Source organism: Perognathus longimembris, chromosome 1, assembly GCF_023159225.1.
Source record: "Perognathus longimembris pacificus isolate PPM17 chromosome 1, ASM2315922v1, whole genome shotgun sequence".
Taxonomy (NCBI): Eukaryota; Metazoa; Chordata; class Mammalia; order Rodentia; family Heteromyidae; genus Perognathus; species Perognathus longimembris.
The window spans coordinates 28,083-100,171 of NC_063161.1; positions in this window are offsets into that span (position 1 = coordinate 28,083).

Consider the following 72,089-nt stretch of genomic DNA (forward strand, 5'->3'; position numbering starts at 1 on the left):
TATTGATGAATAGGAATAGTGGAATCAGACTAATAATGAAGGCTCATTTTATAGATTTAGTCTATTTGATCAGGATACGTTACTGTTGGTTGACCCATTAAAACTTTTGTTAGGGGTTTTAGAAGAATAGCTAATATGAATATAAATGATAGGGTAAGCATTATAGGTTACTTTATCTTGGATTTGCACCAAATTTTTGCCTCCTAAGGCCACTAGATTACCATTATCCTTAAAAAGTTAATTAAAAAGCCATACTTTTATGTATGGGTGGAGGAGTTAGGAGCTCCTCTTTACTTTTTCGGGTAATTGTTTCTAGATTCACAGTCAATTGTTTTGTTTAAACTATAATGTAAACTAGAGTTTAAACTATAATTGTAGGGCCAAGAATAAGGCTTGGTGGAATTGTAAGAAGAATGATTGGCATTAAGTGAAGAAAAATTAAGGTATGTTCTCATGTTATGAATGGAGAGGAGGAGAAGAGAAGGCGGAGGAGGAAAAGAAGGAGGCAGGGACACAGAGGAGATAAGGAGAAGAGAAGAGGGAGAATAATGTTTTCAAATGAAAACCCATTCTATTTTATTCTACAGGTAAGTCTGTTATTAAAACAGAACTAAAGGAGTTCCTTGGGGGGGGGGGGGCAGTCTTGGGGCTTGGACTCAGGGCCAGAGCACTGTCTCTGGGTTCTTTTTGCTCAAGGCTAACCCTCTGCCACTTAAGCCACAGCACCACCTCTGACCCTTTCTATATATGTCGTGCTGAGGAATCGAACCCAGGGCTTCATGTATAAGAGGCAATCACTCTTGCCACTAGGCCATATTCCCTGCCCCTAGAAGAGTCCTTTTTCAGGAAATTTTAGATCATAAAATTGAGCCAGGTAGGGTAGCAAATTCAGGTAAGCCCCACAGTTGAGTAGGATGAGGAAGCCTTGATTGAAAATTCAAAATAAGCTTGGTCTTATGTAGAAATACAACATCTAGGGGACAGAGAAAAGACAGAAAAGAGGAGGGGAAGAGGAGCAGAGAGGATGGAGGGGGAGGAGGAAGGGGGGGGAAGGATAATATTGAGACTGGTAGGGTGGTAAATGCAGGTAACCACAACAGTTGGGAGGCTGAGGCAAGAAGACAAATTTGAGACCACCCCTGGTCTAATGCAGCAATACAATGTCTGGAGAAAGAAAAAAGAGGAGGGGAGGGGAGGAGAAAAGAGAGGGAAATAGGAGAGGAGAGAGCCACTTAAATGAGACACTAGGTGGGCACAAGTGCAGTTTTCTTCAGCGTACTAATTTGTAAAAGCTGCTGGTCTAGAAGAATCCAACATCAACTGTATTTTGCATGTTAACAATCCAACACTTAGTCAAATAAAGCCAATCCTAGAAATAATGAAACACCAAAAATGTCCCTAAGAATCACCATCAACACAGGGGATTTGCACATATGAATCTGAAAAAGAATTAACAGTCATTTGTGCCACTGTTGAACAATCAATGACATACAATTTAAGGAGATTCAACACTTAGTTGCATCTCCTTCCCTGTTCACGTTTGGACCACGTGTCTCTCAGGTTATTCAGTGGTCTGTTCTTTTGCTGTTGTCCATCGGGGGGTGTACTTGAGCCAGTGCCACTTCTGGTTTTCTGGCATTTAATTGGAGATAAGGGACTCAAGGACATTCCTGCCTGCGCTGGCTTTGAGCCATGATCCTCAGATCTCAGCCTCCTGAGTAGCGAAGATCATTGGTGTGAGCCACTGGTGCCTGGCTCTCTTCTTGATTTATTGACACTCTGTACTTAGGAATTAATGGGTGCTTTGTCTGACGAGTTTTGCAGCTTACGTTTGGAATCTTAGGAGGTTTGTACTGATTTCCTTTAAAGGATTTCAATTTATCGAACTTTTCTTTTAATGGCTTGTAGATTTTCTGTCACCCATGATAGCACCTACTAATCTCCGGGCTTCAGCTTTATCCAGCCCAAGCATCCAGCCTGAGTCTACAATGCTCAGTGCATGCCTGGGACACCCCACTCTCTACCATCAAACAACCCTACTGTTGATCAAGTGAGGCCCATGCTTGTGTTGCTTCAACGGCGACAATGTCTGCTCCTCAGATGTGCCGAAAGTGTCATCTCAAAACCCTGGACTCGGGCTGAGAATGTGGCTTAGTGGTAGAGTGCTTGCCTAGCATGCATAAAGCCTTGAGTTCGACTCCTCAGTACCACATAAACAGAAAAGCCCGGAAATGGTGCTGTCGTTCAAGTGGTACAGTGCTACCATGAAGCAAAAAGCAGCTCAGGGACAGCTCCCAGGCCCAGAGTTCAAGTACCTGGAGTAAACAGCCAGTCCTCATGGCATGCTTTATGGCTAAAATCTGTGTTTTGCCAAGTCTCATTCTGCATCCTGCCTCATAGCAGCAATTGAGGCCCCAAGTATCTGTGTGGCTACTTAGATGGAGTCCCTGTCTGGAACTGCGCACTAATGAGCATAAGGAATAGCTGTCAGGGTCTGAGAGGCCATTTGCCTGTTGACACCATGGCACTTTCAAGTCCCTCCATCGCCCAGTATTACCTTGGAGCAGGGCCAGCCAGGGTCTGGTTGCTTCAGTCCCAGCCACACTGGTTGCTCAGCTCATAAACTAAACCCAGTGGCCATGTTTTCATACCAGATCCTTGTCACCTTCTCCCTGATGCCTCCGCATATGATTGTGATTCAATGATTAGAGGGTCTTAGAACTTTGACGGACAGTGATGCCAACTTCAGAATGTTTTTGAATGGGTGTCACTTCTTCAGGGGAGGGGATGTCATTCAAGCCACTTTTCTACATTGGGCCATACTTCCAGATACTACACTCAAAATTCTAAGTGTATATACTCCATGTTTTCTGCTGATACTAGACACATTTTGCCCTCAAAGTACTTACAGGCAGAAGAAGTCAACAGGCAACAAATGATGGGCATGCTGGAACTACTCCCCAGGGAAGCGGGATCCTATATAGGCGACAGGGGAAAAACAAAACAGAAAGTCACACAGGAGGTCCTTACTAGAAAACTTGAATAAAACAAGTATAAAGGAACTGACTGGGTTATATTAAAGGGGTGAGGTTCAGTGTTGAGTTGCTTGCCTAGGTTGTGGGAGGCCCTGAAACAATAAATTTTACATTCTCCAAAAAGAAACTTATATGCTTTGCTATGCTGAACAAAATGTGTGTAAAACCTATGTAATAAAAATAACATATTTTCCACACAGCCCCTCATCCCCTAACTCACAATCACAGAGCAGGACAAGACCGAAAGCAGAAATGAATACATAGCAAAGACTCAGAGGCTTGGGCAGGGGCCTAGGGTCACTGAAATTGTTTTGATCAGCACCAACATATGAAGCATTAAAGATAAGCTGCCCTTCCTCACACATGCCTTCACCTCCTTCTCCAGGCCCCAGGATGGATATGAAAGTATAAATGAAAACTTTATGCAGACTTGAACATAGGCCAGGGGCCTGGGTATGGCATGATTTTTCCAGAGCAGGTTCTAATGGGGTCCATCCACACTGTTCTACCTTGGGCTATAGAGCCAGAACCTCTATTCAGGATTCCAAGCTTCCAGGCTCTACACATTTTATTCTGACACCCTGTACATTTTCTCTCCGAAATGCCTACAAAGGCAGCATAAAAAGAACCAGGGCTAAGAGCTGAGGTACTTGCCTAGCTTGTGGAAGGCCCTGGAACACAATTCCACTGAAAATCACTAAAAAGAAAGTGAAATGGTTTTGTAGGCCTAATAAAATGTGGCTCACTCCTGTCATCCTAGCTACTCAGGAGGCTGAGACAAGAGGATCCAGGTTCAAAGCCAGCTCAGGCAGGAAAGTTCTAAGACTGTTATCTCCAACGACCCACTAGAAAACCAGAAGTGGTGCTGTGGCTCAGGTGGTAGAGCACTAGACTTCAACCGAAGACCTCAAGGACAGAACCCAGGCACAGAATTCATACCCCACATTCGGCAAAGAAAAAAATTTTAAATAAATTAAAGTTTAAAAATAAATGTGTAGGCGCCAGCGACCACACAGGAAGATAGCAGAACAGAGTCCAAAATCCGTAATATTCGTGTGTCTAGGTAACATTTGCCAGTCACCCATCGTAGAAGCACTTTTCAGAAAACTTGTAGCAGACCAAAATATTACAGATAATTGGGCCATTGACAGTGGTGCTGTTTCTGACTGGAACGTGGGTCGTGCCCCAGATCCAAGAGCTATGAGCTGCCTAACAAATCATGACATTAGCACAGCCCATAAGGCAAGACAGGTCACCAAAGACGAAGTAATCAAGTTAAAAACTGCAAAGCTAAAATTGAACTACTTGGGAGCTATGATCCACAAAAACAACTCATGATTGAAGATCCCTATTATGGAAACGACTCCGACTTTGAGCTGGTCTATCAGCAGTCCCTCCAGTGTTGCAAGGCCTTCCTAGAGAAGGCCCACTAGGTTAGCAATGCCCACAGCCAAGCCAACAACTCACCCACTAGTCCTGTGCATAAGTGTAGAAGCTTTCCTTAGCCCCAGCCCCTGTTGTTTCTTCAGCTGACTTACTCTTAAACATAATTGTAGGTGACAAATTAGTTTTATTTAACCAAGAAGTTAAATAACTTCTCATTTTCTCCTGATTATAAAACAGTGGAACAAGGAAACAGGGAAGAACAAAATACAACCCTGTGAAGTAATAATGACCTGAGCTCAGGAAGACCTGGACAGTGTGGTCTACTTGGCATGTTGCATGACTAGCACTGCACAGTACACCTGCTTACCTTGTACCTTGCTAACCTGGGCTCTTATAGAGTCACAATAGCTCTACTGATAGCAGCTCCTCTGCTCTCAGAAACGTTTTAACTCAGTTTACTCATGGAGCACACTTGTATGTTTGAGATAGAAGCAAGGAATGGTGGTGACTGTAAATCCAGCACTAGGGAGGATGAGGCAGGAGGATCATAAGTTCAAGGCCAGCCTGGGCTACAACATGCCTCAAATTACAAAAAAACACAAAATAAGAGGAAGACTGGTGGAATAAACCTTTAGTATTCTTACTACTTGTTGCTTTGTATTTAGTTTATTTCAAGGGGGTCAGCTTATTTGTTCCAATTTGAGCCACTTTGAATTTAAGAATTGAATTCTATATTGGAAGTACACTTGTATGCAAGTAACCTTCAGTCAGTGGAGAGAATGTTTTCCATACACATGCAACTCTAGTGTCCAATCAAAATTGACCAGCCATGAAGTTTTAAAAATTGCAGAGTGCCATTAGGTTGGTGTGCAGTAATGATATGTTTGTAACTATTCTTTCATCAGCATTTAGTAACTTCCAGGCAAACAGGTACCTTTGGTGTACCATCAATTAGCTCACCTCAAATTATAAGGATATTTCAGAAAATATTATTTTCAAAATAAACAACTATGGAGTTATATAAGATAAAAAATAAATAAATGTGTGTAAGACATATATGATAAAAAAATGAAAATTATTTTTGCCAATCCTGGAGCTTGAAGTCAGGGTGTAGGCACTGTCCCTGAGCTTCATTTGCTCAAGGGTAGTACTCTACCACTTGAGCCACAGCACCACTTCCTGCTTTTTCTGTGTATATGGTACTGAGGAATCAAACGCAGGGTTTCATGAATGCTAGGGGGACATCCTACCATTAACCCACATTCCCACCCCCAAAAATCTTTCTGTGCTGGTCAGGGGCTTGAACTCAGGCATGAGCAAGGGCTGGTGACATCATGGGTGGCAACTGCAGGGAGGCGTGTGAATCAGCAGCGCCCTGACCCCTGACCCCTGACCCCAACCCCACAAACCTCACCCCGACCCAATCCAACCGCCATGACCCAATCCAACCGCCATGACCCAATCCAACCCCGACCCCTAACCCAGGACCCAGGATGGACATGAAAGGAAGAGAGGCCAGGGGCCTTGGCAAGGCATGAGTTCTCCAGAGCAGGTTATAATCGGGGCCATCCACACTGTTCTACCTTGGGCTATAGAGCCAGAACCTCTATTCAGGATTCCAAGCTTCCAGGCTCCACACATTTTATCCAGACACTCTTCAAAATGCCTAAAAAGGCTGGAAATCATGAAAACCAAAGGTGGCATAAAAACAACCAGGGCTAAGAGATGAGGTACTTGCCTAGCTTGTGGAAGGCCCTAGAACACAAAACCACTGGAACTCACAAAAGTGAAATACTTTTGTATGCCTAATAAAATGTGGCTCACTCCTGTCATCCTAGCTACTCAGGAGGCTGAGACAAGAGGATCCAGGTTCAAAGCCAGCTCAGGCAAGAAAGTTCATAACACTTATCTCCAATGACCCACTAGAAAACCAGAAGTGGCGCTGTGGCTCAATTGGTAGAGCACTAGTGTTCTGCTGAGGAGCTCAAGGACAGCACCAGGCCCAGAGTTCAAGCCCCACAGCCAGCAAAAAAAAAATATTTTAAATAAACAAAAAATAAATGTGTATAAGAACTATAAATATGATGATAAAATAAAAATCTTTTGTTGTTGTAGTAGTAGCTGTTTTTGCCACTCATGGAGCTTGAACTCAGGGTCTGGGCATGGTTCCTGAGCTTCTTTTGCTGAAGGCTAATACTCTTACCAATAAAGCCACAGCCCTACTTCCTACTTTTTCTGTGTATGTGGTACTGAAGAATAAAACACAGAGTTTCATGACTGCTAGGGGAACACCCTACCACTAAGCCACATTCCCAGCCCCATAAAATCTTTTGGGGCTGGTCCTGGGGCTTGTATGGGCACTCTACCACTTGAGCCACAGCTCTGCTTCTACTAGAGGTATGTTGTTGTTGCTGATTGGTGATAAAGAGCCTCATGAACTTTCCTACCAGACTGGATTCAAACTGCAATCAACAGATTTTGGCCTCCTGAGTAGATAGGATTACAGGCATCTGGAAAAAAACATTTTCCACACATCCCCTCCACCCTAAACTCCGTGCCGTATGCAAGACCTGGGTTGTGGTCTATATTCTCCAAACCAAGATTTCTTGATGTCCACTGAGCCCATCCTACATTGGACTGGACACCTAGATCCAACACCTACCATTCCAATCCTCAACACTTAGGCCTCTCCTCTGTTGAGTGAGATCAGAGCCATGGCTGATAGAAGGAAAAACAAGAAAAAGCCGTTTAGACCACACTTCCTGCTCCTGCCTTCTGCTACCCCCATCCAGCTCCTAATGAGACAGATCTCACGCCAGGCCTGGGGGCAGTGATGGCCCACTGAGACCACCACGGGACACAACTCAGAATAAAGGTGCTTGCCTGGCTGTCAAGGCATGCTCCAAAAACTAGACAAAATATCTTGGTATGCCAAGTAAAATGTGGAATAAACAGGAGAGGAAGGCTGAACTTCACCACACACTTCCACAAATACCTCCACACCCATGCCCTGAGCCTGCCTAGACTGGAATCACCATCTAAAGTCTGCAGTGACTGGGAGCTGGATCCAGAAACATGGTTTGGGCCTGTTATAATGTAAATTATCAAAAAACCACATTTTGAAGGATCCAATCTTGGAGTCTTTATTAGAATGCTAGCAGTCTATAGGCAGCCAATGGTTACAAGAGCCAGCTGCCCCTACATATACTTATCACTGTTAGGAAACAGGCCAGAGAGGAAAGAAAAAACAAAAACTATACTAACAAACCAATTCAGCTCCAAGAGCAGATTTGGGACACCATGTTGACCAGAGATAAGCAAAGAGACAGGACACAGGATGCAAACACGGAGATGTGCGGCATGGTGTAATGGCACCAGTGCTTGTCTGGGCATAAATAAGGTAAAGTCAAGGGACAGGGTAATAGGAAACTCCTAATACCAAGCATTGGACTGACAGGTTCAGTAACCTACAAGGGAAGTGCTCACACCTGTCTCCAGGAATTCAAACACAACCATCAACAGGGGGTCAGAATTCCCTCCCTCCACCATGAAGAAGAGATGACAAACCCTACAATTCAACATGTGTGTGGCCAAGATGGCGCCAGCCACACCTGACCTCCTTACTTTCAGGGCTTAGGCACCCTGAAGCCACTACAGGAAGGGCACAAATGAACAAACAAGAGAGGAAGGCCACACTTCTCCATACACAACCACAAACACCCCACACCCATGTTCTGGGCCTGCATAGACTGAAAGTGCCAGCTAAAACCTTGACAATGGCTGGGAGCCGGCTCCAGAGGCCTGGTTTGGGGACTGTCCTCACCCAAGCCACTTCAGGAGAAGCAGACCGTATTTCTCCACACTGTCCCTCACCTGTATCCATGCCCTGGGCCTGCATAGACTGAAATTGCCAGCTAAAAGCCACCTACAGAAGCCTGGTGTGGGGACTGGCCTCACCAAAGCCACTTCAGGAAGGACACAAACAAACACAGAGGGTCAGGCATGCAATAAAAACCAACACCCATGCCATGGGACTACCAAGACTGATAGCACTGGCTAAAAGCTCTGCACTGACTGGGAGCCAGCTCCAGAAGACTGGTTTGAGGCCTAGACTCACTGAAGCCAACAGGGAGGCAGGCGGCGCTCCTTCACACATCCCACAACCATGTCTGGGCCTGCCAAGACTGAAAGCCAGCTAAATGCTCGGCAGTGACTGGAAGCCGGCTCTGGAGGCCTGGTTTGAGGCCTTAGGCTCACCGAGGCCACTTCAGGAAGGGCCCAAACGAGCAAACACAAGAGGCAGGCCACACTTCTCCACACACTCTCACAGACACCCAACAACCGTGGCCTGGGCCTGCCAAGAATGAAAGCCCCAGCTAAAGGCTGGGCACTAACTGGAAGCTGGATCCAGAGGCCTAGTTTGAGGATTAGCCTCACCAGAGCCACAAACAAGCACACAGGAGAGACAGGCCATGCTTCTCCACACACTTTCACAAACACCCCACCATCATGCCCAGGGCCACACCTGGCAGGAAGCTTAGCTAGCTCTGCTTGTCTTCCAGAGTTGCCTCAAGATCAGCCCAGTGCACCTGGGTCTGGCCTTCTCCACACACAAGCAGCATCTACACACGGTCAGCATTCCTCCAGGCTTCCCCACACAGAAAAGCTGCTGGTGCCAAATGGGATGGGTGTACAGAGCCCAGCACAACCACCGACCACATAAGCCAGACCACACCCAAAGCCAACGATGGAACTCCCAGTGAAAGGAGCTTCTGGCAGGCCTGTCTGTTTCCCCCAGAAGTGACCTAAACCAGTTCAGTGCGCAGGCCACACCCCTTGACTTCTAACTTCCTCCTCCTTGCCCCTTCCTTTTTTGCTGTGACGCCCCATAAGCACCTCTACCTTCCTGGCTCTTTCCCTGCCTCTCTCATGCTGGGATGCCCCCATAAGCTTAGCTCCTTGACCTCCTCCATTTTACCCCTCCCCTCTCGTACTGTGATGGCCAAATAAGCCCCGCAACTCTACCTTCTAAGCCCTGGACTGACAAGTTCAGTCACCTATAAGGAAAGTGCCCACACCTGCCTCCAGGAATTCAGGCACAACCATCACCTGGGGGTCAGACTTCCCTCCCTCCACCATGAGGACTAGATGCCAGACCCTAAAATTAAACATGTCTGTGACCAAGATGGCGCCGGCCAGACCTGACCTCCTTCCTGCGGGGCTTGGGCACCCTGAAGACACCACAGGAAGGGCACAAGCGAGCAAGCAGGGAGGCGGGCCATGCTCACACACACTGTCACACTTACCCCACACCCACGCCACACCTGACAGGAGGTTCCGCTTCCTTGGCTACGCTCAGATCATCTCCTGGAGTCGCCTCAAGGTCGGCAGGCGCAGTGCTTCCAGGCTGCTCTCCGCGGGCCTCGGCTCCGCAGACCTCAGCTCTTCTCCCGCCCACATGTGGCTCGGCCGCCCGGCCTCCATTCTCCACAGGCCCGGGGCTGGGGCCTCCTCTGTCCGCAGGCCACAGCTCACCTCCTGTCCTCCGTCCTCAGGCCCGGGGACTCGCTCTCCTCCCGCCCGCGGGCCTGCAGGTCGCTCCTGTGGCAGCTCAGCTGCATGAGGCTCTCCTGGCTGTGGCTTTCCCGCGCCTCTCCCTTTCCCCGGAAGTCCCGCCCTCCCAGGGTGGAGGCCGAGGTTCCCATCCCCTCCACGTGAGGCAGGGCCTCTTCCCATGCTCTGCAGGGCCCCCCCCCACCCTGCCAAGGAGTAGGGTGGGGCTGTGACGTCATGAGGGGCGGGGCCGTGGCGATTGCATGGGGAGGGGCCGTGATGCCACCAGGGGCGGGGCCAGTAAGATGAGTGGGGCGGGGCTGTGCGGCCACTGTGGGGCAAGGCTGAGACACTGTCAGTGCAGGGATCTCCATTTGGGGTTAGGACTTTGGACCCTTGACCAGTGCAAATGCACTTGTCCACGCTGTCACCATCGCCATTGCCCTCAGGGCCGCATGCTCGGGGCCCGGCGCTCACCACGCGGGGCCTCACCCCTCGGACCGGGCCTGGAGCTCAAACCAGGCCTTCACTGTCCCCGCCCCAATGCTGAGCCGCAGCTCTTCTCAGGCCTACAGTGCGCTTGCACACACAGGAAGGTAAGGACGGGACCCGGAGCTCCTACATGCGTGCGAGGCCGCGCTCCACCCCGAGCCAGTGCTCGCTACCACCCACACGAGTTCAGTGTTCCCGCGTGTGTGTGATGGAAGGGGCTGGTGACGTCACGGGTGGCACGTGCGGGGAGGAGGCGTGTGCATCAGCAACATGCCAGCAGTGCCCTGACCCCTAACACAACCCCACCACCCTCCCAGCCACCCAATCCAACCCAAGACCCAGGCCCCAGGATGGACATGAAAGTATAAATGAAAACTTGACACAGACTTCAACAGAGGCCAGGGGCCTGGGCAAGGCATGAGTTCACCAGAGCAGGATCTAATGGGAGCCATCCACTATGTCCTACCTTGAGCTATAGAGCCAGAACCTCTATTCAGGATTCCAAGCTTCCAGGCTCTACACATTTTATTCTGACACTCTGTGCAGTCAGAGCATTTTCTCTTCAAAATGCCTACAAAAGCTGGAAATCATGGAAACCAAAGGCGGCATAAAAACAACCAGGGCTAAGAGCTGTGGTACTTGCCTAGCTTGTGGAGGGCCCTGGAACACAATACCACTGGAACTCACAAAAAAAAAGTGAAATACTTTTGTATACCTAATAAAATGTGGCTCACTCCTGTCATGCTCAGGAGGCTGAGACAAGAGGATCCAGATTCAAAGCCAGCTCAGGCAGGAAAGTTAATAAGACTGTTATCTCCAATGACCCACCAAAAAACCAGAACTGGCACTGTGGCTCAGGTGGTAGAGCACTAGTCTTCAGCTGAAGACCTCAAGGACAGAACCCAGGCACAGAGTTCATGCCCCACATTCGGCAAAGAAAAAAATTTTTAATAAATAAAAGATTAAAAATAAATATGTGTAAGACCTGTATGATAAAAATGAAAATCTTTCTCTTGCCAATCCTGGAGCTTGAAGTCAGGATCTAGGCAATGTCCCTGAGCTTCTTTTGCTCAAGGGTAGTATTCTACCACTTGAGCCACAGCACCACTTCCTGGTTTTTCTGTGTATGTGGTGCTGAGGAATCAAACACAGGGTTTCATGAATGCTAGGGGAGCACCTTACCCCTAACCCACATTTCCACCCCAAAAATTCTTTTTGTGCTGGTCCTGTGGCTTGAACTCAGGCAAGAGCACTCCACCACTTGAGACACAGCTCTGCTTCTACTAGAGGTTTTTTGTTGTTGATTGATGATAAAGAGCCTCATAGACTTTCCTACCAGACTGGATTCAAACTGCAATCAACAGATTTTGGCCTCCTGAGTAGATAGGATTACAGGCATCTGGAAAAAAACATTTTCCACACATCCCCTCCACCCGAAACTCTGTGCCCTATGCAAGACCTAGATTGGGTCTATGTTCTCCTAACTAAGATTTGTTGGGGTCCACTGAGGCCATCCTACATTGGACTGGACACCTGGATCCAACACCTACCATTGCAACACTCAACACTTAGGCCTCTCCTCTGTTCAGTGGGATCAGAGCCATGGCTGATAGAAGGAAAAACAGGAAAAGGCCATTTAGACCACACTTTCTGCTCCTGCCTTCTGCTACCTCCATCCAGCTCCTAATGAGACAGATCTCACGCCAGGCCTGGGGGCAGTGATGGCCCACTGAGACCACCACGGGACACAACTCAGAATAAAGGTCCTTGCCTGGCTGGCAAGGAATGCTCCAAAAACTAGACAAAATACCCTGGTATGCCAAGTAAAATGTGCAATAAACAAGAGGCAGGCTGAACTTCACCACACACTTTCACAAATACCCCCACACCCATGCCCTGTGTCTGCCTAGACTGAAAGCACCATCTAAAGTCTCTGCAGTGACTGGGAGCTGGATCCAGAAGCCTGGTTTGGGACTGTTGTAAATTATCAGAGAAACCGCATTTTGAATGATCCAATCTTGGAGTCTTTATTAGAATGCTAGTAGTCTGTAGGCAGCCAATTGTTACAATGGCCTGCTGCTGCCCCCAAATATATTTATCACTGTTAGGAAACAGGCCAGAGAGGAAAGAAAAAACAAAAACTATACTAACAAACCAATTCAGCTCCAATAGCTGATTTGGGACACCATGTTGACCAGAGATAAGCAAAGAGACAGGACACAGGATGCAAACACGGAGATGTGCGGCATGGTGTAATGGCACCAGTGCTTGTCTGGGCATAAATAAGGTAAAGTCGGGGGACAGGGTAGGAATAGGAAGCTGCTATTCACAAGCACTGGACTGACAGGTTCAGTAACCTACAAGGGAAGTGCTCACACCTGTCTCCAGGAATTCAGGCACAACCATCACCTGGGCGTCAGAACTCCATCCCTCCCTCCACCATGAAGACGAGATGCCAGACCCTACAATTCAACATGCGGCCAAGTTGGCACCGGAGAAACCTGACCTCCTTACTTCAGGGCTTAGGCACCCTGAAGCCACTACAGGAAGGGCACAAATGAACAAACAAGAGAGGAAGACTGCACTTCTTCACACACAATCACAAACACCCCACACCCATGTTCTGGGCCTGCATAGACTGAAAGTGCCAGCTAAAAGCTTGACAATGACTGAGAGCTGGCTCTGGAGGCCTGGTTTGCAGACTTGCTTCGCCCAAGCCAATTTAGGAGAAGCAGACCATATTTCTCCATACTATCCCTCACCGTATCCATGCCCTGGGCCTGCCTAGACTGAAAATGCCAACTAAAAGCCAGCTCCAGAAGCCTGGGTTGGGAACTGGCCTCACCAAAGCCACTTCAGGAAGGACACAAACCAACACAGAGAGGCAGGCAGGCAGGCAGGCAGGCAATAAAAACCCACACCCATGCCATGGGCCTGCCAAGACTGAAAGCACCGGCGACAAGCTCTGCACTGACTGGGAGCTAGCTCTGGAAGACTGGTTTGAGGCTTAGCCTCACCAAAGCCCACTTCAAGTAGGACACAAATTAGCAAACACGAGAGGCAGGCCACGCTCCTCCACACACTTTCACAAACACCCTACAACCATGGCCTGGGCCTGCCAAAACTGAAAGCCCACTAAATGCTCAGCACTGACTGGAAGCCAGCTCTGGAGGACTTTTTTGAGGCATTAGCCTCACCAAAGCCACTTCAGGAAGGGTCCAAAGGAGCAAACAGGAGAGGCAGGCCATGCTACTCCACACACGTTCACAAGCACCCCACACCCATGCCCGGGGCCACACCAGCCAGGAGGCTCGGCTTAGCTCTGCTTGTCTTCTGGAGTTGCCTCAAAGTCAGCTTGGTGCACATCTGGGCAGGGTCAGCATTCCTCCAGGCTTCCCCACACAGACAAGCAGATGGTGCCTGATGGGATGGGTGTACAGAGGCCCAGATCCACCACCAAATCACAGTGAGCCCGACCAGGTTGTAGGCACAAACCCAAAGATGGGGGCTACTGGCAGGACAACCAGTCCCAGGCAGAACCAACCTATACCAGTCCAGTGCAAAGGCCACGCCCCTTAACTTCTCACTTCCTCCTGCTTTCTCTGCAACCTGTACTCTGCCTCTCCCTCCCTGCCTCCTTCCTTCCCTCACTCTGACCTCATCCCTGCTTGCCAAAATAGTACTCTAGAAACAGAGTAAGGAGATGTTTAAAGATGAAATTCATGCTGGAAAACACAGAGACAAAATAAATACACACACACAAACATACACATACACACACACATACACATACACACACACACACACACTTTGACAAAATGAAACCAGAAGACGGGCTGTGGCTCAAGCAGTGCAGCACAATCTTAAGTAGAAAAGCTGAAGAACAGAACCCAAGTCCTAAATTCAAAACCTATTAACAGGGCTGGGAATATGGCCTAGTGGCAAGAGTGCTTGCCTCGTATACATGAAGCCCCTGGGTTCGATTCCCCAGCACCACATATATAGAAAATGGCCAGAAATGGCACTGTGGCTCAAGTGGCAGAGTGCTAGCTTTGAGCAAAAAGAAGCCAGGGACAGTGCTCAGTTCCTGAGTCCAAGGCCCAGGACTGGCACAAAAAAACAAAAGGAAAAAAACACCTATTAACAGCACACACACACACACACACACACACACTTAGACAAAATAAAGCCAGAAGACGGGCTGTGGCTCAAGCAGTGCAGCACAATCTAAAGTAGAAAAGCTAAAGAACAGCACCCAAGTCCTAAATTCAATCCCTATTAACAGCACACACACACAGAATTAAGGGGGAAAAAACCACTGTTTCACACATTTACATGTCACACCTGTCATTTTCCAAGAAAACAGCAGAGGGCGCCATAGCACTTGGGACAGCGCCATAGAGCCCCACTCTGACTCCCAATGGACAATTTGCACAGGTTCCTACTGACAGTCTCTTTGGTGCCTTCTCATTGAAGCACCCAGGGAGTCACTGAGCATAGGGCAGAGTCCAACTACTGGGGAAATACCTAAAGGTAGAACAAATGGGTCACAGCATAAGATACCTGTTTCAATTCTACAATGGCTTCCCAAATTTTAGACCGAGAATGTGGAAATTAACAAAATATAAAAGTCATTCAAGGGCTGGGGATATGGCCTAGTGGCAAGAGAGCTTGCCTCATATACATGAGGCCCTGGGTTTGATTCCCCAGCACCACATATACAGAAAACGGCCAGAAGTGGCGCTGTGGCTCAAGTGGCAGAGTGCTAGCCTTGAGCAAAAAGGAAGCCAGGGACAGTGTTCAGGCCCTGAGTGCAAGCCCCAGGACTGGCCAAAAAAAAAAACAAAAACAAAAGTCATTCAAGACTTGGTTAGCAGGTGTGAGTGGCCATGATTCAATAGCCAACCCTAAAATATAGTATAGAAGGTAGAAATGGTAGATGAACTCAGAACTAATGGGTAGTTTCCTTACTAATACCTAAAATACACTATGGAGATTCAACAAGTAGTTACATTTCTTTCCTTGTTCACATCTTTGGACTGTGTGTGTCTCAGGTCATTCAGTGGTTTACTATAAATTTATTGAATCTCCGTTCTTAGGAATTAACGGGTGCTTTGTCTCTGGAGGGTTTGGCAGCCTATCCTGGGTGCTTTGGAGATTTTGGCAACTTCTCTTCTTGGAAATCTTAGGAGGTTTGTACTGATTTCCTTTGAAGCAGTTCAATTTACAAGACTCTTCTTTAATGGCTAGTGGATTTTCTATCACCCACCATAGCACCGAATAATCTCCACGCTTCAGCTTTGTCCAGCCCAAACATCACAATAGCCTTTCCTGACCTCTTCTGTTTAGCCTCTGAAGCTTCAGTGCTCAGTGGGCACCGGTAGAGGCTAGACGCTCATGGATGCCCTTCTGCAGGTTGTGCTCCAGATGGACAGCATCTCCTTACAGCCAGATACTGTGAGCCTCCACCTCCATGTCTCCTGGGATGGACATGATGTGGCTATCTGCACAGATTCAGTGATCCTCCAACACCAGTGGCTTCACACAAGCCTTCATACACATACATACACACACACACACACACACACACACACACACACACACACACACATATATACACCCTAGCAAATACAAAGGTGAGCAAGACCCCAAAATAAAGTTGCCCCATGCTCAGTTGGATGATTGCAGCCATCTGGTGTGCCTTGAAGATCATGAGTTCAAGGCCACACAGTGAAACCCTACCAACCACCCCCCCAAAAAAAAAGAAAAGAAAAAACTCATTCAACATCATTTACCCATGAGGGAAATAAGAATCAAAACCACATCACTTCAGAAACAGAAAAAACATGTAAAAATGATCAAGTATTGGTGACAAAAAATAAAGAAGTGGATATTGATCATAGTAATGGGAAAATGTGCGGCAGCTACGGACAACAGTTTGGCACATGTGAAACAAAAGCTAACACTTGAATTTCCAAAGGATCCAAAAATTCTATTCCTACATATACTGACACAAGTGAAAACATTCACAGAGAAATGTGTGACTAGATAAATGTTTAGCAGCATTATGCACAACAGCAATTCAATGGAAACAAGCCAAGTGTCTAGGACAAATAGACACACAACATGGGCAGTGTGCATCACTAAAGTGTTCAAGTCCTTCTGTATCATGTGAACTTTACTTCAATCTTTGAAAACATTGAGTTCCCAGAATACACTTAGAATGAATTCACTTCCCATTGTTACTCATATCTGACACAAATGAGATTCTTTCTCCCTCTACAAACTGTGGAACCAATAACAAAACCAAGAGCTAATGCAGTGATGGAGAGTTTATACTTGAGCAAGAAATAGGAAAAATCTGTAGGAGAAACAGAGCCCCCATTTCTAATCTAAAAATGGGGTCCTTTTAAGACTAAGGTCAAAAGAGAAATTTTACCTGAGTAGGATCATTCATAACCTTTTTTCAGGAAATGAGTAAACAGCCAGTCCACATGGCATCGTTTATGGCTAAAATGCATGTTGCCACATCTCCTTCTGCAACCCGCCTCATGGGAACAAAAGAGGCCACAGGTGTCTGTGTGGCTGCTCCCTAGGTGGGGATCTTGTCTGAAACAGAGCACTGGCAAACACAGGATAACTCCTGGAAGTTAAGAAGTCATTTGCCTGGTGACACCATTATCTCAGCATAGCTTCCAAGTCCCTCCACAGCCCAGTGCTACCTGGAGGAGCATGGGCAGCCAGAGTCAGCATTTCTGTGTCCAAGACACCTTGTTTACTCAGCTCCTAACATAAACTCAGTTACCATCTTTTCATACCAGGTCCTTGTCACCTTCTCCCTGATGCATCCTCAGATGACTGGGATTACAGTGCTCACTGTCCCTGACCTACAGACCTAACTTCAGAATGGTTTCTGATGGTCGTCATCTCTCAATAAATGGAATCAGTGTTCTGTCAGCAAAAACCATTGGCAAATGTCCTGCTCAAAAAAATAAAAACCTTACAACAACCCACTATGTGTGTTTAATCCCACGTGTAGAGGGGAAGATGAAGTCCAGGTGAACTGACCCCTGATCCTGAATTGCATAGCCTCTTAGTGCTTCGCAATCAGATTCCCACCTAGGGTCAGAACCCCAAGAACTACTCAGTGCATCTAACAGTCCTGTGAACATAAGCCGAGGCCGCATGGGGTGGGTGGGGGCACTACAGATCTTGGGGGGGGGGTCACCTGTGTCTGGCCCTGAAGTAGCAGATTCTATGTGAAGCATCTGGAGCCTCACTAGCCAGAGCCTCCCAGAGGCTGGGCCCTGGAAGTGGATCCACACTGGTGTTTTACACTTGGTTACACATGAGGATGCCTGCTCCTCTCTTCTGCCCATACCTCTCCCACTCTGGATGCTAAAGACCTATTCTGGGCATGCTTTACTCCCACTGACCAGGATCTGGCCACCGAGGTTAACCAGGAAATTCTGTGGTCTCTGCAGATCACAAGAGCAATACCTAGCTCAGCTAGGAAAAGCTTTGGCCTTAGGGAGCCTCTAGCTGCAACTACTTTCTGCTCAGGTCACAGGGAAACTTGAAGCCCCAAGGAAGTATCCCAATGTCTCAGTGCCCAAAGACAGACTAGGCTCTGTATAATCCTGCTGCAAACCTTAGTGTCCCCAGCACTCACTGAATTACATCACTGTATCACCCAATGTCCATTACTCAGGGTCAGCAGGGATCTGCCTAGGGAATGAGAAGTAGGGACCACCAGCAGTGGCATTGTAATGGGTGTGTCCCCTAAATTCATATGTGAAAGTTCTCCAGTACCTCCTATGAATGTGACCATATACAGAAATGGGCTCTTGGCAAGTGTTGTTAGGGTCATCCCTAAGTCACGTTTTTTGTGCTTTCTTGTGTACAGTGTCTTCTGTTCCCTCACTTCCACTCTGTAAACCACTATTTTGTGCCACTTAAAAGGTGGAAACTGGGGCTGGGAGTACGGCCTAGTGGCAACAGTGCTTGCCTCATATACATGAAGCCCTGAGTTTGATTCCTCAGCACCACATACATAGAAAACGGCGAGAAGTGACACTGGGGATCAAGTGGCAGAGTGCTAGCCTTGAGCAAAAAGAAGCCAGGGGCAGTGCTCAGGCTTTGAGTTCAAGGCCTAGGACTGCAAAACAAAACAGGTGGAAACTCAGTCACAGAAATGCACCCAGGGAAGTTACTCTACAAACTACGCTATTCCCTCACAGATTTAGAAACCAGGACGAGACCTGGAACACACCATACCCTTGCACCTCACAAGGGAATGTGGCCCATAATACACCTTGCTACCACACTGCTGGACTTCAGAGCTGTGAAACATCTCCAGAGTTCCCAGTATGCAGTGCCTTGTCATAGCAACCCTAGGGAAATAACACAGAAATGTCTTGTTCTTTCTACACTCTCTCCAGAACACGGGTACCTCCCTCAAGATAACCCTTCACACAGGCCATGGCTACTGCCAGGGGGTCGTTTCAGTCTGTCTGCCATCCCTGGCCTCAGCTCTCAATCTCAGGGGCAGTGGGAAAATTAAGACAAGTAAGAGGTATAACTTTCTGAATCTGGTGGGCCTCTATCCTGATGATGCTGCATCAGCAGGACTCAGAGCTTGGTCATCTACACTTCAGAAGAGACAAGACATCCCTTGTAAACTCAGTTTAGAATGTGACTCAGGAAGATGCATGAAGAGGCTGTTCCACCTGGTCATGGCATCTCACCTGTGTCAACAGAGCCCGGGCTGGGCCTTTAAAGGGGGAAGCATAGAACAGGATGTTTATCCACACCCTTCTCAGAGGGGCCTGAGGCAAAACCAGAAGGGGAAAAGGGAGGAAAGAGGCTGGGTGTCAGGATGTTAAGGGTAGGGACCCTTCCCCACAGAACTGAGGATTGATAAAGGGCTTCTGTACAGTGTGCAAGTGACCTTCTCAGGAGGCCAAGGCCCACCAACACTCAGAAACAGGGGCATTAATTCACTTTCCTCAATGTTGACATGAAGCAGCTGGACAGGTCAGAGAGAATCTGCTGCCTGCCTAGAATGAGAGAAAGCAAAATGCACTTTGAGTCCTCAAGCAGTCTGCACCTCTGACTGTGGCCAGATTCCTTACAAGTAGCACTTTGCTGGGTATCTGGGCTCTGCTGGATATAGGAAAGACCACAGGCCTGGAATGGGCCTGGAGTTCTCCATGTTTCTGAGGAACACAGACAGATGTAACTCACTACAGCAGCCTAAAATACAGTAGTCACTGCTGCCTCCCTCTGACTATGGAGGAGCCAGCCTGGTAGGAGAAAGGATCCAGTCCTCCTGGGGCAGGCAGACAGAGAGCTTCCCACATCCCCTGCCCTCTGCTGCCAACACATCATCCTCGGAGCTCAGGAACCCCTGGGTGGGCAGGCCCTGTGCCTTCCTCCCCATCCAGGCCAGAGGACTTCCAGGGGTGCACTGGCTATAGGTAAGCAGTGTGATGGCCTCCAACGTTCCTGGCCAGGAGTTCCTGGCAGGCTGTAGAGAGCCTCTATCAGCCCCTGCCCAGGCCTGAAGCAGATGACAGGGTGCAGGTAAGGATTCAGGCAGCATGCTGGGACCCACTCTGACAATAGCAGCCTGCTCTTCTCTAGGAAGCTCTTTCCATGTCAAAATCCACTGCTAAAGTGTCACCAATACCCACCAGACTCTATATCCCGCAGAAGATGTGAGCCTGGTCTCAGTCAAGAAACGAGTCCCTTCAAGTCCCTCTCTGCTCCCCCGCTCTAGCTCAGTAGTCTGTACCTGGGTGCAAACATTTACAGGTACCAAAAAAAGACCTCAGATGAAGAACTGTCCTCAGCCTTCTAGAAGCAGCAACTGAAAGTGGATACTATCCCAGTATACACACAAGACAGGAAACAAAGTCAGGATACTTCTGTGGAGGTACATGAGGTCCTGCAACTGTAAGGGCTAATCTGAGAACCTGAGTGACTAAATATGAGTTTTAGTGTTACAATTATAACAGCTTCTAAACCATGGTGATGACTCCATGCTAGAGGGCTGGACCCCCACCCGTGAGACTAGTTTTTTGTAGTTGACATTTAAAAATATAGGGAGCCCTTGTTCCCCTCTGTACACAGGTAACAACCATGGTAACAGACAGTAAAAAATGATCATAGTCAGGGGCTGGGAATATGGCCTAGTGGCAAGAGTGCTTGCCTCCTACACATGAAGCTCTCAGTTAGATTCCCCAGCACCACATATATGGAAAAAGGCCAGAGGGGGTGCTGTGGCTCAAGTGGTAGAGTGCTAGCCTTGAGCAAGAAGAAGCCAGGGACAGTGCTCAGGCCCTGAGTCCAAGGCCCAGGACTGGCCAAAAAAAAATTAAAATGATCATAGTCATAGACTATAGAAATAACAATAATAGTAGTAGAAATGCCATGGTAACTGTTGGGTTAGTTTACTTATGATTGACTACTGGATTGTTTTAGCCCACTCTAGCTTGCTTAGTGGTAATGGGAAAACACGGTAGCAATTGTTAAAATAAAGTTGGTAGGGGCTGGGGATATAGCCTAGTGGCAAAGAGTGCTTGCCTCGTATACGTGAAGCCCTGGGTTCAATTCCCCAGCCCCACATATACAGAAAATGGCCAGAAGTGGTGCTGTGGGTCAAGTGGCAGAGTGCTAGCTTTGAGCAAAAAAAAAAGAAGCCAGGGACAGTGCTCAGGGCCTGAGTTCACAGACTAGGACTAGTAAAGAAAAAAAAAATCCAAAATAGATAACTGAAAGGGTTGATAGCCAATAGAAACAGGACAAGACTTGCTTGCTAAATGCCATCCAATAAAGTATCTGCCAACTTGGAAATACCCTGCCCCTGTAGTAATCACAATAAAAACTATGCTTATCTGGGGGGGGGGGGGTCTCAATGCAGATCCACCGTGTCAGTGGTGGTTTAGAGTCCAGGCTCCAACTTGCAATGAAGATTTGCATTTGCATCGGAATCGGCTCCTTGGTGGTCTTTGGGGATGCGAAATCTGGGCATAACACCAAAAAAAAGGAAACTGGTCCCTTGGGGTACCAGCAACTCCACCAAATGTTCTCCACAGACCGAACCCTCCATCACTATACTGCTCCTGAGAGGTGAACCACACATAGAGAACCAGAACACCCAAGGGTCTGGGTCACCCTAGCAGGTGCCATATTACCATAGGGAAGAGTACAGGGCCTTTAAACAGGATGACACAGTCCAGGGGAAACCACAACCTATCCTCACAGCTTCATCCTCACCTATCTAGGTTCTTCAGAGGTATTTCCGAGAGTACAGATTGGCTTTGTTCAAAGCTAGGACCCTTGTCTTAAGCTTTAAATTATTTGCTTACACAAAAGTCCTCAAAAGCAGGCCTTCCATTGAGAGGAAATGGATTTTTTTGCATAATAAGTGGGAGACAAAAGATGAAGACAAATACATGGGGAAGACAAACCATGGGACAGCAGAAAGAAGGACATGGCAAAGAGCAGGGCTAGTAAACCAAGACCCTGGCATGAGGTTGGTGAGTAGCTTAAGGTGTGGGGTTGGGTTGGAGCACGTTAGAGTGTGATTACTGGCTAGAGTTAGTGTGCACAATGGGGATCCATGTTATGGTATGGGGTAGGGGTAGGGTTAAGGTTGGGTTGAAGCTTTATTACAATTAGGGTACATGTGAGTGTAGGGTTATGGTTACGGTTAGGACATGTGTTTTAGTATGGGGTAGGAGATAGGGTAGGGGTTAGAGTCTGTGAGTGGCCTTAAGATCCTGGTAAGTCTCTACCCCTTTTTCCCATTATTCTTGGGTAATTTATGGAGGAGCTAGCTCCTTGTATATTCTGGATATTAGGCTCTTATGAAAAGGTAAAGATCTCCCATGCTGTACGCTGCCTTTTTAGCTTAGTAACTATGTCTTTTCCTACACAGAAACTTTTTAGTTTCATTGTCAATTTGTTGAGCCCCAAAACTGCCCAGAAAGTTCCTGTACTGTGTGTGTGTGTGTGTGTTGTGTGTCACTCCTGAGGCTTATACTCAGGTCCTAGGCACTGTCTCTGAGCTCTGCTCAAGGCTAGCACTCTACCACTTGAGCCACAGCTCCCTCCCCACCTTTTAGGTGATTAATTGGAGCTAAGATTCTCACTGGCTTTCCTGCTGGGGCTGGCTTTGAACCACAATCCTCAGATCCCAGTCTCCTGAGTAGCTAGGATTAAAGGCCCCTCCCTCCTCAGGGAACCAGCTCTCTCATGGCTTACTTTTAAAATTATTTTTCCAAAACTTTCTGCTTTCCTTGTAAAACTAATGCCTTGTAAGTTATCCACAAATTTTTGGCAATTGCATTAAAGAGACCAGTGTCCTTCAACTACAGAAAATGACAGAAAAAGGGCTGGGAATGTGGCCTAGTGGTAAAGTGCTCACCTCGTATACATGAAGCCCTGGGTTCGATTCCTCAGCACCACATAAACAGAAAATGGCCAGAAGTGGCACTGTGGCTCAAGTGGCAGAGTGCTAGCCTTGAGCGGGAAGAAGCCAGGGACAGTGCTCAGGCCCTGAGTTCAAGCCCCAGGACTGGCCAAAAAAAGAAAAAAGAAAATCATAGAAAAAATGAGAATTTTATTTTATTTTTACGTTTTTAAAGGGTAACTTTTCTGGATATCCATTCTTAATTACATATATATTATTTGTTGCAAATATGTTTTTAACTTTGTAAAGCATTAAATTTCTGTACTTTTAAAAGAGATCATTCAGTCAAAATGAAGTTGATGTACAGTTAGAAAATATGTCTGTACATACATTTTAACTTTAAAATGTTACTACAAAAATTACACTTTATCAGCAAAAGCAAAAAATAGGCAAATATTTGCTGAGGTCTGTTTCTGGCCAAAATTTCCATATTGCATTTCTAAGTTACTTTTTCTTAAATAAATTAACACTTCTGTGTCATTTTAATTATAAAAAGTAATCATTATAGCAAAAATATCTTAAAAGCTGATGCATGCAGTTACTGCAATGTCACCCGACTCATATCTCGCATAGTAGGAATTCCAGTGTTTGATGACATAGAAGTGTTTTTATAAGAGTACAGTTTGGTTAACTATAAGTGATTATGTTAACTCTCCTGTACTAAAACTACATACACTATGATAGTGAGCCTAAGAGACACTAAGATGACTCAGTTGAGTGCTTTTGTTGAAGGCCTGCTGGCTAATAAAAAGCCCTGGTCTGAGACAAAGTGCTAATTATTTTTTGACACCTACATTTAATTACAGTTTGCTTGAAGTAATTCCCTGAAAATGTTTGAGGTTATAAATTTCATATTCTTCCCCACAGTAAAATTTCACATATTCCAGTACTTCAAATATTATCTAGAACTTTCAATAACAAAAGTATACCTGATTAACAACATGATTAATGGGAGTATAAAATAGCTTTTCAAACTCGAAAAGTGAAAATAACAAAACAAAAACATTTTGATAATATAGCATGAAGTGTACACTGGTCCGCCTCCCTCCCCAGGTCCTTGGGCTTTGTTTTCTGTTGGTTGTGGGGCTCAAACTCAGGGCCTGGGCACAGTCCCTGAGCCTCTTTGTGCTCAAGGCTAGCCTTCTACACTTGAGCAACAGCACCACTTCTGGATTTTTCTGAGTAGTTTATTGGAGATAAGAATATCAGAGGCTGGGGCTGGGGATATGGCCTAGTGGCAAGAGTGCTTGCCTCGTATACATGAGGCCCTGGGTTCGATTCCCCAGCACCACATATACAGAAAATGGCCAGAAGTGGCGCTGTGGCTCAAGTGGCAGAGTGCTAGCCTTGAGCAAGAAGAAGCCAGGGACAGTGCTCAGGCCCTGAGTCCAAGCCCCAGGACTGGCAAAAAAAAAAAAAAAAGAATATCAGAGGCTATTCTTCACCAAGCTGACTTCTAACCAGGATCCTCAGATCTCAGCCTATTGAGTAATCAAGATTACAGGTGTGAGCCACCAGCACTAGACTTACACTGTAAGTGCAGTGTAAGGCACTAGATACAACAGTAATTGCATTTGAATTTTAGCAGCCCTTTACAGTGAGCAGAGAGTTTATTTCTGTTTATAGCTGAGGAAACTAGCTCACTGTTTAATTAGACATTAGTCACTCTGATTCTCTTTCTGGGGAATTCACTGCTCTTATGAATTAACAAGCACTGTGGCTATTATTGTCAAATTATTTGATTTGACACTGATTCCAATTTTTCTTTTTCTATTTTTTTTTTTTTGTCACTGCACTTGAACTCTGGCCTTGGGTGCTGTCCCTAAACTCTTCAGCTCAAGGCTAGTGCTCTACCACTTAAGCCACAGTGACACCTCTGGCTTTCTGGTGGTTAATTGGAGATAACAGTCTCCAGGACTTTCCTACGATCAACAACAGTCTGAGGTTATTATTGTTACGGGGTTGGAGGGAGGAGGTTCCACATCTCCCCAAGAGTTTCCCTAATCAAGATGGAGTCAGCTGCTCCCTACAACAGTTATATCTTGCTTTAGGGGAATATCTTTCCTCCCAACAACTAATGTCAGTAGAACAAGTCACTGAATTTGTTATAATATGAAAATGAAGAACTACAATGAAAACTTTTGGCAATCTACTATACTTACATGTGTGCCCATTTCTGGATCGTCATCTATAGCCCACTACTATTCAAACGTAGATTTCATGGTGTTATAATAGTTAAGTCCCCTACATTTTAACAAGTGATTAAATATTTGTACACAAAAATTAGAATTTTAGGGCACAATTTAGCTATATAAATTTATGAGTATCTTAAATTAGGAAAAAATCTACATTATAAAGTTGTAGGTTTTGGGCTGGGAATATGGCCTAGTGACAAGAGTGCTTGCCTCATATACAGGAAGCCCTGGGCTCGATTCCTCAGCACCACATACATTGAAAATGGCCCGAAGTGGCACTGTGGATCAAGTGGCAGAGAGCTAGCCTTGAGCAAAAGGGGTGTCCAAGTTTACACATAGAGACACACAGCACTCCATCCCCCACCCATACTCTCACATGTGTGTGCAGAGCAGGTGCATGAACACAGTGAAAGCACAGCTGACCATTTATTAAAGTCTCCATTGTCAACCACAGTTAGGCGCAGTGGGAGCACACCATCAAGCATGGTAGGTAAAGCACTCTGAGCAAGTAACCCCTCAACAGCTAAAGGCCATCGGAGTGGCCTGACACTCATTCTGACCCACACGGGTATGGAATCATGAATACTAACATGTACTTCACATATAAAATGTCTGGAGAAAACAGAGGACAGAAAAAAGCAGACAAGAAGAGAAGGAAAGGAAGGGGAGGGGAGAGGAGAGGACAAAAGGACAGGAGAAGAGAAGAAGAAAGAAGAAAGTTTTCAAATGAAAAAGATATGAAATCCCATTCTATTTTATTCTACAGGTAAGTATCTTGCTACTAAAACAGAACTAAAAAAGTGCCTTTTCAAGAACCTTTAGATCATAAAATTGAGCCAAGTAGGGTGGCTCATTCAGGTAAGGTTGGCCTGGTGTGATGTGAAGATGTGGCGTGATCTGAGGATGTGTTGTGATGTGTTGATATGATGGGATGATGTGATCTGTTTTTCTGAAGCATAACTAAAAACTTAATTGTAATTCACACCCTGAGTATCCTTAACAACACCCAACCTTAACCATATCCTTAACATCGACAACCCTACACCTGAACCCTAATCTCAATCATACCAACCCTGAAAACAGTAGCCCTAAGAACTCTAACCTTTACCTCTAACCACAGACAACTAACAACCCAATTCCTTAAACTAAAGCTCAACCCACTCCAATGCTTACCAGACAGTGTTCTGCATCCCTGGAGGTAGGAGGCCTTGTTTTGTCCAACATGCTTAAGGGCTGTCCAAGTTTACACACAAAGATACACAGCACTCAATCCCCATCCATACCCTCACAGGTGCATGAACACAGTGAAAGCACAGCTGACCATTTATTCAAGTCTCCATTGTCACACAAAGTTAGGCGCAGCAGGAACACACAATCAAGCATGGTAGGGCAAGGACTCTGATCAAGCAACCCCCACAACTGCTGAAGGCCATTGGAGTGGCCTGACACACATTCTAAAACACACAGGTTTGGAATCATGAATAGTAACATGTACCACAAACATAAATTGTCCAGAGAAAAGAAAGAGAGAAAAAAGAAAAGAGAAGGAAAATAGGAGGGGAGGGGGGGGAGGGGAGGGGACGGGAGGGGACAGGAGGGGAGGGGAGAGGAGGGGACGGGAGGGGAGGGGAGGAAAAGAGCAGACAATACAGTTTTAAGATGAAAAGGGGAATGAAATCCCATTCTATTTTATTCTAAAGGTAAGTCTCTTGTTATAAAACAGAACTAAAAGAGTGCATTTTGGTTCTTAGAGAAGTACAAACTGCCCAAACTGAACCAAGAAGAAATAAATCAACTAAATAAACCAATAACTTACAGTGAGATACAGGAGATAATCAAGAACCTCCCAACAAAGAAAAGCCCAGGCCCAGATGGATTCACCAACGAATTCTACAAAACCTTTAGTGATGAGCTAATACCAATACTCCTCAAACTCTTCCGCGAAATAGAAACAGAGGGAGAAATCCCAAACTCATTCTACGAAGCTAATATCATACTCATTCCCAAACCAGGCAAAGACCCAACAAAAAAAGAGAACTACAGACCAATATCACTAATAAACACAGACGCAAAGCTCCTCAATAAAATATTAGCTAACAGGATCCAGAAACTGATCAAGAAAATCATACATCATGACCAAGTAGGCTTCATACCACAGTCACAAGGATGGTTCAACATCCGTAAATCAATCAACGTATTCACCACATAAACAGATCTAAAATTAAGAATTACATTGTTATCTCAGTCAATGCCCAGAAAGCCTTTGACAAAATACAACATCCATACCTATTAAAAGCTTTGGAGAGGGGCTAGGAATATGGCCTAGTGGCAAGAGTGCTTGCCTTGTATACATGAAGCCCTAGGTTCAATTCCCCAGCACCACATATATAGAAAATGGCCAGAAGTGGCGCTGTGGCTCAAGTGGCAGAGTACTAGCCTTGAGCAAAAAGAAGCCAGGGACAGTGCTCAGGCCCTGAGTCCAAGCCCAGGACTGGCAAAATAAAATAAAATAAAATATTGCCCAAATTGTTATACAAATTCAATGCAATACCTATCAAAATCCCAGCCACATTCGTCACTGAAATAGAGAAACCAATCCATAAATTCATATGGAACAGCAAAAAACCTAGAATAGCCAAAGCAATTCTAGGCAAAAAAAGCAGTGCAGGAGGTATCACAATACCAGACTTCAAGCTCTACTACAAGGCCATCATAACAAAAACAGCATGGTATTGGTGTAAAAACAGATCGGAAGACCAATGGATTAGAATTGAAGACCCAGAAATAAAACCGCACTCTTACAGTCAGCTGATATTCGACTCTGAACTCAGGCAACAACAAATGCTGGAGGGGGTGCAGGGAAAGAGGAACCCTTCTCCATTGTTGGTGGGAGTGCAAATTAGTACAACCGCTTTGGAAAACAGTATGGAGGTTTCTCAAAAAGCTCAATATAGACCTACCCTATGACCCAGCCATACCATTCCTAGGCATCTATCCTAAACAGCAAACCCCAAGATATCAAAAAGACATTTGCACTTCCATGTTTATCGCGGCACAATTCACAATAGCCAAAATATGGAAACAACCCAGATGCCTCTCCACAGACAAATGGATCCAAAAAATATGGTACTTATACACAATGGAATACTAAATAGCGATTAGGAATGGTGAAATATTGTTATTCGCAGGGAAATGGTCAGAACTCGAACAAATAATGTTGAGCGAGACAAGCCTAGAACACAGAAAACAAAGGGGCATGATCTCCCTGATATATGACTGTTAACAAAGGGAGACGGAGAGACAGTAGAGACCAAGTCTGTGAAACCAAAAACTGCTTGTCAAATAGTATTCCCCACAGGATTGGGGCAGCGACCCAACAGTATGTAACTAAAACCAAACAATTACTCAACATAGAAAGGTCAAAAATTGACCTCTCAGGGGAATGCAATAGCTCAAAAGCTATGTATGTACGTTCATATAGGACTACTGTCGACATATGGTCTAATATCGACATTACATTTAAAGCCCTAGGCGAACTTTCTTGGGCATGGCCACGTGTCTATTGTATATGTTCTTGATACACTGTATATTGTATATATGTCTACCTGACCTAGAGAAGAGATAGAAAAACAGGGCATAAGATATCACAAGAAATGTACACACTGCCCTACTATGTAACTGTACCCTTTTTGCACAACACCTTGTCAAAAAATTTGTGTTCAATTAATAAATAAATTAAATTTAAAAATGTATATAAAAAAAGAGTGCCTTTGGGGTTTTTTTTTGGCCAGTCCTGGGTCTTAGACTCAGGGCCTGAGCACTGTCCCTGGCTTCTTTTTGTTCAAGGCTAGCACTCTACCACTTGAGGCACAGTGGTACCTCTAGCCTTTTTCCATATGTATGGTGCTGAGGAATCGAGCCCAGGGCTTCATGTATACTAGGCAAGCACTCTTGCCACTAGGCCATGTTCCCAGTCCCTAAGAGTGACTTTTCAGGAACTTTTGCATCATAAAATTGAGCCTGGAAGGGTGGTAAATGCAGTTAACTCCAACAGTTGGGAGGCTGAGGCAGGAATACTACAAGTTCAAGACAGGCCTGGTCTAATGCAGCAATACAATGTCTAGAGAAAGAAAAAAGAGGAGGGAGGAGAGAAGGAGAAAAGAGAGGGAAAGGGAACAGGAGAGCCACTTAAATGAGACACTGGGTGGCATAAATGCAGTTTTCTTCAGTATACTAATTCATAAAAGCTGCTCCTCTAGAAAAATCAAACATCAACTGTATTCTGCATGTTAACATTCCAACACTTACTCAAAAAAAGCAAATCCTACAATTAATGAACCACCAAAAATGCCTAAGAATCACCATCAACACCAGGGATTTGCACATATGAATCAGAAAAAGAATTAACAGTCACTTCTGCCACTGTTGAAAAATCAATGATATACAATTTATGGAGATTGAACAGTTAGTTGCATCTCCTTCCCTGTTCACATGTTTGGACCATGTGTATCTCAGGTTATTCACTGGTCTGTTCTTTTGTTGTTATCCACCGTGGGCTGTCCTTGAGCCAGTGCCACTTCTGGTTTTCTGGCATTTAATTGGAGATGAGGGTCTCAAGGACGTTCCTGCCTAGGCTGGCTTTGAGCCATGATCCTCAGATCTCAGCCTCCTGAGTAGTGAGGATTACTGGTATGAGCCACTAGTGCCTGGCTCTGTTCTTGATTTATTGACACTCTGTACTTAGGAATTAATGGGGGCTGGGGATATGGCCTAGTGGCAAGAGTGCTTGACTTAGGGATTAATGGGTGCTTTTGCAGCTTACATTTGGAATCTTAGGAGGTTTTTACTGATTTCCTTTAAAGGATTTCAATTTATTGGACTTTTATTTTAATGGCTTGTGGATTTTCTGTCACCCATGATGGCACCTACTAATCTCCAGACTTATCCAACCCAAGCATCATGGTGGCCTTTCCAGACTGAATCTACAGTGCTCAGTGCATGCCCTGGACACCCCAATGTATACCATCAGACAACCCTCATTTTGATCAAGTGAGGCCCATGCTTCTGTTGCTTCAAAGGCAACAATGTCTGATCCTCAGATGTGCCTCAAGTGTCACCTCAAAACCCCAGACTGGAGCTGAGAATGTGGCTTAGTGGTAGAGTGCTTGCCTAGCATGCCTGAAGCCTTGAGTTCGACTCCTCAGTACTACATACACAGAAAAGGCCAGAAATGGTGCCGTGGTTAAAGTGGTAGAATGCTAACATGAAGCAAAAAGAAGTTGAGGGACAGCTCCCAGGAAGAGTTCAAGTACCAGGAGTAAACAGCCAGTCCACATGGCATCCTTTATGGCGAAAATGTGTGTTTTGCCAAGTCTCATTCTGCATCCTTTCTCATAACACCAATTGAGGCCCCATGTATCTGTGTGGCTACTTAGGTGGAGTCCCTATCTGAAACACAGCACTAATGAGCATAAGGCATAGCTGTCAGGGTCTGAGAGGCCATTTGCCTGGTGACACCATGGCACTACTTCAGCATAGTGTTCAATTTCCTTAATTGCCCAGTACTACCTTATAGCATGGCCAGCAAGGGTGTGGGTGCTTCAGTACCAGCCACAGTGATTGCTGAGCTCCTAAATTAAACCCACTGGCCATCTTTTCATACCAGATCCTTGTCACCTTCTCCCTGATGCCTCCTCATATGACTGTGACTCAATGATTAGAGGGTCTTAGAACCTTGACCTACAGTGATGACAACTTCAGAATGTTTTTGAATGGGTGTCACTCCTTCAGGGGAGGGGGTGTCATTCAAGCCACTTTTCTACATTGGGCCATACTAACAGATACTACACTCAAAATTACAAGTGTATGTATGCCATGTTTTCTTCTGATACTAAAAAAATTTGCCCTCAAATACTTACAGTCAGAAGAAATCAACAGGCAACAAAGGAGGGGCATGCTGGAACTACTCCGCAGAAAAGTGCGATCCTATATAGGCGACAGAGGAAAAACAAAACAAAAAGTCACACAGAAGCTCCTTACTAGAAAACTTTAGTAAAACCAGTATAAGGGAACTGATTGGGTTATAGTAGAGGGATGAGGTTCAGTGTTGAGTTGCTTGCCTAGGTTGTAGGAGGCCTTGAAACACAATAAATTTTAAATTCATCAAAAAGAAAATTAAATGCCTTTCAATGTGGAACAAATTGTGTTTAAGAGCTATGTAATAAAAATAAAATGTTTTCCACACAGCCCCTCAGCCCCAAACCCACAATCACAGCAGGACAAGACCAAAAGCAAAACTGAATGCATAGCAAAGACTCAGAGGCTTCGGCAGGTGCCTAGGGTCACTGAAGTTGTTACAAAGCAGGACAAGATAGGCTGCCCTTCCTCACACATGCCTTCACCTCATTCTCCAGGCCCCAGGATGGATATGAAAGTATAAATGAAAACTTGATGTAGACTTGAAGAGAGGCCAGGGGCCTGGGCAAGGCATGAGTTCTCCAGAGCAGGTTCTAATGGGGGCCATCCACACTGTTCTACCTTGGACTATAGAGCCAGAACCTCTATTCATGATTCCAAGCTTCCAGGCTCTACAGTTTTTATTCTGACACTCTGTGCATTTTCTCTTCAAAATGCCTACAAAGGCTGGAAATCATGAAAACCAAAGGCAGCATAAAAACAACCAGGGCTAAGAGCTGAGGTACTTGCCTAGCTTGTGGAAGGCCCTGGAACACAATACCACTGGAACTCACAAAAAAGAAAGTGAAATACTTTTGTATGCCTAATAAAATGTGGCTCACTCCTGTCATCCTAGCTACTCAGGAGGCAGAGACGAGAGGATCCAGGTTCAAAGCCAGCTCAGGCAGGAAAGTTCTAAGACTGTTATCTCCAATGACCAACCAGAAAACCAGAAGTGGAGCTGTGACTCAGGTGGTAGAGCACTAGTCTTCAGCCGAAGACCTTGAGGACAGAACTCAGGCACACAGTTCACACCTCACATCCGGCAAATAAAAACATTTAAATAAATAAAAGTTTAAAAATAAATGTGTGTAAGACCTATATGATAAAAATGAAAATTTTTTTTTTGCCAATCCTAGAGCTTGAACTCACGGTCTAGGCACTGTCCCTGAGCTTCTTTTGCTCAAAGGAAGTACTCTACCACTTGAGCCACATCACCACTTGCTGCTTTTTCTGTGTTTGTGCTGCTGAGGAATCCAACAGAGGGTTTGATGAATGCTAGGCGAGCACCCTACCACTAAGCCACATTCCCACCCCCAAATATCTTTTTGTGCTGGTCCTGGGGCTTGAACTCAGGCATGAGCACTCTACAACTTGAGACACAGCTCTGCTTCCACTAGAGGTTTTTTTGTTGTTGATTGGTGATAAAGAGCCTCATGGACTTTGCTACCAGGGCTGGATTCAAACTGCAATCAACAGGTTTTGGCCTCCTGAGTACATAGGATTACAGGCATCAGGAAAAAACATTTTCCACACATCCCCTCCACCCTAAACTCCGTGCCCTATGCAAGACCTGGATTGGGGCCTATGTTCTCCTAACCAAGATTTGTTGGAGTCCACTGAGCCCATCCTACATTCGACTGGACACCTACCATTCCAATCCTCAGCACTTAGGCCTCTCCTCTGTTGAGGGGGATCAGAGCCATGGCTGATGGAAGGAAAAACAGGAAAAGGCCATTTAGACCACACTTTCTGCTCCTGCCTTCTGCTACCTCCATCCAGCTCCTAATGAGACAGATCTCACGCCAGGCCTGGGGGCAGTGATGGCCCACTGAGACCACCAGGGGACATGACTCAGTATAAAGGTGCTTGCCTGGCTGGCAAAGCATGCTCCAAAAACTACACAAAATACGTTGATATGTCAAGTAAAATGTGCGATAAACGAGAGAGGCAGACCGAACTTCTCCACACACTTTCACAAATACCCCCACAACCATGCCTGTGCCTGCCTAGACTGAAAGCATCATCTAAAGTATCTGCAGTGACTGGGAGCTGGATCCAGAAGCCTGGTTTGGGCATGTTATAATGTAAATTATCAGAGACACCACATTTTGAAGTATCCAATCTTGGAGTCTATTAAGATGCAGGCAATCTATAGACAGAAAATTGTTACAAAGGCCTGCTGCCTCCAAATATATTTATCACTGTTAGGAAACAGGCCAGAGAGGAAAGAAAAAACAAAACCATACTAACAAACCAATTGAGCTCCAAGAGCTGATTTGGGATACCATGTTGACCAGAGATAAGCCAGGAGACAGGATAACGGATGCAAACACAGATATGTGTAGCATGGTGTAATGGCACAGGTGCTTATCTGGGCCTAAATAAGGTAAAGTCAAAGGGCAGGGTAATAGGAAGCTCCTATTCCCAAGCACTAGACTGACAGGTTCAGTCACTTATAAGGAAAGTGCTCACACCTGTCTCCAGGAATTCAGGCACAACCATCCCATGGGGGTCAGAATTCCCTCCCTCCACCATGAAGAAGAGATGACAGACCCTACAATTCAACATGTGTGTGGCCAAGATGGCGCCGGCAAGACCTGACCTCCTGACTTGAGGGCTTAGCCACCCTGAAGCCACTACAAGAAGGGCACAAATGAACAAACAAAGGCCGCACTTCTCCACACACAACCACAAACACCCCACACCCATGTTCTGGGCCTGCATAGACTGAAAGTGCCAGCTAAAAGCTTGACAATGAATGACTGGAGCAGGCTCCGGAGGCATAGTTTGGGAACTGACCTCACCCAAGCCACTCCAGGAGAAGCAGGCCGTATTTCTCCTCACTGTCCCTCACCTGTATCCATGCCCTGGGCCTGCCTAGACTGAAAGTGCCAGCTAAAAGCAAGCTCCGGAGGCCTGGTTTGGGGACTGGCCTCACCAAAGCAACTTCAGGAAGGACACCAACCAACACAGAGGCAGGCAATAAAAACCAACACCCATGCCATGGGCCTGCCAGGACTGAAAGCACTGACTAAAGTTCTGCACTGACTGGGAGGCAGCTCCAGAAGACTGGTTTGAGGCCTAGCCTCACTGAAGCAAACAGGAGAGGCAGGCTGCGCTCCTCCACACACTTTCACAAACACTCCACAACCATGGCCTGGGTCAGCCAAGACTGAAAGCCAGCTAAATGCTCGGCATTGACTGAAAGCCGGCTCTGGAGGCCTGGTTTGAGGCGTAGCCTCACCAAAGCCACTTGAAGGGCCCAAAGGAGCAAACACGAGAGGCAGGCCATGCTTCTCCACACACATTCACAAGCACCCCACACCCATGACCTGGGCTATACCTGCCAGGAAGCTCGGCTTAGCTCTGCTTGTCTTCCGGAGTTGCCTCAAAGTCAGCTCAGTGCACCTGGGTCCGGCATTCTCCACATGCGTGCGCGGTTCTCCAGGCTTACCTACATAGAAAAGCGGCTGCTGCCTGATGGGACGGTGTACGGAAGTCCAACTCACCACCAAACCACAATAAGCCTGACCAGCTCTGTAGGCCCAAACACAACTAGAGGACCCTCAGAGAAAGGAGCTTCCTAGCCTTGTGGCAGGTCTGTTTGTTCCAGAACGAACTGACCTAAACCTGTCCAGCGCCCAAGCCACGACCCTTGACCTCTCACTTCCTCCCTGTTGGCCCTCCCCTCTCAACTTTGATACCCCATAAGCCCCACCCCTGCACCTCCAACTTCCTGGCTTTTGCCCGCCTCTCTTACACTGAGGACCCACAAGTGCCGCCCAGGCATGTCTCACTTCCTTGCCCTCACACCTCCCCTCTCCAGCAGTGATGACCCACAAGCCCCACCCCTGCACCTCAGGCCCCACTCCCCCACCCACTTTCACAGCCAGCCACAACCATTGCGGGGGCCTGCCAAAACTGAAAGCACAAGCTAAAGGCTCCCAAGGCCTGGTATAAGGCCTAGCCTCCCCTAAGCCACTTCAGGAAGAGCAAAAAACGAACAAACAGGAGAGGCAGGCTGCGCTTCTCCAAACACTTTCACAAACATCCCACACCCATGCCCTGGGCCCCACCTGCCAGGAGGCTAGGCTTAGCTCTGCTTGTCTTCCAGAGTTTACTCTCGGTGAGCTCTGAGCACCTGGGTCCAGCCATCTCCACACTCAAGCCACATCTGGCTCTTGCCCAGCCTCTCTCTGACATCCCACTTGCTGACCTGCTGCCCTCCCTGCCTATCAGAAGGCCTTTGCTCCAACCCAGGGCCTGGTACAGGCCAGTCCACAAGCCTTCAAGATCTCTCCTGCCCCTAGAACTGTCCCACACAGTGGCACAAGCAGGCCTGGAGCTTCGGCGGACACTTGTTAGGGACGGCGGCTAGGGACATCACATGGCCACTTCCATGCATCCCAGATTACTGACACACCAGGCTTGGCAGATGAGGGGGCAAGGGGAGGGAGAATAGGGAGGAGGACAGGCCAGACCAAAGAGCCAAACAGAACAAGAATAACCAGGCGGGGTTTTTATTCATGTTTATTGGTTATTTCGTTTTCCAGGTAGAATGGAGAAATAGCTTTGTTATCACATGGGTCTGTGTTAGACCTTTACAGCAATTTAGTAGGTGAAGGATAAATTTAAATTAAAACATTCAATCTTCTGACTTCATCAACCAATATTTCTCTCAAAAACTTAAAACAGGGAAACAAGCAAACAATCATGGAAAACAATGGCCAGGAATTCATGGACAACAAGCGCTATCTTCAGAAAAAGCTTCCATCCAACTGTTATTTCCCAAGTAAACAGCAGAAAGCGCCCTAGCACTTGGGACAGCGCCAGAGAGCCCCACTCTGACTCTGTATGGACAATTTCCACAGGTTCCTACTGATATTCTCTCATTTAAACACTGATGGAGTCACTGAGTATGTAAAGGTAGAACGAATGGGTCACAGCATAAGATATCTGTTTTAACTCTACAATGGCTTCCCAAATTTTAGACAGAGAACGTGGAAAGGAACTAAATGTAAAAGTCATTCAAGAAGACTTGGCTAGCACATGTGAGTGGCAAGGATTCAATAGCCAACTCTAAAATGTAGTTTAGAATGTAGAAATGGTAGATGAACGCAGAACTACTGTGCACTTTCCTTACTAATACCTAGAATAAACTATGGAGCTTCAACAATTAGTTACATTTCTTTCCTTGTTCACATCTTTAGACTGTGTATCTCTGAGGTTATTCAGTGGTTTATTACAGACTTATTGAACCTCCATATCTAGGAATTAACAGATGCTTTGTCTCTGGAGAGTTTGGCAGCCTATCCTGGGTGCTTTGTCTCTGGAGAATTTAGCAGCTTTTCTTGGAAATCTTAGGAGGTTTATGCTGATTTCCTTTGAAGTAGTTCAAATTATCGGACTTTTCTTTGACAGCTAGTGGGTTTTCTATCACCCACCATAGCACCTACTAATCTCCAGGCTTCAGCTTTGTCCAGCCCAAACATCAAGTGACCTTTCCTGACCTCTTCTGGTTATCCTCTGAAGCTTCAGTGCTCAGTGGGTACTGGTAGAGGCTAGACACTTATAGACGCCCTTGCGCAGGTGTGCTCCAGATGGATGGCATCTTCTTACAGCCAGATACTGTGAGCCTGCAACTCCATGTCTCCTGGGATGTACATGGCGAGCCTCTCTGCACAGACTCAGTCACCCTCCAACACCAGTGGCTTCACACATGTCTTCATATACCCTAGCAACACCACAGGTGAGCAGGACGCCACAATCAAGTTGCTCCATGTTCTGTTGGTGGGTTGCAGACATCTGGTGTGCCTTGAAGATCTTGAGATCAAGGCCACACAGTGAAACCCTCCACCCAAAAAAACAAAAGAAAAACTTGTTCAACATCATTACCCATGACGGAAATAAAAAACAAAACCACAAGACATCACTTCAGAAACAGAAAAAACATAAAAATTATCAAGTATTGGTGAGAAAAAATAAAGAGGTGGACAATGTTCATAGAAATGTGAAATTGTGCAGCAGCTGCGGAAAAGTTTGGCACGTGTGAAACAAAAGCTAACACTTGAATTTCCATAAGATCCAGCAATTTTATTGCTACATGACACAAGTGAAAACATTCACACAGAAATGTGTAAAAATAAAGGTTTAGCAGCATATGCACAACAGCAATTCGATGGAAACAAGCAAAGTCTCTAAGACAAATAGACACACAACATGCGCAGTGTGCATCACTAAACCGTTCAAGTCCTTCTGTATCATGTGAACTTTACTTCAATCTTTAAAAAGATTGAGTTCCCAGAATACTCTTAGGATAAATTCGCTTCCGACAAAAATGAGATTCTTTCTCCCTCTACAAATTATGGAACCAATAACTACAAGAGCTGGTTATGCAGTGATGGAGAGTTTATACTTCAGCCAGAAAATAAGGAAAATCTGTTGGAGAAACAGAGCCCCGTTTCTCATCTAAGAGATGGGATCTTTTTAAGACTAAGGTCAAGGGGCTGGGAATATGGCCTAGTGGCAAGAGTGCTTGCCTTGTATACATGAGGCCCTGGGTTCAATTCCCCAGCACCACATATACAGAAAACGGCCAGAAGCGGCGCTGTGGCTAAAGTGGCAGAGTGCTATCCTTGAACAAAAAGAAGCCAGGGACAGTGCTCAGGCCCTGAGTCCAAGCCCCAGGACTGGCCAAAAAAAAAAAAAAAGACTAAGGTCAAAAGAGACATTTTAACTGAGTAGGATCATTCATAACCTTTTTCCAGGAAATGAGTAAATAGTCAGTCCACCTGGCATCCTTTGTGGCTAAAATGCATGTTGCCACATCGCCTTCTGCATCCTGCATCATGGGAACAAAGGAGGTCACAGGTGTGTGTGGCTGCCTACGTGGGGATTGTGTCTGAAACAGAGCACTGGCTAACACAGGATAACTCCTGGAAGTTAAGAAGTCATTTTCCGGGTGACACCATGGTGCCTCCTCAGCATAGCTTACAAGTCCCTCCACAGCCCAGTGCTACCTGGAGCACGACCAACAGGAGTCTGCTTTTTGTGTCACAGAGACCTTGTTAACTAAGCTCCTAACATAAACCCAGTGACCATCTTTTCATACCAGGTCCTTGTCACCTTCTCCATGATGCCTCCTCAGATAACTGTGATTACAGTGCTCAGTGTCCCTGACCTACAGTGATACCAACTTCAGAATGGTTTCTGATGGTTGTCATCTCTCGATAAAGGGAAATCAGTGTTCTCTCAGCACCAACCATGAGCAAGTGTCCTGCTCAAAAAAAGTAAGAACCTAACAACAACCTGCTATATGTGTTTAATCACATGTGTAGAAGGGAAGATGAAGTCCAGGTGAAGTGATCCCTGATCCTGTAATTGCAGGGCCTCTTAGTGCTTCACACTCAGATTCCCACCCAGGGTCAGAATACCAAGAACTACTCAGGGCATCTAACAGTCCTGTGAACATAAGCCCAGGCCACACGGGGTGGGTAGGGGCACTACAGATCTGGGAGGGGGGGGTCACCTGTGTCTGGCCCTGAAGTGGCACAGATTCTATGTGAAGAATCAGGAGCCTCACCAGCCAGAAGCTCTCAGAGGCTGGGCCCAGGAAGTGGATCCACACTGGTGTTTTACACTTGGTTACACATGAGGATGCCTGCTCCTCTCTTCTGCCCATACCTCTCCCACTCTGGATGCTAAAGACCTATTCTGGGCATGCCTTGCTCCCACTGACCAGGATCTGGCCACTGAGGTTCACCAGGAAGCTCTGTCATCTCTGCAGATCACAAGAGCAATTCCTACCTCAGCTAGGAAAGGCTTTGCCCTAAGGGAGCCTATAGCTGCAACGACTTTCTTCCCAGGTCACAGGGAAACTTGAAGCCCCAAGGAAGTATCCCAATGTCTCAGTGCCCAGAGACAGACTAGGCTCTGTCTGATCCTGCTCCAAACTTTAGTGTTCTCAGCACTCACTGAATTATATCACTGTCTCAACCAATGTCCACTAGTCACAGTCAGCGGGAGCACCAGCAGTGGCATTGTAATGGGTATGTCCCATAAATTCACATATGGAAGTTCTCAACACTGAGTACCTATGAATGTGACCATATACAGAAATGGGCTCTTGGCAAGTGTTGTTAGGGTCATCCATAAGCAACATTTTTGTGCTTTCTTGTGTACAGTGTCTTCTGTTCCCTCACTTCCACTCTCTAAACCACTATTTTGTGCCCCTTAAAAGGTGGAAACTGGGGCTGGGAGTATGGCCTAGTGGCAACAGTGCTTGCCTCATATACATGAAGCCCTGAGTTCGATTCCTCACCACCACATGTATAGAAAACGGCCAGAAGTGACACTGTGGCTCAAGTGGCAGAGTGCTACCCTTGAGCAAAAAGAAGCCAGGGGCAGTGCTCAGGCTCTGAGTTCAAAGCATAAGACTGGAAAAAAGAAAAAAAAAAAGATGGAAACTCAAATCACAAAAATGCACACAGGGGAGTTACTCTAGAAACTACACAATTCCCTCACAGGTTTAGAAACAAGGACAAAGACCAGGAACACACCATGCCCTTGCACCTCACAAGGGAAATGTGGCCTATAATACACCTTGCTTCCACAATGGTGGACTTCAGAGCTGTAAAAGATCTCCAGAGCTTGCAGTGTGCAGTGACTTGTCATAGCAACCCTAGGGAAATAACACAGAAATGTCCTGTTCTTTCTACACTCTCTCCAGACCATGGGAGCCTCCCTCTAGATCACCCAATATGGTTTTGTGGGAAGCAGGGCCCTTCACAGGCCATGGCTACTGCCAGGGAGTCAGTTCAGTCTGTCTGCCATCCCTGGCTTCTGCTCTCAATCTCAGGGGCAGTGGGAAAATTAGGATAAGACAAGTAAAGAGGTATAACTTTCTGAATCTGGTAAGCCTCTACCCTGATGATGCTGCGTCAGCAGGACCCAGAGCTTGGTCATCTATGGTTTGGAAGAGCCAAGACATCCCTTGTAAACTCAGTTGGGAATGTAACTCAGGAAGATGCATGAAGAGGCTGTTCCAACTGGTCATGGCATCTCACCTGTGTCCACTGAGCCTGGGATGGGGCGTTAAAGGGGGAACATAAAACAAGATGTGTATCCACACCCTTGTCAGAGAGGCCTGAGGCAAAATCAGAAAGGAGAAAGGGAGGAAAGAGGCTGGGTGTCAGGATGTTGGGGGTAGGGACCCTTCCCCACAGAACTGAGGATTGATGAGGGGCTCCTACTCCATCAACAAAAGGGCTTCTGTACAGTATGCAAGTGATCCTTCTCAGGGGGGCTCAGGCCCACCAACACCTCAATGTGGACATGAAGCAGCTGGCCAGGTCAGACTTCTGGAACTTTCAGGAGAGCCTGCTGCCTGCCCAGAATGTGAGAGAGCAAAATGCCCTTTGAGTCCTCAAGCAGTCTGCACCTCTGACTGTGGCCAGATTCCTCACAAGTAGTCCTTTGCTGGGTATCTGGGCTCTGCTGTATATAGGAAAGACCACAGGCTTGGAATGGGCCTGGAGTTCTCCATGTGGAACACAGACAGATGGAACTCACTGCAGCAACCTAAAATGCAGTAGTCACTGCTGCCTCCCCCTGACTCTGGAGGAGGCAGCCTGGTAGGAGAAAGGGATCCAGTCCTCCTGGGGCAGGCAGACAGAAAGCTTCCCACCTCCCCTGCCCCACCCCCATACCTGCCCTCTGCTGCCAACACATCATCCCTGGAGCTCAGGAACCCCTGGGTGGACAGGCCCTGTGCCTTCCTCCTCAACCAGGCAGGAGGACTGCCAGGGGTGCACTGGCTATAGGTAAGCAGTGTGATGGCCTCCAACGTTCCTGGCCAGGTGTTCCTGGCAGGCTGTAGAGAGCCTCTATCAGCCCCTGCCCAGGCCTGAAGCAGATGACAGGGTGCAAGTAAAGATTGGGGCAGCATGCTGGGACCAACTCTGACAACAGCACCTTGCTCTTCTCTAGGAAGCTATGTTCATGTCCAAATCCATTGCTCAAGTGTCACCAATACTCACAAGATGTCAGCCTGGTCTCAGTCCAGGAACTGAAGTCCCTTCAAAAGTCCCTCTATGCTCCCCAGCCCTAGCTCAGTAGTCTGTACCTGGGTGCAGGCATTTACAGGTGCCAAAGACAAGGAAGACACAAGATGGAGAGCTGCCCACAGGCTTGTAGAAGCAGCAACAGACAGTGGATACTTATCGCAGTATTCACACAGGACAGGAAACCAAGTCGGATCCTTCTGTAGGGGCACATAAAGCCCTGCCACAAAAAGAAAACTGGTCCCCCAGGGTACCAGCAACTCCACCAAATATTCTCCACAGACCGAACCCTCTATCACTGTACTGCTCCTGATAGATGAACCATAGAGAACCAGACCACCCAAAGGTCTAGGTCACCCTACCAGGTGCCCTATTACCATAGGAAAGAGTACAGGGCCTTTAAACATGATGACACAGTCCAGGGGAAACCACAACCTATCCTCACAGCTTCATCCTCACCTATCTAGGTTCTTCATAAGTATTTCTCAGAGTACAGATAGGTTTTGTTCAAAGCTCAGACTCTTGTCTCAAGCTTTAAATTGTATGCTTACACAAAAGTCTTCAAAATTAGGCCTTCCAGTGAGAGGAAATGGACTTATTTGCATAATAAGTGGGAGACACAAGATCAAGACAAATACAGGGGGAAGACAAACTCTGGGACACCAGAAAGGAGGGCATGGGAAAGAGCAGGGCTAGTAAACCAAGACCCTGAGGAGGATCTTGAGGCCACTCAGACTCTAACCTCTACCCTATCTCCTACCCCATACCAAACACATGTCCTAACCATAACCATAACCCTACACTCACATGTACCCTAACTGTAATACAGCTTCAACCCAACCCTAACCCTACCCCTACCCCATCGTGCACACAAGTAACTCTAGCCAGTACTCACACTTTAACATGCTCCAACTGAAACCCACACCTTAAGCTACTCACCAACCTTATGCCTCACCCTAAGCCATTCACTAACCAAACTCCATACAACTGTGTACCTAACACATTCATATTGAACACATTGCCTCTGACCCTAGCCCCTTCCTTAACACATTCTTAATCCTTACCTGTTCCAGAACTTGTTTTGTAAACCACTCCATAACACATCTCATAACTCAAACTCATGCCACAAAGTTAATTCTCACCCACTCCCTAACCCTCAACCCTTCCTAAACCCTGATCCTAAAATCTTCCCTAATAGGCTCCCCAACCCCATCCTTTGTCTACCACATTCCCTAACCCTAAGCCTGACTCATTCCTCAATCATCATTTACTATCTATCTGTAATAGTGAGCCTGACCCTAACTTAGTCCCTAACACTAACCTGCTCTGTGAGGTTAATGGAAAACCCAACACCTGCCTAATCTATTTCCAAACCATAACTAAATCTTAATGCTGACGCCCACTCTGAGTAGCCCTACTACCACCAGTCCTTATTGACATCATCAACAACCGACCCCTAACCCCAGTCATACTGTTAGACATGTGTAAATTATCTGAGAAGCCACATACTGAAGGAGGGAATCTTGGAGTGTTTATCAGAGCATTAGCAGTCTGCAGGCAGCCAGCTAGCTGTTACAAAGGCCTGCAGCCCACACAGACCCTCAACACTGTCTGGAAACAGGCCAGAGAGGGAGGAAAGAACAAAAACCAGACCAGCAAACCAATTCTCTCTCCCAGCTTTGAGGACTGGGTCAGGGTTGCTGTGTTAGGCACAGTTACTCTGTGGGTTTGGTTAATGAAACGTTTCAAGTAAGGCATAGGATTCCTGAGTGGCTTAGGGTATGGATTAGGGTTTGCTTACCCTAATCAAATTTTAATCCTACCATTGACACCGAGCCCTATGCCTGAAGCGTACCCCAAATATCGCCTATCTTGCCAAAGTTCATTTTCAACAGCATGTGGTTTAGGCAGCGCGTTGACTCACCAAAAGCAGATGTCCAGTTCGCCCCCTTTCCGTCTCATCTCCATCTCCCCAGCGCGTGGTTCAGCGGCGCTGCCTCAGGGGCGGCGCCGGAATCCCCGTGCCAGGCCAGGACCGCCTGCTGTGCGGGCAGAAAGGAGAAGAGCTGCGGCCGGCGCTGGAGGCGGAGGAGCGCGGCTCCGGGCGGCGCCGGCCCTGGGCTCGGCGCCGGGAGAGGCGGGCGGGTGGAGGAGGCGCGCGCACCTGCCGCGCCCAGGGCGGGGAGGGGCGGCGCCCGGCGCCCAGAGGCCCCCAGTCCCGGGGCGGTGCACCCTCGGCCCGGCGCCGCCCGTCCCCGAGCGGGGTCTGCACCGTCCCCTCCCGCGTCCGCCCGACTCTCAGGCGGGCGTTTCCGGTGGGCAGGGCCAGCACCCCCGAGCCTGCGCCCCAGAACTGGGAGGACCCGGACTCGGTGCGGCGCGCGCCGTCCCACAGGTCCGTGCCGGCGGCTCGGGCCCCGCGGCCGCCGGGAGCGGGGACAGGAAGCACGGCGAGGGGAGGGCAGATCTCCCCGGGTGGGGCGCGGGGCGCCCGTTCCAGACCCGGGTCCCGCGCCCCGCCCGGCGGCGCCCGCAGTGAAAATGCGAGTCACAAAGAAGAAACCAGGCCGGCGAGGCTGCCGGTGAACACCCGTGGACTCCGCGGGGAGAAGCCGCGGCAGCTCCGTGTGGACTTCCCACCTGGAGTTCAGAGCCTCGGGTTAAACTACTCCAAGTTCACTCCAGCGCCCCAGACACGAACCGCCCGAAAGTTCAAGATCCCTCTAAGGAGGATGAGAACCTCCGCCTTCCGACACAGCGCATTCCTTACCTGATGGCTGCCGGGTGTGTGGAGCAGGACCCGGGAATGAGGACGCCACACGGTCTCGGGCAGGAGAGGAGAGCACTTTCTGAAGACCGGCGCCCAAGCTCAGGGCGCAGGAGGCGGGGCACAGAGCGCGCCGCCCTCGGGCGAGCCCTTCTGTAGGGCCGGGATGGGGAGGTGGGGCCCGGATGTGACCTCGGGGCGGGGAGGCAACCGACCCCAGGTGTGCGGGTCACCTAGGTAACAGAGCTGAGACAATCAGGTGGGGCTTCTAGCAGCAGGCAGCCCTCCGGAGGAGGACCTTACAACAGTGAACTGTGTATTGATTACCCCAAAGTACTTTGTCCTACCTTTTATGCAAACCAGGTGAAAACAAATATTAATACCGGGGGTAAAGAAGATGGGTTTGAAAAAGAGAAAGAAATAAGAAGCCCCATGGAGAGTAAAGTCTCTTTCCATTTTCAGTGCGAGCTGAGTAAGGCAGGCATTGCTCTTCCAACTATAGGAAGGCTTGGCCTTCAGAAGACATTTCTGGTTTAGAAACATATCCACAGCGTCTCTCCATACTGCTCAGTACATTTGTGGTGGGAAATCTTAGGGGGAGGTGTGCGTGTTAGTTCTCCAATATGTTAATTGTTTCAAATTATCTTTTCAGGTCTTTCCACAAAACTATCCAAGTTGTAGAAATCCTTTTTCATTGGTAATGTGTATAAAAAGGAAAAACAATTAAGTCACTTCTGTTTAAGAGCTGTCAGCTGAACCTTGCCGTTTTCTACAGTTGTTTTTGTTTTGTTTTGTTTTACAGTTGTTTACCCAACTACCCTTCAAGACAGCCAAAACCACATAAAATAACATCACCAGGCACACAACTACATTCCCAAGGACAATACCCTTGCATTGAGAGATTCTGTTTCAGGAAAATTCCAATAGGCAGTACTAGAAATTCATTCGCAGAACAACTGTGGTAAAGCTGGAAAGGATCTTTCCTTTAAATTATCAAGACCCTGCTGCAACAATTTATTCATATTTTTCAGGTTTTAAATGTCTAATGTCAAAAATATTGCAACTTGATGAGCAGTACAAGGTTTCAGATTCAAAACACAAACCTATCTGAATAAACCAGAGAAAAAGAATGCTTACACTGAGAGGATACTTAGTATTACAATGATAAGCTACAAATAACTGCTCCCTTATGCACCAATGGAAACTGTATTTTTATTGTTATTATAAAAGTGAGGTGTAGAGGGGTTACATTGCATAACTCAGGTAAAGAGTACATTAACTGATTTCTTTTTAACAGTTTTGTTTGGGCATTGCATTGTTTTGCGTTACTGACTTTATTGTTTAATATTTCACAAACACTTCTTTAAAACTTGACTTGGCTTTTATGAGACTCTTATCTCCAATTAACTATTAGAAAACCAGAAGTAGTGATGTGGCTCATATGGTAGAACACTAGCCTTGAGTGAAAAAGCTCAGGGACAGTGCCCAGGCCCTGAGTTCAAGACCCATGACCACCACCAACAACAATAAAAAGTGATGTTTGTCTCTCTGAACCTGACTTACTTCACTTACCAAAATTTTTCTAGGTCTATCTGTTTCCCTGCAAATGATATAACATTTTTCCTTCTAGCAGATGAGTAAAATTTGTATCTATCTATCCGTATCCAAATATCTTATTTTCTTGACTCATTGATCCAATGTAGGGCATCTTGGCTGTCATGAATAGTGCCATAAGGTGTATGCATGTTCAAGTGTCTTAACCATATCATGACTTGCAATGTTCTAGGTAGATGCCCCAAAGTGCTATCATTAGGTATTAGGGAAGTTCTATATTTAGTGTTTTAAGGAATCTTCAAAGTGCCTTCCAGTGGGGTTGCACTAGTTTATATCCCCTCCAACAGTGCACCAGGGTTCCTTTTCCACCCAGAACCCGCACCAAGATTTTTTAGTGCTCATTTTCTCTATGCTGCCCAATCAAAATGGAGTGAGATGAAATCTAAATATAGTTTTTTTATTTAATTAAATTTTATTGTAAAGGTGATGTACAGAGGGGTTACAGTTACATAAGGTAATGATTACATTTCTTGTCAAACAGTGTTACTCCCTCTTCATCTTTTTCCCACTAAATACAGTTTTTATTTGCATTTTCTTTATGGATATGGATGTTGAACATTTTCAAATGTGTTAAGAGGCCATTCTTACTTTTTCTTCTGATAAGTCTCTATTTAGCCCTTTTTCCCATTATTCTTGGGTTATTAATGGGGAGGATGGCTCCTTGTATATTCTGGATATTAGATTCTTATCAAAAGGTAAAGATCTCCAATGCTGTAGGCTGCCTTTTTAGCTTAGTAACTATGTCTTTTGCTGCACAGAAACTTTTTAGTTTGATGCAATCTCATTTTCATGTTTCATTGCCAATTTCTTGAGCCCCAAAACTCTGCCCAGAAAGTTCCTGTGCCAGTCCTGAGGCTTATACTCAGGTCCTAGGCACTGTCTCTGAGCTTCTCTGCTCAAGGCTAGCACTCTACCACTTGAGCCACAGCTCCCTCCCCACCTTTTAGGTGATTAATTGGAGCTAAGATTCTCACTGGCTTTCCTGCTGGCGCTGGCTTTGAACCACAATCCTCAGATACCATTCTCCTGAGTAGCTAGGATTAAAGGCACCAGCTTTGTCATGGCTTACTTTTAAATTTATTTTCCAAAATTTTCATGCTTGCCTTGTAAAACATGCCTTGCAAGTTATCCACAAATTTTTGGCAATTGCATTGAAGAGACCAGTGGCCTTGGACTATAGAAAATTAATAGAAAAAAATGAGAATTCTATTTTATTTTTATGTTTTTAAAGGGTAACTTTTCTGAGTATCCATTCTGTTTTTATTTATTTATTAATTAAACAAAAATTTTTTGACAAAGTGTTGTGCAAAAAGGGTACAGTTACAAAGTAGGGCAGTGTGTACATTTCTTGTGATATCTTACACCCTGTTTTTCTTTCCCTTCCCTAGGTCAGGTAGACATATATACAATACACAATGTACCAAGAACATATACAGTAGCCACGTGGCCTACGCCCAAGAAAATTCGCCTAGGACTTTAAATGTAATGTCAACATTAGACAATATGTCGACAGTAGTCTTATTTGAACGTACATACATAGCTTTTGAGCTATTGTATTCCACTGAGAGGTCGATTTTTTTTTTTTTTTTTTTTTTTTGGCCAGTCCTGGGCCTTGGACTCAGGGCCTGAGCACTGTCCCTGGCTTCTTCCCGCTCAAGGCTAGCACTCTGCCACTTGAGCCACAGCGCCGCTTCTGGCTGTTTTCTGTATATGTGGTGCTGGGGAATCGAACCTAGGGCCTCGTGTATCCGAGGCAGGCACTCTTGCCACTAGGCTATATCCCCAGCCCCCATGAGAGGTCGATTTTTGATCTTTCTATGTTGAGTAGTTGTTTGGTTTTAGTTACATAATGTTGGGTCACTGACCCAATCCTGTGGGAAATACCATTTGACAAGCAGTTTTTGGTTTCACAGACCTGGCCTCTACTGTCTCTCTGTCACCCCATCAAAACAGTCATATATCAGGGAGATCATGCCCCTTTGTTTTCTGTGTTCTAGGCTTGTCTCGCTCAACATTATTTGTTCAAGTTCTGACCATTTCCCTGCGAATAACAATATTTCACCATTCCTAATCGCTATGTAGTATTCCATTGTGTATAGGTACCATATTTTTTGGGTCCATTCATTTGTGGAGGGGCATCTGGGTTGTTTCCATATTTTGGCTATTGTGAATTGTGCCACGATAAACATGGAAGTGCAAATGTCTTTTTTATATATTGGGGCCTGCTGTTCCGGATAGATGCCTAGGAGTGATATGGCTGGGTCATAGGGTAGGTCTATATTGAGCTTTTTGAGAAACCTCCATACTGATCTCCAAAGCGGTTGTACTAATGTGCACGCCCACCAACAATGGAGAATGGTTCCTCTTTCCCCGCACCCCCTCCAGCATTTGTTGTTGCCTGAGTTCAGAGTATAGGCCATTCTAACTGGAGTGAGGTGGTATCTCAGGGTTGTTTTTATTTGCATTTCCTTTACTACCAGGGATGTTAAACATTTCCTCATAAGTTTCTTTGCCATTTTTATCTCTTCTCTTGTTAAGTCTCTCTTTAGCTCCTTTGCTCATTTCCTAATAGGTTTATTGGCCTTGGAGGGGCTTAGTTTTTTGGGTTCTCTGTAGATGACAGATATCAGGCCTTTGTCTGTTGCTGTGCTGGTAAATATCCTTTCCCATATCGTTGGTTGTCTTTCTATTTTGGTGGCTATGTCCTTAGCTGTGCAGAAACTTTTTAATTTGTAGTAGTCCCATTTGTCGAGTCTCTCCCCTATTTGTTGTGCCCCTGGGACTATATTCAGGAAGTTCCTTCTTGTGCCTATAAGTTCTAGCGTCTTTCCTACTCTGTCCTTCAGTAGTTTCAAGGATTCAGGTCTGATATTGAGGTCTTTGATCCATTTTGAGTTGATCTTGGTGCATGGTGATAGGCTTGGGTCTACTTTGAGTTTTCTGCATTTGGCTGCCCAGTTCTCCCAGCACCAGTAATTGAAGAGGCTATGTTTATTCCATTGTATGTCTTTAGCTCCTTTGTCGAATATCAGCTGACTGTAAGAGTGCAGTTTTATTTCTGGATCTTCAATTCTGATCCATTGGTCTTCCAGTTTGTTTTTATACCAATACCAGGCTGTTTTTGTTATGATGGCCCTGTAGTAAAGCTTGAAGTCTGGTATTGTGATACCTCCTGCACTACTTTCTTTGCCTAGAATTGCTTTGGCTATTCTAGGTCTTTTGCTGTTCCACATGAATTTATGGATTGCTTTCTCTATTTTAGTGAAGAATGTAACTGGGATTTTGATAGGGATTGCATTGAATTTGTATAACAATTTGGCCAATATGGCCATTTTCACTATATTGATTCTGCCTACCCATGAGTGCCAGGCTCGGGTCGCCTCCCCTGGCACGGAGGGTCAGGCTCTACTCTAATCGCTCCCTTTCTCACCCTCTCCCCTGGTCACCCGACCCGCAGGTAAGGCCAGAGTGGAGTGGGGGGCTCAGGAAAGACCTCAGGTACACGCGGCCATACGAGATCGCTTTACCTCCCTCCTTACCCGTGAAGAAAGCCAGGCGTACATGGGTCTCAGAGACACTTCAAGAGCAAATCTGATTTAATAAGGGAGTGGCTAGCAGTTGATATAGCAGGGGGCGACAAGAGAAGGGGTGATCGACCAAAGAGCTGGCAATAGGCTGGCGAGCCTGTCATAGGACCACTCATGAGCTAATGTCACTTGCTTAGCACCACCCCAGGGGCGAAAAGCCCGCGAGAATGGGGAGCACATGGGCTGGCGAGAAAGTTGGGGGGCTGTTCGCAAAGCCAGTTCTTCTGGTTCCAGACCCAGAGAATTGTGGCCTGCTTCTGCATTCCCCCAGGGCTGGGGAAAGGGCGGCGTCTCGGGAGCGCTCTCCATTGCCCTTCCCCCTCAAGGCCAAAGCTGAACCCCAACACATGAGCATGGGAGGTCTTTCCATCTCCTTGTGACTTCTTTGATTTCCCTTATTAGATTTTTATAGTTATCATTAAATAGGTCTGTCATGTCCTTGGTAAGGTTGATCCCTAGGTACTTTATTCTTTTTTTTTTTTTTTTTTTTTTGGCCAGTCCTGGGCCTTGGACTCAGGGCCTGAGCACTGTCCCTGGCTTCTTCCCGCTCAAGGCTAGCACTCTGCCACTTGAGCCACAGCGCCGCTTCTGGCCGTTTTCTGTATATGTGGTGCTGGGGAATTGAACCTAGGGCCTCGTGTATCCGAGGCAGGCACTCTTGCCACTAGGCTATATCCCCAGCCCACTTTATTCTTTTTTTGGCTACTGTAAATGGAATTGTTTCCATACTTTCCTTTTCTGCTTTTACATTGCTGGTGTACAGAAAAGCTGCTGACTTTGTGGATTGATTTTGTATCCTGCTACTTTGCAAAAATGGTTTATTAGGTGTAGGAGTGTGGGTACTGAGTTTTTTGGGTCCTTCAGATATAAGACAATGTCATCTGCGAATAGGGATAGTTTGATTTATTCCTTGCCAATGTAGATCCCTTTCATGTCCTCCTCTTGCCTTATTGCTATGGCTAGGGATTCCAGCACTATGTTGAAAAGAATTGGGGAGAGTGGGCATACTTGTCTTGTCCCTGAGTTTAGGGGGAATGATTTAAGTTTCTCTCCATTTAATATGATGTTAGCAGTTGGTCTGCTGTATATGGCTTTTATTGTTTTGAGGAATGTTCCATCTATTCCTGTTCTCTCCAGAGCTTTTAATAAGTATGGATGTTGCATTTTGTCAAAGGCTTTTTGGACATCGACTGGGATAACAATGTGATTCTTGATTTTGGTTTTGTTTATGTGGTGAACTGTTGGGAACAGCTGTGCCTTTAAGAGGGGACGGCCCCGTTAGCCTGTCCCCCCTCCTTCTGGCTTCAACCGAAAGAAAAGCTAAGCAGCCCCCGCCTCTCGGCTCGGCCACATGTGTAATGGCAGAGACCCCAGAAACCGGGTCCTTGGGGGGTTGTAGTCTCCGACCATAGAGGAAGTTCCGTGACATCACCTGATGGACAGTTCATCAAGCCAATCGTTAATATCCAGTAGCCCCTCTCCTGCGCACATCTCTGGGGGTATAAACTGTTGGCCCCTCCCTTGAATAAACCAGAACGCCCCTGAGGCTTTCTCCGGGACACCCACGCGCCCGTGTCTTCCTTGGCGGGCATGAGGGTCTCGTGACTATGCGCCACCTGAGGCTACCCGTGGATTCCACTCCCGCAGCTGATTCCCTACTGGCCAGGGGGATGTGAGAGGGCAGCAGAGGTCCACACACAGAAGAGGCAGAGAAGCCCAGGACCCCCCACGTGGATGAGGGTAGAGAGAAGCACAGCAAATGGCGACCCAGACGTGGGGCAGGATGCCCACGGGGAAACAAGTCCAGAGCTGTCGGTAGCCCTCGGAAAAATGGCAGTGAGTTCTCTGGAGCACGTAGTACCCCACCTGGTAACAGAAAAGGTGGGGCAGAATCGATCCGTGTTCCAAGAGACCGGATAGGATTTTTGGGACACTTGGGCCAAGGGCCAAGGGATTTCTGCAGCACGCGGGGATGGGCGAGCAGCTTTGTGTGTCTCTCAGCACCAGGCAGCGGCTGCGTGCTTGGGGCCCAGGACTAACGGCGCAAATTCCGTGCCTGCCACAGGAGGTCGTGGCCCCGGCAATGTTTGGGGACATGTCGAGCACAGAGGCTCACGGGGTGCCTGGAGCAGCTTGCCTTCACACCGGCCCTGCTTTTCTTTCCGCTTCTGGGGCCACCAAGCGCCGCGGTGGTGGTGGCGGTGCCGAGCGTCTAGCGTGAAAATTTTTGGGCTGGAGCACCGGAGCATAGAGCAGGCGGCTTGGCGCCTGGTGGCGGCCCGAGCGGCAGCAGCGTGACGCAGAGGTTTGGGGCAGAAACTGCTTTGTGCTGGCTCCCTCCCCCGCCTCTGAGGCTGGGGAACTTACCGGGCTCGCCTACGTACAATAAAGCTGGCTAATCTGCTTTAAAGGAGACAAAAGGGTTCTTGGTTTTTGTCAATGTTCGCTAGTTGGAGATTTGTTAACTCTGAGGTTGCGGGCTAAATACTAAACTTGGTTAACAGATGAAATAGATTCTAAATTTTCCCGCCGCCGCAGCTGGGCAGGGCTAGCGCTTGCTGCCGGCCTGCAGCCCACCCACCCCACCCCACCGCCCCCCCTTGTGGTCCTGTGGCGTTTTCTGTGTCACCTTGCAGCTTACAGGCTGAGTGAGAGAATAAGAGAAAAGCCACAGATTTCCAACAAAAAACGGAGTAATTGGAGATATTTTAAAAAGGGAAAACAAATGGTTCTGATGCAGCAATAAGTAATTTGGTTGGATTTCCTATAATTACCAGCTCAGAGATACTAGAAATTAAAAGAGTTTTTTCTTGATGGTTAAAAAGTTTGCTTGTCTGATGCGATTTGATCCTGTGACACTCTCGTAATTTGGAGATATTGGGAAAAAAAGCGAGATGCTGAGGCCAAAATCACTTGTGTTTAAATTCTGGTAAACACGGTTTAAGGTACTTTTATCACAGTTGCCTTGGATATTAGTCTAATGATTCAGATACTAATTTCCATGTGAGACTCCTATCTTAAGTTACATATAATCAGGCGTTTAAAGTATGTTTTTTTGTTTTGTTTTGTTTTGTTTTTTGGCCAGTCCTGGGGCTTGGACTCTGGGCCTGAGCACTGTCCCTGGCTTCTTTTTGCTCAAGGCTAGCACTCTGCCACTTGAGCCACAGCGCCACTTCTGGCCATTTTCTGTATATGTGGTGCTGGGGAATCGAACCCAGGGCCTCATGTATATGAGGCAGGCACTCTTGCCACTAGGCCATATCCCCAGCCCCTAAAGTATGTTTAATTAACTAATGGGGATAAGAGTAAATTCTCGTTAACCCTGTATGTATACAAAATATGGCAAAGCAAGCTAATGATTCTCACTAATTTATTGGAAAGCTAAATAAATAAGCAACTCTAAATTTGTAATTGTCATTCCTGCATTAAGAAAAAATTGCGGGCTGGGGATATAGCCTAGTGGCAAGACTGCCTGCCTCGGATACACGAGGCCCTAGGTTCGATTCCCCAGCACCACATATACAGAAAACGGCCAGAAGCGTGCTGTGGCTCAAGTGGCAGAGTGCTAGCCTTGAGCGGGAAGAAGCCAGGGACAGTGCTCAGGCCCGGAGTCCAAGGCCCAGGACTGGCCAAAAAAAAAAAAAAGAAAAGAAAAGAAAAAATTGCCATTTGAGTTCAGAGTCTTTTGGATACAAACAAGGCTGAGACAAAGGCCTGAAACTACATTCCTAAATGGAAATTTAAACAACCAGAGTGCCAACATTTTGCCAGATTAAAGGTATCATAGCTGTTAAAAGCCACAGAGTTACCTTGGGATTTTGTGACTAGAAAAATCTCTTAAAATCATCACCCTGCATAAGCCAAAAGGGCATCTGCCAACAAAGGCCAGGGAATACTCAGCAACCAACCAGAATATGCTGGGGGATTTAAATGTCCTTAACCAGTCTACTTTTCTGGCTTATGCCCAGGGTATATTTTATGTCATTCATGCCAACTAGCTCTGAGAACTTGTCAGTCATGCTTGATCTTTTCAAAAGTCTCTTTTAACAGAATAACATCTCGCTAAAGTCACCACCTGAAAACTTGCAGTTCAAGGCCATCATCTTTTCCATACTACTGTGCCAAGCTACAGGATGCCCTGAGGAGACCAGGACACCCATTGGCCCGGATGGCCATACCATTCTCGTGGTAATAATGGGAACTTTTGCCAGCCACACTGGACAGTGCCAGGCTAACCAGGGGGCCCTTGACCACCTCGCCCCCTTTCAGCAGGAAGCAGCTCAAGAAGGAAAGACCTTCGCCCATATTCCCAGCCTGGTGCCCTCCTATGCCAGAAAAAAATAAAAATAAAAAATAAAAAAAGAGAGAGGGGGGAGTAGCCCCCATGATTAGTAAGGATAACTATGCTTATATTAAATATCTTAAGAAATATCTTAAGAAATTTTAAATCTTCCCAAAACAGTGGGGAAGGGCCTTGTATATGCTTTTCCAGATTGGAAAATTAAACCCAGAGCACCTGCGATGGAGAAATGTCTTATTCTTGTTCTCTAGGAAAACAAGCACCATACTGGATTTCTTCTGCTCTTCCAAGAGAATATAGAAATCCTGCCTGCAACAGCAGTAGCAGTAGGAGGCAACCCGCTTCCTTTCCCTCTTTGCTTTCTAAACTCTTCCTTGAGCATTTCTCGTGGCGCAATATTTCACTGTGGCAATGTCGCTTTCAGTTTTGTACAAAAACTAAAGAAATTTTGCACCATGTTTCATCCTCTCCTTTCCCCCTGCTGCTTATGTTAGGGGGGTCCCATTAGAGGGAAATAGGAGCTAAAGGTGTTGACACTTTATCTCAATGTTTCATGATAAAAAATGTTTTAAAAAGTAAGTGCAAAGGTTTAGCGCCTTCACCCAATGTTTATTAAAAAAAAAAAAAGAATGTTTAACTAACCACATGTGTTTAAGTTACCAGTGGCAGACTACCAGAGTCGCCAGAACTTAAATCTGCTTCTACCTCACCTCCAGAAGAGTAATGATGTCTGCACTTATCCTGAGTGGCACGGAAACAGGCTAAGGACTCCAACTTCTCTGGACTGAGCCAAATGGATGGCCCCTTTACCTACCCCTTCCCTATGTGGAAGAGGCCTCTCAGCCCACTTACGTAATGGCGGAGACCCCAGAAACCTGGTCCTTCTGGGGTTGTGGTCTCCGCCCATAGAGGAAGACCCGTGACATCACCTGATGGACAATCATTAATATCCAGTAGCCCCTCTCCTGCGTGCGTCTCTGGGGGTATAAACTGTTGGCCCCTCCCTTGAATAAACCAGAATGCCCCTGGGGCTTTCTCTGGGATACCCACGCACCCATGTCTTCCTTGGCGGGCATGAGGGTCTCACGACTATGCGCCACCTGAGGCTACCCGTGGATTCCAATCCCGCAGCTGATTCCCTACTGGCCAGGGGGATGTGAGAGGGTGACAGAGGTCCACACATGGAAGAGGAAGAGAAGCCTAGGACCCGCCATGTGGATGGGGGGTAGAGCGAAGCCCAGCAGTGAATTACATTGATTGATTTATGGATGTTGAAGCATCCTTGTGACTGTGGGATGAAGCATACTTGGTCATGATGTATAATTTTCTTGATCAGTTTCTGGATCCTGTTAGCTAATGTTTTATTGAGGAGCTTTGCGTCTGTGTTCATTAGTGATATTGGTCTGTAGTTCTCTTTTTTTGTTGGGTCTTTGCCTGGTTTGGGAATGAGTATGATATTAGCTTCATAGGATGAGTTTGGGATTTCTCCCTCTGTTTCTATTTCACGGAAAAGCTTGAGGAGTATTGGTATTAGTTCCTCACTAAAGGTTTTATAGAATTCATTGGTGAATCCATCTGGGCCTGGGCTTTTCTTTGTTGGGAGAGTCTTGATTACCCCCCTGTATATCGCTGTAAGTTATTGGTTTATTTAGTTGATTTATTTCTTCTTGGTTCACTTTGGGCAGTTTATACTTCTCTAAGAATTGATCCATTTCTGTAAAATTATTGTTTTTTACTGAGTAGAGGTTCTGGAAATAGTTCCTTATGATTGTTTGAATATTGTGTGTACTTGTTGTAATTTTTCCGGTGGAGTCCCTGATTTTACGTATATGAGTCTCTTCTCTTCTTTTTTTTGTAAGTCTTGTGAGGGGTCTGTCAATTTTATTTGTTTTCTCAAAGAACCAGCTTGTAGTCTTATTTATTTGTTGAATGGTCTTTCCATTTTCAATCAGATTTATCTCTTCTTTAATCTTTGTGATCTCTCTCCTCCTAGTCATTTTAGGTTCTATCATTTCTTGGTTCTCCAGTTGTTTTAGTTTCATCGTGAGGTTATTCACCTGCTCTGCTTCCATTCTTTTAATATGAGTGCTGAGGGCGATGATCTTGCCCCTCAGTACTGCCTTATCTGTGTCCCATAGGTTTCTTTGTGATGTATTTTCATTGTCATTGTGGCTTATGAATTCATTGATTTCATCTTTAATTTGGTCTGTGGCCCAAGTGTTGGATAACAGTGTGGGGTTTAGCCTCCAAGAATGTATATAGCCTCTGTGGTAACCGTTGTTATTGAGGGTTATCTTTAATCCACTGTGGTCAGATATAATGCATGGGATGGCGTCAATACTTTTGTATTTGCTGAGGTTCTTTGTGTGGGCTATGACATGGTCTATTTTGGAGTATGATCCATGGGCTGCTGAGAAGGTGTATTGGGTCTCTGTACGGTGAAAGATTCTGTATAGATCTGTCAGATCAATTTGGGATATGGTGTTACTTAGGTCCTCAGCTCCCTTGCTAATCCTCTGGGTGTTGGATCTATCTCTTGGAGAGAGTGGGGTATTAAAGTCACCCACTATGATTGTGTTTGGGTCTATCTTATTCTTTTTTTTTTTTTTTTTTTTTTTGGCCAGTCCTGGGCCTTGGACTCAGGGCCCGAGCACCTTCCCTGGCTTCTTCCCGCTCAAGGCTAGCAATCTGCCACTTGAGCCACAGCTCCACTTCTGGCCGTTTTCTGTATATGTGGTGCTGGGGAATCGAACCTAGGGCCTCGTGTATCCGAGGCAGGCACTCTTGCCACTAGGCTATATCCCCAGCCCCAGGGTCTATCTTATTCTGTAGTTCTGTGAGAATTTGCTTGACATATGTAGGGCCTCTTTTGTTCGGTGAGTATACATTTATCACCGTGATGTCTTGATTCTGGATTTTTCCTTGTATTAAAATGTAGTGGGCATTGGGGCTGGGGATATAGCCTAGTGGCAAGAGTGCCTGCCTCGGTATACCCGAGGCCCTAGGTTCGATTCCCCAGCACCACATATACAGAAAATGGCCAGAAGCAGCGCTGTGGCTCAAGTGGCAGAGTGCTAGCCTTGAGCAGGAAGAAGCCAGGGACAGTGCTCAGGCCCTGAGTCCAAGGCCCAGGACTGGCCAAAAAAAAAAAAAATGTAGTGGGCTGGGGATATAGCCTAGTGGCAAGAGTGCCTGCCTCGGATACACGAGGCCCTAGGTTCGATTCCCCAGCACCACATATACAGAAAACGGCCAGAAGCGGCGCTGTGGCTCAAGTGGCAGAGTGCTAGCCTTGAGCGGGAAGAAGCCAGGGACAGTGCTCGGGCCCTGAGTCCAAGGCCCAGGACTGGCCTCGAATATGAACTCCAGCTTCCCTGGATATTTTATTCTAGGTTAGCACTTGTTGGCATGTAGAACTTGGATGGTGTTCTTCCATTCTCTTCGCGTGTGGTAGGTTTGTGTGTAGAGGTCTGCTGTTATTCGGATCCTCTTCCCATTGTAATAGATTTCTTTCTTCGCTTTGGCTGCATTCAAAATTTGCTCTTTATTCCTGAGATCTGAAGTCTTGAATATTATGTGCCTTGGCGTGGCTTTTCTGGGGTCTGGTCTGCCAGGTGTCCTATAGGCTTTGGTTACCTGGATGGGGTCCCTGTGAGATTGGGGAAGTTTTCTGCAATAACTTTATTGAAAATATGTTGAAGCCTTCTGCTCTGGTATTCAGCTCCTTCTTCTATTACAATTATGTGCAGATTATATCTTTTGTCTTTGTTCACTAGCTCCTGGATTAGTCTGCCCTGGAGCTTCACCGTTTCTTGGAGTGTGGTAATTTTCTGGTTTTATCGGCTGCATCATGTCCAAGATAGAGATTCTGGATTCAATATTGTCAATTCTTTGTGCTGTGGATTCAATTGCGGAGTTTATGGGTGTCAGAGAGCTATTTATGGTTACCAGATCAGCTCTGATCATGGAAATTTCTTCCTTTAAAGAGTTGTATTTTAAATCTATTTTTTCTTGCATTTCACTTCTCAAGATGTTAAGGTCTTCTTTAACAGAGGTTTGCACTGTATCCATTTTTGCTTCCATTTCTTTCTTGGCTTCCTGGATGTCCTTCGAGACTTCCACTCTAAACTCCTGGAATTGTTTTCTTTTCTTTTTCTTTTTCTTTCTTTTTTTTTTTTTTTTTGACAGTCCTGGGCCTTGGACTCAGGACCTGAGCACTGTCCCTGGCTTCCTTTTGCTCAAGGCTAGCACTCTGCCACTTGAGCCACAGCGCCACTTCTGGCCATTTCCCATATATGTAGTACTGGGGAATTGAACCCAGGGCTTCATGTATACAAGGCAGGCTCTCTTGCCACTAGGCCATATTCCCAGCCCTCTGTAATTGTTTTCTGATTTCGTTTCTGAGACTTTCCATCATTTCTGCTAATATAGCCTCAGCTGAATTTTTATTCTCCATCTACTCTTCAGTCTTGCTGCTTTTTGGAGCTGGTGAGTTGGCTTGCCCTTTGATGAAATGTGTCATATTTCTTTGTGATTTGCAAATCTGGAGATCTGTGGGTGGCTTCCCTGGTTTGGCTTTGTGCTGGTTCCCGCTGGTCTGTCAGTGTCCTGGCTCTGGGTTTGAGTTTGGCTGTTGAACCTTGCTGCCGAATGGGTGAGCGTGACCTTCTCGGTTGTTGCCGGGGTGATCACCCTCCCTGCACTTGGGGGTGGGTAGGTTCTGTGTCTTTCTCTGCAGGATAGTGTCCTGCCGCTGTGTTGTGCTGACCCTAGCATGCCCCTGGTGGGGGGTTGCTGGTTGCTGATTCAGCGTAGCGTGGAGGCTTTTCTCTTCTTTGGTTCTTTTTTCCCCACTCTGTATCTTGGTCAGAGGAGCTCACCTCTCAGGCGGTTCATCCTCCTGTATGGATTGCTCCGGGGCTAGTGTTGTTGAGGGGTGGCCCACCCACTTATGCGAAATGCGCCAAATTGAGTGGGCGCTGCCGCTGGGGGCTCTGCCCTCTTGTACGGGTGCGCCTATCAGAGCGGGCGGTGCCACTGGGGGGCCCTGCCTACCTGTGCAACATGCGCATACCACAGCGGGCGCTGGCGCTGGGGTCCCTGCCCTCCTGTGCGGGGTGCGCCTACCAGAGTGGGCCCTGGGTTGTTGGGGTGTGCTTGTGCCCTCCCGCAAGTTTGCAGTGGGGGGCGGTATGTGTGGGCCACAGTGGGATCAAGTGTCCGGGCGCGGGTTAGCGCCCACAGACTGCACCTCTGCTGTGAGGGGGGCGTGTGATCGGGCCCAGATGTCCCTGCTGGGCTGGTATTGCCCACCAGCGCGCCTGTGACTTTTGTTGAAAAAGTTCACGAGGACCAGGCGCCTCAGGTGGGGCTTCCAATGTCTACTGGTCCCCGGGCCCCTCTTGGGAAGGGGGGCGGGGCCGATGCGGCCGGTTCAGGCTCCTCTGCTGCCTTGGTGCTGCTCCACCCCTCCCCTGCTAGCTCCTGTGTCCTCCCAGGGTCTGAAGGGAGCTTTTGCGGCCTGATTTGGGGGTTCTTTGTTCCCTCGGGGTGGGGAGGGGGAGAGAGGGAGTTCTAGCTTCTTTGTAGGGTTTGGGTCTCTGATAGCTGGTCTCCCATTGGGGAAGAGGGTAATGGGGAACTTACCGGTCCTGGATTGTGTGTGTGTGTCCCACGCTGCTGTTGGCCCTTTGGGGGTGGGGTGCTGGGCGGTTGTTTGGTGGTGGCGGCCCTGGCTCCCACTCGGTTCCCCGGCCGCTCAAATCCAATCCCAGCCGTGCGGTCCCGAAGTTCCCATCGCCGCCACCATCTGTCTCGATTGGTACGCGCTCCCCTGGGTTCTGTGGAATCCTGCTGTCTGGACTCTGCACTCCTGGCGTGACTTTTCGGCAGTCGGTTTGCCAGCGCCAGGTCCCCTTTCCCATTCTGGCCCTGTTCGGGCCAGGGTCGGCGGGTGGGGGGAGGGTATCCCAGAGATTTTCTGGCTCCGTGCAGGTTATAGGCTCTTCTTTTGTTGTTCTTTTTCATTTCCTGCGTTTCTCTATTGCTTCTGGCTGCTGGTTTTGCTGGGTTCTTGATGGGGTGTTGGGTGATGGAGTTCCCAGCTCGCTATTCAATTGGAGCGAGGTGGGGTGCCTCCCTACTGTGGCGGCACCATCTTCCTCCTCCTGAGGATCTATTCTTAATTACCTATATATATTCTTTGTTTTTATATATTCTATGTTTTTAACTTTGTAAAACATTGAATTTCTGTACTTTTGAAAGAGATCAGTCAAACTGAAGTTGATGTACAGTTACAAATATTTCTGTACATACATTTTAAATATTAATACTAAAATGACACTTTATCAGCAAAAGGAAAAAGGACACTAAAATTGGCTGAGGTCTGTTTCAGGCCAAAATTTCCGTATTGCATTTCTGTTACTTTTTCTTAAATAAATTAACATTTCTGTGTCATTTTAATTATAAAAACTTTATTCGTTTTGTTTTTGTTGCCAGTCCTGGGGCATGGACTCAGGGCCTGAGCACTGTCCCTGGCTTCTTTTTGCTCAAGGCTAGCACTCTACCTCTTGAGCCACAGCGCCACTTCCGGTTATTTTTTATATATGTGGTGCTGAGGAATCGAACCCAGGGCTTCATGTATATGAGGCGAGCACTTTACCACTAGGCCACATTCCCAACCCCATTAATTATAAAAAGTAATCATTATAGCCAAAAATATCTTAAAACCTGATGCATGCAGTTACTGCACTGTCACTCTTCCCTCTGAATCTTGTTTATATAGTACATGACTCTTATGACTCAGAAACAGTTTTAACTTCTGTACATTTTCCTGTTCTTTTTTATATGATAATACATATCTCACATAGTAGGAGTTCCAGTGTTTGATAACATAGAAGTGTTTTTATAAGACTATAGTTTTGTTAACTATAAGTGATTATGTTAACTATCCTGTACTAAAACTACATGTACTATGATAGTGAGCATAAGAGATGCTGAGAAGACTCAGTGAAGAGCCAGACTTTGAAGTCAGGCCCCACTTTACCACGTGAACCACACTTTACCACGCAAACCTGAGATAACAGGCCCTGTGAGCAAACCCAGGACAAGCTTATTAGGGCCCAGCCGGTCAAGAACTCTAACTGCTGGGAATGTTTAACTCTAACTGCCCCCAGAATGCCTCGAGCCCTGAGCCAATCAGATTTGCACCCGTCTCCTAATCTTGCTTGCTTGAACACCTGATGGCTGTAACTTTGTTTTTTGCCTTTATAAGCCCTGTGCAATCGCAGCTCGGGGCTTCCTCCTAACCACCACTGTGTCAGTGGGTAGGACGAGGCCCAAGTTGTGGCCCGCTTGAATAAAGTCTTGCCTTGCTTTTGCATTTCGGAATGTCTGAGTCTCGGTGGCCTTCTTGGGGGTTGTTTCATGACTTAGCATAACATTTGGGGGCTTGTCGGGGATAGCACCAGAGACCCACAAGACCCCAGACTCTGAAGGTAAGAAAACAGCGCTGTTCATTTGTCTTGTCTTGTAATTTGTCTGTTTGTTTTGCTTTTGCTTATTTCTTGAAGGGGTTGTTGAAGCAGATGCGCTTACTCGGCAATCCTGGGGAGACTGGGGGAACGCCCCAGACTCTCCACCCTTGAAGGGGGACCGAATCCCGCCTTGGACTTGGGTCCACTCCTTCTGTACCATTGCAGGAGGTTGTGGGCCAACTTGGGAGATCTCCATCTCTAACTCGTAGCTTTTCTTGTTCTCAGGCCTGTGTGTTTTCCTCCTTTTGTATTGTATTAATTGTTTTGTTTTTTGTAGCCTTTTGGACTGAACATCTGATCAGAGATATGGGTAACGTTCTATCTTGGGGACCTCCATCTAGCCCCCTAGACTTGATCCAAGCTCACTGGAGGGAGGTTAAGGAGACAGCTCAGAACCAGAGTGTGGCCCTTAAGAAGGAAAAGTGGATCACCCTGTGCAAGTCAGAATGGCCCACCATTAAGGGAACTAATTGGCCACCCAAGGGGAGCTTTGACATAGGTAAGATCAGGACTTTGCAACGCCTAATCTACACCCCTCGTTCGGGCCATCCAGACAAGAGAGAAACCAAGAAGAAAGAGAAGAAATTGTACCTACCTGTCCTCCAGGGAGGAAGCACAGAGGAGGAAATGTTTCCCCCTCATACTCTCCACCCCAGCTAACTCTACAAGAGGAGGACTCTGAGGAAAATGTTTCAGCTGTGCCTTCTGCTCCAGAGGGTCCCGCCCAGTCAACTCGCCGGTGCCGGCAGCCCAGGACATGGACACATCAGCCCCGAGTCCTGACCCGCAGCCGCCAACAGGGGCAGACGCAGGACCAGCCCAAGCCATACGCAGGTGGCAGGGAGTGACCCCACCGCGCAGCGCTGTCGTCTCTGTGTTGTTTGTAAGTCTGACAGTCTCTTTTGTGTCAAACCTGCATAGCTCATTGGAAAGATGTACAGGTGACGGTTTACAAAGTATGAGTGTCCACAGAAAGAACTCTGGGGGGGACCCTCACCCAGCCTTCTTAAGCAGAAAATTATTTGGTGTGCTAAAATGTTTTACTAAGACTAAAAATGTTTTACTAAGACTATCAGGCCCTGGAAAATGAGGCTGGAGAATGCAAAAATCACTTGTTAAAGGTTTTGTCTTAAAATTTGGGTGTTGCAGGGGAAAGATTGACAAAATACCTCTTGCCACTGGAAAATGTACGGCCGATGCTTATTTTGCGTGCTTTAAGATCTTTTGAATATGTATGTGTGTGTGCATGTGTGAGTGTGAACATGGTCAAGACTGTTAGTATGATGTAAAATTGAGTGAGTTTAAGTTTAAATTCAAATGGTCATCAAGTTTGGGCATTACCAAATGCTTTAAAGGATTATTGCATTGTTTTAAAGAGGAACTATAGTTTAAAAATGTTTAATTAAAAAAATCAGAGCTAAGTGTCAGAAATTTGGATGTAAAAGTTTATCACTGTTTAAAAAAATGCTTGGGTTTCTCAGTTCAAAGACCAATAGGAAAAGACAGGAAAAACCTGGGATGGGATTGTGTGCCTATCCACAGGAGTGAGGGGTGATTTGGCAAAGGTGCAGCTTAGCCAGCCCACGTGGTGGCACAGGCCCTGGAGGGAATCCACGTGGTGGGACAGCCATAAGGGGGTGTCCATTCATGGTGGAAGAGGACAAGCCAGCACCAATACAGTTCATCAAGCTCTGAGGAGTAGGATGGAGATAGGCCGTTCGGTAGGACAGGCCAATGGAGGCCTTTCTTTCGTCTTTGTTTTCAGGTGAACATTGGAAACCTTGTGGTAAAAATGAATGATTTGACTAGAATTTCTAAAAACTGCCCCTTGAGAGGTACTAAGAATTGGAAAAGTTTTTTAAATGGTTGAAAACTTTATTTATCTGATGTGATTCGATTCCTGTGCTATTTTTGTAATTTGGATTTTAAAGGATATATATTAAACTAATGGGGATAGGAGTAAACTCTCATTAACTCTATGTATGTAGGAAGAAATGGCAAAATGGGCCAATGTTTCTCACTAATTTATTGGAAAGCTGAATGGATAAGTATTTCTAATTCTGTAATTGTAATTCTTGCATTAAGGAAAAATTGTCATTTGAGTTCAAAGGTCTTCATGCCATGCTGTAACTGGGACTGAAGAAAGAAAAAAAAAGAGGCTCTTTTGAAAAAATGAGCCCGGAGGCAAAGGGCGGCACCTGGTTTCAGAATGCCTGCAAGCTTCAGAGTTTTTCCAATGCAGATAAAAGCTAAAGTGTTGTGTTAGTGTTAAAGCAGAGGTTAGTAAAAAGGCTTTGGAACTCAAGAATACATTTCTAGATAAGAAATTTGGAAGTAAAATTGTCCTAAATGATTATTGTAAAGTGAGAAAAGGAGAATTATGGCTACCAAAATGTTTAATTGCCATTCCAGTTTCTTTGTAGGTTTTTTGTAACAGTTTCCAGCAGGCCCACAGAGGACAGGTGATTCCTACAAGTTTGTCAAAATCTAACATTGGCCCTTAATAAGTTCCAGGTAAGAGCATGCTTAAAAACTACTTCAGTGTGGACCACCTTGTTGCTTTTAATTGGAGTAAAGTGGCCTATTGTAAGACTCACTGATCTGAAATCTGCAGTTCGAAGCTAGCCCGAGCAGAGAAAGGTCCCTGTGAGAGTCTTCATCTCTAGTTGGCCAACAGAAGTGCTGGGAACAGAGTTGTGAGTCGCTTTGAGACTCAAAGTGGTAGGGTGCTAGTCTTGAGCTGGAAAGCTGAGGGACAGCACTCAAGCCCTGAGTCCAAGTACAGTGAAAAGTCACTTCTGGGACAAAAGTGGTGGAGCATGCAGAGGCAGTAAGCCACTGCTTGGATGGCAGAGATGGTGTCAGATCCTAGTAGAGTCACTCCCGTTTGGCCTTTCAAAAGTTAAAGCTGGGGGCTGGGGATATGGCCTAGTGGCAAGAGTGCTTGCCTCGTATACATGAGGCCCTAGGTTCGATTCCCCAGCACCACATATACAGAAAAAATGGCCAGAAGTGGCGCTGTGGCTCAAGTGGCAGAGTGCTAGCCTTGAGCAAGAAGAAGCCAGGGACAGTGCTCAGGCCCTGAGTCCAAGGCCCAGGACTGGCCAAAAAAAAAAAAAAAAAAAACAAAAGTTAAAGCTGGGAAGTCCTAGAAGAATAGTTCATAAGCATGCATTTCTAATGCCCATGTCTGTCTACTGGGCAGGAACTTGCCAGTCATCTGTGATAGTGGGTAGTAAGGGTAAGTTTGTCAAATGAGAGGATAGTTTAAAATCCCAACCCCCCGCATCTACTCAAAGCCCTGACTGGCAGTAAGAATTTTAAACCGATACATCTGTTCAGGAAAGAAGGCTTGTAGATCTGAGATTGTGTCCTTATTGAGATCTGTTAAAGGCCTGCAAAGGTAATGTAGGCATTTTTAGGTCATCAGAGATCAGTTCCCCAGCCAGTCAGGAAAAAGCTTTTACAAACTAGAATGCTAAAAGGCACAAATTTGTAAACCTGAAGTCAGCTATCTGGGCTTCATATTAAAAGAGGGCAAGTGTTGGCTGTCGGATGCACATAAAGAGACTGTGCTAAAAATCCTGTGCCTAAGTCAGCCAGACAAGTCAGAGTTCCTGAGAACTGCAGGCTTTTGCCAGCTGTGGATACCTGAGTTCGCTGAAATGGCCAAGCTTCTATATGAAGCCACCAAAAACCTCCCAGAGTTTCATTGGACTGAGCAGATGAAAAAAGCCTTTGAGGCAATCAAGAAAAGCCTTCTGGAAGCCCCTGCCTTAGGACTACCTGACATGAATACCAAGAGAGGGGGCTACTGACAGCCGAAGGAAAGGCCATTAGAATCAAGCAGGAGATTTTAAGCTTCATCCGGGCCCTATGGGAACCAGCAAAGATTGCCATTATGCACTGTCCAGGTCATCAAAAGGGAGTTGATTCGGTGACTAGAGGGAATAATCTAGCCGACCAGGCAGCCAAGGAAGCAGCCCTTAAGCCCAGAGCAGAAGTATTGACTCTAGTAGACCAAGGGCCACGAGCTTTGCCTCCTGTGCCCCAGTATTCCCAAGAAGACTTGGAGTGGATAAAGAAAATTCACATGGCCAACAAAACACTGGACAGAGAAGGAAACAATGACTGATGGAAAACTTGTGAAGGGAAACTTATCTTGCCACAAGGGCTGGGTAAGGGGATCCTTAAGAGAATCCACCGAGCTTTTCACATGGGAACCCAAAGAATGCAGGACTTGCTCCGACACGCCAAAGTGAAAATTAGACAAGGAGATCAACTTATTGAAGATATTGTTAAAAATTGCAAGGCCTAGGGGCTGGGAATATGGCCTAGTGGCAAGAGTGCTTGCCTCGTATACATGAGGACCTGGGTTCAATTCCTCAGCACCACATATACAGAAAATGGCCAGAAGTGGCGCTGTGGCTCAAGTGGCAGAGTGCTAGCCTTGAGCAAAAAAGAAGCCAGGGACAGTGCTCAGGCCCTGAGTTCACGGCCTAGGACTGGCCAAAAAAAAAAAAGAAAAAAAAATTGCAAGGCCTGTCAGCTCACCAATCAAAAGGAGCTCACCTCCGTGGGGATAGGATAGGCCAGGCGTGTATTGGGAAGTAGATTTCACAGAAATTAAAACTTGGAGAATTTGGATACAAATATGTGCTAGTTTTTGTAGACACCTTTTCAGGATGGGTTGAAGCTTATCCAACAAAGCATAAGACCACAAATGTAGTGTCTAAGAGGATCCTTGAAGAAATCCTACCCAGGTATGGCTTCCCATCCACCATTGGGTTGGACAACGGACCGGCCTTCATCTCAAAAGTAAGTCAGGGAATAGCCGCTGCACTGGGGACGGATTGGAAATTGCATTGTGCTTATAGACCCCAGAGTTCAGGACAGGTAGAGAGAATGAATTGGACTCTAAAAGAGACCTTAACTAAATTGGCCTTAGAGACTGGCGCAGACTGGGTGTCACTCCTTCCTTTTGCTCTGCTTAGAGTAAGAAACTCTCCCTATCAGCTTGGCTTTACTCCTTTTGAAATAATGTACAGGTGCCCCCCGTCCATTATCCCTAGCCTTCAGACTGAATTGCTTGCTGATTTGGATGATACTGAATTTTTGTGTAAACATGATTATTTGCCACTCTTACACAAGAATATATGGCCCCAACTTAAGGCATATGATACCGCTTGTGTCCCTACCCCCCACTTATTCAGACCAGGGGGAATGGGTGTTCATCCGGAGGCATAACCCCAAATCCTTAGAACCACAGTGGAAGGGACCCTACGTGGTGCTACTGAGTACTCCTACCGCCCTCAAGGTAGACAGCATCACCACTTGGGTCCATCACTCCCACTCCAGGCCAGCTGACCCTTTTGCCCTGGACGAAGACTACCGTGGTGGAACATGGGAAGTCTCCAAGCACCTGACTCAGCCGCTTCGCCTTCGCCTCAAGAAAAGAAAGACTGAGGGCTGGGGATATGGCCTAGTGGCAAGAGTGCTTGCCTTGTATACATGAGGCCCTGGGTTCAATTCCCAAGCACCACATATACAGAAAATGGCCAGAAGTGGCACTGTGGCTCAAGTGGCAGAGTGCTAGCCTTGAGCAAAAAGAAGCCAGGGACAGTGCTCAGGCCCTGAGTCCAAGCCCCAGGACTGGCCAAAAAAAAAAAAAAAGAAAAAGAAAAGAAAGTTAGACTGAGGGCTGGGGATATAGCCTAGTGGCAAGAGTGCCTGCCTCGGATACACGAGGCCCTAGGTTTGATTCCCCAGCACCACATATACAGAAAACGGCCAGAAGCGGCGCTGTGGCTCAAGTGGCAGATTGCTAGCCTTGAGCGGGAAGAAGCCAGGGACAGTGCTCAGACCCTGAGTCCAAGGCCCAGGACTGGCCAAAAAAAAAAAAAAAAAAAAAAAGAAAGTTAGACTGAATATTGTTATAATTTTCTTTTTGCCTTCTTTCCTTGCTACCCTGGCTAATGTTGATGTTATTTTGGCAGCTCACTCCAAAGTGGGGTGACTCCGTTATTTTAGCAACTAGCAGGAGTCCTGTAAAGTCCCATGCAAGCAAGAAGGCACTGGTAGTTTTGGGCTTGCTCAGGAATACGGGTATAGCCACCTGACCCTTAGAGAACAGCTGAGAAGTGTACCATTCTATGTAAAATTTTGTTGCTGACATTTGGACCTTAAACCCTATACAGCTAATGGTAAAAGGCTACACTGAAAAGAAGTCTGTATAGCTAAAAGTTAATTTCCAGTTTGAAGTAATCCTGCAGTCCCTTGATAAAGTAGACTAAGGTTATAGGTTTCTGGCCAGGTAAGGTCAACACCCCTCAATCAGCCTGAAGAAGCTACAGAAGATGGATGATCTTCACCTATCAGCCCCCCTTTAAAACCAAGGGACCAGAGTTGTTTTTGGTTACTACTTTGGGCCCTTTTGGCCCATGCCTTATCTCTATATCATCCCCTAGACATGCAACCCATTGAAATGGACAGAATGGAGCCATGATTGGCTCCCAAGGTACCAAAGAGAAAAGGAGGAAATGAAGAGCCAGACTTTGAAGTCAGGCCCCACTTTACTACCTGAACCACACTTTACCACACAAACCTGAGATAACAGGCCCTGTGAGCAAACCCAGGACAAGCTTATTAGGGCCCAGCCGGTCAAGAACTCTAACTGCTGGGAATGTTTAACTCTAACTGCCCCCAGAATGCCTCGAGCCCTGAGCCAATCAGATTTGCACCCGTCTCCTAATCTTGCTTGCTTGAACACCTGATTGCTGTAACTTTGTTTTTGGTCTTACTTGAACACCTGATGGCTGTAACTTTGTTTTTTGCCTTTATAAGCCCTGTGCAATCGCAGCTCGGGGCTTCCTCATAACCACCGCTGTGTCAGTGGGTAGGACGAGGCAAAAGTTGCGGCCCGCTTGAATAAAGTCTTGCCTTGCTTTTGCATTTCGGAACGTCTGAGTCTCGGTGGCCTTCTTGGTGGTCGTTTCATGACTTGGCATAACATCAGTTGAGTGGCTTTGTTGAAGGCCTGCTGGCTAATAAAAATCCCTGGTCTGGGACAAAGTGCTAATTATTTTTGACACCTACATTTAATTCCAGTTTGCTAGAAGCAATTCCCTGAAAATATTTGAGGATATAAATTTCATACTTTTCCCCACAGTAAAATTTAACATATTCCAGTACTTCAAATATTATCTAGAACTTTCAATAGCAAAAGTATATCTGATTAAGTAACAACATGATTAATGGGAGTATAAAATAGCTCTTTAAACTCTAAAAGTAAAAATAAATAACAACAAAACAAAAACATTTTGATAATATAGCATGAAGTGTACACTGCCCCCCCCAGGTACTTGGGCTTTGTTTTTTGTTGGTTGTGGGGCTCAAACTCAGGGCCTGGTCACAGCCCCTGAGCCTCTTTGTGCTCAAGGCTAGCCTTCTGTACTTGAGCCACAGCAACACTTCTGGATTTTTCTGAGTAGTTTATTGGAGATAAGAATATCAGGGGCTATTCTTCAACAAACTGGCTTCTAACCAAGATCCTCAGATCTCAGCCTATTGAGTAGCTAAGATTACAGGCGTGAGCCACCAGCACTAGACTTACACTGTAAGTGCAGTGTAAGATACAACAGTAATTGCATTTGAATTTTAGCAGCCCTGTACAGTGAGCAGAGAGATTATTATTTCTGTTTACAGCTGAGGAAACTAGCTCACTGTTTAATTAAACATTAGTCACACTGATCCTCTTTCTGGGGAATTCATTGCTCTTATGGATTATCAAGCACTGTGACTATTATTGTCAAATTATTATTTGATTTGGCAGTGATTCCAATTTTTTTGGGTCACTGCACTTGAACTCTGGCCTTGGGTGCTGTCCCTAATCTCTTCAACTCAAGGTTAGTACTCTACCACTTAAGCCACAGTGACACTTCCAGCTTTCTGGTGGTTAATTGGAGATAACAGTATCCAGGACTTTCCTACCAGAGTTGGCTTTGAACTGTGGTCCTCAGATCTCAGCTTCCTGAATAACTAGGATTACAGGTGGGACCCACCAGCCACAGCTCAAGTTTTTCTTGATTCTTTTGTTTGCACTTTGTTCCCCACTCTTCCTCCTCCTCCTCCAAGCCTGTCCTTTGGCTTGAACTCAAGGCTTGGGTTCTGTCACTGAGCTTCTTTTGCTCAACGATTCCGACCACTTGAGCCACAGCTCTACATCTGGCTTTGAAGTGCCAGACACGTGAACCCCATTTTAGAATTAAACCTTGAGCCAATCAGATTTGTACCTGTGTCCTAATCTTGCTTGCACACCTGATTGTTGTAACCTTGTTCTTTGCCTTTATAAGCCCTGTGTAATCACAGCTCGGGGCTCCCTCCTAACCTCCGCTGTGTCGGTGGGTAGGACGAGGCCCGAGTTGGCAGCTCGTTAAATAAAACCTTGCCTTGCTTTTGCATTTCGGAGTGTCTGAATCTCGGTGGTCTTCTTGGGGGTGGTCTTGCGACTTGGCACAACATTTGGGGTTTCGTCCAGGATAGCCCCAGGGACCCCGAGATCCCAGACTCCGAAGGTAAGAAAACAGCACTGTTCATTTGTCTTGTCCTGTAATTTGTCTGTTTGTCTGTTTTGCTTTTGCTTATACTTGTAGGGCGCGAGTCAGTTTGGTTTTTGGCCGGAACTGACCAGGAGGGCCTCCTAAACGAGACTCAACCCGCCCACCTTGTACTCGGGTCCATTCCTTCTGTACCCTTGCAGGAGGTTGTGGGCCAACTCGGGTCCACTCCTTCTGCACCCTTGCAGGAGGTTGTGGGCCAACTCCGGTCCACTCCTTCTTGCAGGAGGTTGTGGGCCAACTCGGGTCCATTCCTTCTGCACCCTTGTAGGAAGTTGTGGGCCAGCTTGGGAGATCTCCAACTCGTAGCTTTTCTTAGGCCTGTGTGTTTTCCTCCTTTTGTATTACATCTGATCAGAGCTATGGATAACGTTCTATCTTGAGGACCTCCATCTAGCCCCCTAGACTTGATCCTAGCTCACTGGAGGGAGGTTAAGGAAATAGCTCATTTTTGTGTGTTTCTTTCTTGCACTGTGCCTGACTGACAAACGGATGATGGGGAACGTTCCTTCCACTCCCCTGGACTTGACTTTAGCTCATTGGAAAGATGTACAGGCGATGGTTCACAATCAGAGTGTGAGTGTCCACAAAAAGAACTCTGGGGGGACCCCCACCCAGCCTTCTTAAGCAGAAAAATGAGGCTGGAGAATGCTAAAATCATTTGTTAAAGGTTTTTGTCTTAAAATGTACGGCCGATGCTTATTCAGCGCGCTTTAAGATCTTTTGAAAATGTATGTGTGTGTGCATGTGTGAGTGTGAACATGTTCAAGACTGCAGTATGATGCAAAACTAAGTTTAAATTCAAAGGTCTTCATGCCATGCAGTAACTGGGACTGAAGGAAAAAAAAAAAAAAAGAGGCTCTTTTGAAACAAGCAGCCCGTAAGCAAAGGGCGGCACCTGGTTTCAGATTGCCTGTGAGCTTCAGTTTTTCCGATGCAGATAAAAGCTAAAGTGTTGTGTTAGTGTTAAAAAGGCTTTGGAAATCAAGAAAACATTTCTAGATAAGAAGTTTGGAAGTAAAATTGTCCTAAATAATTATTGCAAAGTGAGAAAGGGAGAATTATGGCTACCAAAATGTTTAATTGCCATTCCAGCTTCTTTGTAGGTTTTTTTTGTAACAGTTTCCAGCAGGCCCACAGAGAAGCACAGGTGATTCCTACAAGTTTGTCAAGATCTAATACTGACCCTTAATAAGTTCCAGGTAAGACAGCATGCTTAAAAACTACTTCTCTGTGGACCACCTTGTTGCTTATAATTGGAGAAAAGTGGCCCCTTATAAGACTCATTGATCTGAATCTGCGGTTCGAAGCCAGCCCGGGCAAAGAAAGGTCCCTGTGAGAGACTTGTCTCTAATCAGCCAGCAGAGTGCTGGGAACGGAGTGGTGTGGAGCTCAAAAGTGGTACGGTGCTAGTCTTGAGCTGGAGAGCTGAGGGACAGCACTCAGGCCCTGAGTCCAAGTCAAAAGTCACTCCTCCTGGGACAAAAGTGATGGAGCATCCACAGGCAGTAAGCCACTGCTTGGATGGCAGAGATGGTGTCAGATCCTAGAGTCACTCCTGTTTGGCCTTTCAAAAGTTAAAGCCGGGAAGTCCTAGAAGAATAGTTCATAAGCATGCCTTTCCAATGCCCATGTCTGTCTACTGGGCAGGAATTTGCCAGTCATCTGTGATAGTGGTTAGTAAGGGTAAGTTTGTCAAATGAGAGGATAGATTAAAATCTCACCCCCCGCATTTACTCAAAGCCCTGACTGGCAGTGAGAATTTTAAGCTCATACATCTGTTTAGTAAAGAAAGCTTGTAGACCTGAGATTGTGTCCTTATTGAGATCTGCAAAGGTATATTGTTAAAAATTGCAAGACCTGTCAGCTTGCCAATGCCCCCAATCAACAGATTACTAAAGGAGCTCGCCTCTGTGGGAATAGGCCAGGCGTGTATTGGGAAGTAGATTTCACAGAAATTACAAATATTTGCTAGTTTTTGTAGACACCTTTTCAGGATGGGTTGAAGTCTATCCAACAAAGCATGAGACTGCGAATGTAGTGGCTAAGAAGATCCTGAAAGAAATCCTACTCAGGAGACTGAAATCCTAAGAACCACGGTGGAAGGGACCCTAGACGGCATCGCCACTTGGGTTCATTGCTTCCACGCCAGGCCAGCTGACCCCTTTGCCCTGGATGACAACTACCGTGATGGAACATGGGAGGTCTCCAAGCACCCAACTCAGCCGCTTTGCCTTTGCCTCAAGAAAAGAAAGTTAGACTGAGACTAAGGTTATAGGTTCCAGGCTAGGTAAGGTCTACGCCCCTGAGTCAGCCGGAAGAAGTTACAGAATATGGATGATCTTCACCCATCAGCCCCCCTTTAAAATCAAGGGACCAGAGTTGTTTTAGGGAAGATGAGGCAGGATAAACTAGAGACATGCAAAACAGAGGTACAGAGACTATTCTTGTAAGAAATGGTGACAGGTGACAGGCCCTTTGGTTACTACATTGGGCCCTACTGGCCCTGCCTT